Below are 72089 nucleotides of genomic sequence, written 5' to 3' on the forward strand. Positions count from 1 at the left end.
AGATTGCAAAAAGTGCTCCTTGCTCCAAGTGCCTTCGCCTACCTTGAAACAGAATTAGAAATTGGAAAATCATATCATTAACAAATTGGCACTTGTGAGATTATAGAGATTTCATTGGTTTAATTTAAGTAGGTTCTTTTGTCACCGATGAGTATTGGCATTAACCAAGTTATAAAACATATCACGGTGGTAAAACATAATTAACATTGTCAAATGCAAAGCTAATAACTTACTCGATAGGCCTTCAGACTGAAAAATACTTCACTTGACTAAATATATAATAGTGTTCAATGAATAAACTCACCATCTGATGTCATGTCTTGTTACCATTCCCAATCAGGACATGTAGCTATTAAAAAGTTCTGTGGTTTCCCCAGTACTTAATCCTGTTCTTGCAGTAACTCTTCCACTCCATTTCATCTGAAAAAGACAAAATATTTGGTAATACAAAACCTAAACTAAAGTTGTGGAACGATTACTGTGTTCATTAGACATGTTATCTGACAACTGCGGCAGTGAGCTCTATTGGTTAGACAGATACTTGACAACTGCAATGGTGAGCTTTGGCGTGTATGATAAAAAAAAACAAAATGGCATGCTCTAAAAAACATAATACATTAACTTTATAGAGCGAGCTTCGTAGCAAAAAACTATTTTGGATCTATAACGAATGGTGCAGTACAGTTCAGAACTTTTCTCATGCTGTTTTTCCTGACGCGACCAAACTCCACAAGTTCTTTTAGCGTTTCCATGAGCCAAAATGTATGGTGCTTAGTAGTTTAGTTACCTAGTGTAGCGTTATGTTTAAGTTATTAGTTCTGAAGGATTGTCAAGTGAAATAATAAAGATTTATCTCTCCGGAAGCTGTGATGTTCAAATAGAACAGAGCACTTGCTAACACATTTACGGCTCAGCATAAACATAGAGATAAAACTCAATTTTCTACTAGCCGCAGGATCGTTAGAATCAATTGGACCATATGCGTCGCAGGGCACATATGGTCCAACTAATTTTTCGACCTATAGAGAAATCGGTTGGAAACTGATAGCTCGACTGATTTCGTGAACAAGCCACATGCAACGCTAGACCACTTTAGGCGTATGAACTGCGGAATAGGCTGAATTATATTTGTATGTCATCAAAATCTTATGTCAGTAGATTATTAGACTAGAAAATGCTAAATCTATTAGGCTTAGTTCCCAGACATGCCACAAGCACCAGACAGGATCACAAAGATATCTATGGTGAAACAGTAACCTATGCCGAGTATTGCCGATAGCTGCCAAGAACAATGCAAGAGTTCAGCGATGTTCAACTTTTGCAGAGACAGTGTCTGACATGCTTTGTACAGACGAAGGTCATCACTTTCAAAGTGACACAGCAAGTGAACATTTTACTGTTATCAGCAGCGACACAGCTTTATGTGAACATAAGCCAGTGAGCCTATCAAGGCAACGTGTTTGGCTGCACGCGAATAACGCCCAAGCCCAAAGTCTCCCAAGCGGAACTTGCAGTGCTTTATGTGACAATCAAAGCACTGCAAGTGAACATTTTACTGTTATCAGCAGCGACACAGCTTTATGTGAACATAAGCCAGTGAGCTTATCAAGGCAACGTGTTTGGCTGCACGCGAATAACGCCCAAGCCCAAAGTCTCCCAAGCGGAACTTGCAGTGCTTTATGTGACAATCAAAGCACTGCAAGTGCTTTGCTTTTCACACAGCCGATTTGAGTACCGGGCTTACTTGCTGTTGTCTAAAAACACAGTTATATTATATCCCTAATAAAAATAGCTCAAACATCCACAATATTCAAGGTAGTTTGAACTATTGACTAGTTGAAGTGTGTACACTATTATCAACTATATTATTATAATGGCTTCAGAACTCATAAATCAGCATATTGTGCTTTATTCCCAATCATTCAAAAAGTTCAAAGGCTACAGGTAAACTTTTAACATGTGATCTATATTATTCATTCTACCTGCCCTAGTGTGAAAACCTAAACCAGTTTTATACCATCTCTCATCTTTATCATAAGCGCAAAATATTTATTGTAGAAGGATCGGTTATTGCTAAATATACTTTTTATGCAATAAGTTTAAGTTATTGCAGCTATATAACTTCCTGTCGTATGTTTAAAATGTAAGAGGGTGCTCATTTAATGCAATGTGAGAAATGCAAATGTTCAGAGCAAAAATTTCTATGCTGGCATTTGTGCAGATGTCAGTGAAAAAATGGACCAAATACCGCATTTATGAACTGTTTATATGAAATGTTGTACGTTGAATCTCGCTATAACAGCCGTAGATTCTCAGCTCACTGGATCCGATTCAAGCTCTCTCCAATCTCCCTTTTTGATGAATGTAAACTAACAGTTATTAGGCTGTTAAAACCACCCATGTACCACAAGCTATTTTACTTCAAGGCTATAGGAAGTAACAATGAGTACACAACTTTAATGTGAAATGTTCAGATTTGCCCATTTACCTAAAAATACAAAATGGTTTTAAGCTTGTAGGAAAAAGGTGAGTCAGTAAATAGATAACAATTCTTCTTTCAGTTTCAGCATATGCTGGACTAGCCAAGCGAAACATATGGCCTGTGTGTCATATAATTCACGACTTCTGAAGCATATCTGTGTACTATCATAAAGCCCATGGACAACACTCTAAGTATGTCGAAAAGAAATGAGTAAAAAAAAAGTGAGACAAAAGGAACTTCAGTGGTTGGAAAAAATAAAATTGAGTAAAATAAAAATATTTGATTGGCATTAGAAGCATTTGATAAGACAATGCTAATAGGACCAGTGTTGGTAAAGAAAATAATGTCTATAACAGGGGTTGTCTATTAGTAAGAACAGTTGTTTTACCTTTTTGAATAAAGTGTCAAAACCACAACTGTATAAACATGCTATAAAAAAGGATAATTTGATCTACATCAGCATGTTACCTGAGAAGAGAGGAATATTTTTCATTATTACTAGATGACAGGAGAAACATAGCTGCCATTGGATGAAGACAATACAGAAATAAAGCAAGAAGGAATATTAATCACACTGGGTGTGATGGATGAATGTATTAGGCTGAACATAGTAGGTCTGAAAAAGATCTAGAAAAGGAAGTTGACACATCTACTTTGAGGCTGCAAGAGAGAAAGCAGAGAGGTTCAGAGAAATTGGGACGACTGTAGAGTGAACATAACATAATTACATAAATTATGCTATGTTCATTAAAAATTGAACATAACAAATTAAATAGCAAGAGGAAATTTTATTGTAATCAGCAGTGACACAGCTTTATGTGGACATGAGCCAGTGAGCCTATCAATGCAAGTGTTTGGCTGCACGCGAATAACGCCCAAGCCCAAAGTCTCCCAAGCGGAACTTGCAGTGCTCTATGTGACAATCAAAGCACTGCGAGTGCTTTGCTTTTCACACAGCCGATTTGGGTACCAGGCTTCACCTGCTGCTGTCTAACAATACAGTAATATTATATCCCTACTACAATAGCTCAAACATTCACCATGTTCAATATAGTTTGAACTATTGACTAGTTGAAATGTCTATATTACTATCAACTAAATTATTATAGCAGCATCAGAACTCATAAATCAGCATGTTATGCTTTATTCTCAGCATTTCAAAAAGTTTAAAGGCTACAGGCAAATGTTTATAATGAGATCTATATTATTTATTTTACCTGCCCTATCGTAAACTCCTAGAAAAGTTTTAAACCATCTCTCATCTTTATCATTAGCTCAAAATATTTATTATAGTAGTATCGGTTATTGATAAATATACTTTTTAGACAATAAATTTAAGCTATTGCAACCATATAATTTATTGTCATAATTTAAAAATCAAGCAGGTGCTCATTTAATGCATTGTGAGAAATGCAAATATTCAGAGCAAACACTTCTATGGTGGCCTTTGAGCAGATGTCAGTGAAAAAATGCACCAAATACATAGGCATTTATGAACTGTTTATATAAAATGTTGCACATAGAGTCTCGCCTTAACATCAGTAAATCTCCAGCTCTCTGCATTTGACTCAAGCTCTCTTCGATCTCCTTTAGTGATGAATGTAAACTGACAGTTATTACGCTGTTACCACACAAGGAAACTACCCAGGTGTCACAAGCCATTTTACTTCAAGACTGTAGGAAATAACAATGAGTACACAACTTTAATGTGATATGCTCGGATTTGCCCATTTACCTAAAAATGCAAAATTGTTTCAAGCTTGTAGGAAAAAGGTGAGCCACTGAATGGATAACAATTCTTCTTTGCTAGACCAGGCATGGGGAACATATGGCCTGTGTGTCATATAATCTATGACATGTGAAGCATATATGTGAACTAACATAGAGCCTATGGACAGAAGACTGAGTATTTCAAAAATAAGTCAGTCAAAAAGAGTGATAAGGGAGGAACATAAGTGATTGGAAAGAAAATAAAATTGTGTAAAATAAAATTATTTGATTGGGATTAAAAGCTTTTGACACGACAATGCTAGTAGCAACAGTAGTATTAAAGATATGATGTCCATAACAGGGGTTGTCTATCAGTGAGAAAAGGTGTCTTACCTTTGTAAATAGAGTCTCAAAACTCCAACTATATAAACATGCCTTAGAGGAGAATAATCCTATCTACTTTAGCCTGTTACCTTGGAAGAGAGGAATATTATTCATGATTACTGACAGAAAGAAGAGAGATAGGGTGCCATTGGAAGAAAGCAAGACAGAAATAAAGCAACGAGAAGGAGTATTAGTCACACTTGATAGGATGGAGGAAGGTACAAGGCTGAACATTGTAGGTCTGAAGAGGAGATAGAAAAGGAAGTTGACTCTCACACATTTAAGATGTAAGAGAAGAAGCAAAGGAGTTCAAAGAAATTGGGATATCTGTAGCCTGAACCAGTGTTAGTATAAGGCGTCTATAGCTTACGTAATCAAGTCAGTGTAGAGCAGAGAGATCGTTTAAGGATAGCATGATATGTCCTTCCAGCCTCTCTTCTTTAGAATAAATACTGAAATGGTGGCACATGACCTGCTCAAAAACAGAAGTAAAAAAGTGCCAAAAAATTAGGGGAGTTGACATTTCCTTAATAAAGACAGAGCCAGCAGAAGCAAAAAGCAATGAATGATAAGATGAATATGAAAAACAACCAAGCTAACAAGAAGAGATACCAATTGGCTTTCTTTCTAACTGACCTGCCAACAAGAAATATTCAAATGAGCCTTGAAAATGACTCTGTCAGAGACATAAATAAAAGATGAACAGTTATATGCAAATATCAACAAGCATTATTTACTGCTGGGCAGTATTTTGAAACTCTTATTTTTTGAGGAAAGGATGTTTGGCTCAGCCATTTTATGCATATCATAAGATATGCACCTCATCTTATTTCATGTTCAGAGCCAAGTGCAGTAGACGCTCCTATACCTCATATAAGTGAATTCCAGATAATGTAAATAAATTATGTAAAGTTTCTGCTTCATACTACCTAAAAGATTCCATTCAACAGGATAAAGTATTTCCTTTTTGAAGAATCAGATTGGTGAGTTTAAGAACATATTGAGAGATTACACATTTTACATGTATTCTCTGATTTATTTTGTTGTAGGAGCAACTATTGTACAGTAACAGGTGACAGAAAGAAGGGATATGTATTTTAATCTTATGTTTTTCTTAAGACAGTAATACCTCAACGTACAAACTCAATCCGTCATGGGGAGTGAGCTCATATGTCAATTTACTCGTGTCTCAAAGCACTATGTCCTATACAAAGTAGCTAAATACTAATTAATATGATAAGCTATATAAAAGAAAAACACAATAAACATCATGTTATACCCTACTTTTCTGACTATTAGCCGCAACTCTTTTCTGATGTTTGGAGCCATTCAGTTTATATAAAGGTACGACTATTTTGTGTTTCTTTTCTCCGGTGGGACTTATCAACCGGAAGTTCCGGTTAGTTCGCATCTAGCAGTGAAAGAAAAAAATTAAAGAATGCCCAATAGTACTGTTTGGTTGGGCACTGGGTTAAAAAGCGTCAGTTAACTCTTTTGCTGTCGTAGACAAATTTATGCGTTGTGTCAGGGTTAGAAAGTTTGGAAGTTTGGAAGTTGCAGAAAGCAGCTAACACGCTAAAATTGGCATCGCGGATAGTGTAATGCTAAAACAATAGCGTGATAAACTGCCAAGCTGGGAATGCATCAGCATTGCAAGCTCTGACAGGTCAGCGTGTCAGACTGCCGAGACAAGACTGCACCCGTGTTGGAAGCCTTGCTACAACAGCTCGTTGCTTGTCAAAACCATTTATAAGTAAATTGTTTGGCAGGTAACGCCGGCATAGAAAACTGGGAAAAACTAGAACTAATGGCAATCTCTTCCCACTGCTTTAAACAGCGTAATAATTGATGTATTACCTCTATGCTCTCATTATCAAGCATAGTAGCCGTCTAACCATTACAGTTGATGTAAAGAAACTATGGAAAGTCTTTGCTACTACCTCAAAGATTCCATATAACATCATAAAGTCTTTCTTTTTTGAAGAATCAGATGGGTGAGTATTTGGCAGCTAGCCAGAGGCAGCAACTTGGCAGCAATCCAAGCAGCAAAAGAAGGCACATAGAGAGAGGCTAATATAAGACATAGGAGGCTGCAGCAAACAGCATGCAGAGAATCAAACCATTGAGGAAGAAACATACAGCAAATACAATTTACCCAAAGAGGCGGGAAGCCAGGAAGCTACAAAGCCCTGAGAAAATAGAATTCGTTCAGCCACCTGTCAGCAGAAGGAGTCCCCTTTACATAACCAGTCACTACACGCTTCGCAGACACACGTGATTATTAAAGCTAGAAAGGCCATAACAATAGGGCTAATTATACAAGCATATTGTTATTTTTGCTTTGGTTGGTTATAGTACTGACAGAATCACTGTTATTTTTGATCTTCTAAAGAAAATAGAGTTTACAGACACTAGAACACAAATCACTGGCACATTGTTGTTGTTTATTAGTTAATTGCCTACAAGCAGTAGTAGGCCTTGCAATCTCAATACTACTTGTGTTGTACTTTGATACTTGGGCTCATCATTGCAATAGCGGTTACTGTCAAAACAAATTGCAAGGAGAACTATTTAATGGGAGTGCTGGTCTCCATTGATTGAGTTGTTATTTCAAATTGGCCTTATAGTAGCAGTCTAAATTTTGTGGGCAGAAGTGCCACTTTGTCTGCAGTCCAAATTTGCATGGGGAGAAATTGAACTCAAGGTCCAGAGGTTAACCATTACACATATGTAGACCCACAGAACCCTAGAACCATAATATTATTACACTCAGAAGAAACACACAAAAACAATACATTGCATAATATTATTTTATTATTATCACTGCTAATAGATTAATTGCAAATCATATTTCAAATTAAAAAATATATAATGAAAACTATAGACTATAAATATGATAAATTTAAATATTTCGAATTTCTCTCTTGAAAACTTTCTCTTTTGACTAAGTGGAGCTTAAAACCCAAAATTGCTTCGAATAATTTTTTTTAATTTATTTTCATTCACTTATTTAGCTTTAAATATATTATCTTCATGCTAGCTAATCTTTCATTATTTTAGAAACATTCTTTTTGGTATTATTATCAAACAAAAATTGCTTTATTAACTAGGCAGTACTACTTTGATTATTTGATGTATACTTTTACATATTATATTAAGCTTATGCAATCATGAGCCGGTTACGACAGACAGCCAAATATCTAATTGGAGTGTAGCCTCTAAGAAATAGAAGGAACAGGAATGAGGAGCCAGCAAAAGAGACAAAGAGCATCCATCAGTCCAAAGCAGTAAGCTCACTGGAAGCAAACATAGGGAGCAGCGAAAAAAATACTGAAAACTTACGGCAACAAAAAGAGCCTCTTCAGCCAGTCGACAGACAAGGTCAATCGGAGACATGCAATAGCATAGATGTTAGTGATGAGACATTGGTTACTTTAAAACGAGTACAGAGCTCAGTACGGAAACAAGTTGAAGATGTGTGATTAAACAAATGCAGACAACAAGATTGATTCTGATGACGGTCGTTTCATTCGGAGCAAGAGGCCCCTGGAACCCATGCTACAGATGAATGTCAATTCAGATGGTGAGACATTTTTCTATCGAGACGAATACGGTAATGAGTGCAAATGTGCAGATCCCTTTGCTTTTACTGTATGCAGATCACCAGCAGTCAGAGCACCTGTAACAGAGATTAGTGAAGCTGATGACGAATACACAGAGCCAGCTATTTTAACACAACCACTTCAGCATAGAAGTGATACTACAGCCAGAAATAAGGCGCCAGAACAAGCTAGATATAATGGCTGGCTGCATAGATCGACTCATGACCCGCTCAGTGATGAGGATCCTCGAACCAAACATCCCAGCTGCAAAGCACACATAAAACCATGGAACGCAGACAGAATTCGGACTTGCTATCATCATCTTTAAATATTTGCACAGTTAACGAAGAAGTACGACTTCGAAGGTACAAATCATCCCCGGCTTACAGTTACGAGGGAATATAGTCAATACCCTGCGCCGATCAGTGCACACCAATGAAAGATGACTTGTTAATCAGTAATGAGGAAGAAAGCTCAATTGAAGAAAAATTGTACATGTAGAAATATGCAACCAAGCAGGCAAGACCATAGGACTAATCAAAACTATTTCAAAATGGACCATAGCGGAGCAGACAAGCATGATCAGGTCTTTATGAGCCAGGCAGCAGACAACTATCAGCCAATACGAAACTATAAACTAGAGAGAACAAACATTCATAAAAACGAACAGCCAACCCGCCACGAACAAAGACACCGAGAACAGAAAAGAGTACATGAAGAATGCCATCAGCTTTGAGAAGCGAGGCGTTATGATTACATAACCGAAAACACATCAAAGAAAAACATACTTAAATCAAAACAACATCAAATAGCTGAAGCGAACAAAGAATATGGCAAAGCATTAGAACAAGAGAGGAGACAATTATTACATGAGCCATATTCAACAAGATATGAAAGGTGTGAGCAAGAGCAGTTAGCATGGCTAGAAGAGCTAAGACAGCAAGAGCTGGACAAAGAAAGATTACGCAGCGAATCACACCAGAAACCAAAGATGAGACAGGATTGAACCGAAAGAATGTGAGATCAAACATAACCAGCCACAGATACATGTACAACTAAGAAGAAGGGCTAATCAGCAGCGAGATATGTATAAACGAATACCTTGGCTAAATACATCAAGTCAGAAGCATTAAGGTGAAATCACACTAGACGATATTTAGAGCGATATCGCGCTGCGTGGCGCTAATCTGCGCTAGAACTCACTCAGCGTGCTCATGCAGAGCTATAACGTTAGACTTTCTCTACACAACTTTATTGCTAGGAGATGCATTTCGATTGGTTGGATTTTACCAGAATGCAAATTTATGGCGGATAATTATTTCTTATCGATGTTCACCAACGTACAACAGCGACAATTTGCCATTTTGTTAATATTAAAACATCTTCAGGACGAACACTGAATTGTTCATGAATTTAATAATAGCACTTTCAGTCTTGTTCACCATAACAAACAAGAATTACAAAAATTTGAGTTGAAAACCAACATTTTGAGTCAATCGTTGCGCAGGTTGACCATCTTGAGAACGGTAAATATTTGATATATTAAATATAAACAACCACTAAAAATAAAGTATGTATAAAAATCGTAAAAATATTACAATTAAAAAGACAATAATCATTTTTTCTTATGTCTTCTTGTAGTGTAGGCAGTGTACAAATCGTGAAAGTGGGATAGCTTTAATAGCAAATCCGGAAGTTGTTTGCGTTGTTGCCTAAACGGCGCCATATTGACTTACCTAAATTTATTAACAACTCCGAAGAAACGAACGATACGAAGTTTTATTGGCAGTTTGTGAGCGTGCCCATTATCTCGTTTGCTAGTGAATTGCTTAAGTGTGTTTATGCACATGCCAGCGATATCTCCGCCCTCTTCATGACGCTCGCGATAAAATTGCCTAGTGTGTTTGGACCATTACAGACAAAGCAGCCAGCCATTGCAAGAACAGATGATACCTTTCTATGAACCTGACAGCTCTGACCTAGAGTATGGACTACCAGCAAAACAGGTTATGAAGCAAACAGACCAGCAAACTACAAACAATATAATAAATGTAGTTACAAGACAACCCAAAGTTTAAAAGCTTTCAAATGGACCCTCGGCAGAAACCGCCTTTAGTGAATGGACAGACAATTATGAGCTGAACTGCCAAGCCTTGAGCATTCCGCGAGAAAATTTGAAAAAATCCTTCCACTATATCTAACCGAAGGCACACTTGTTACCTATTGCGATATAATAGCAAGGAATCCGAACATTAAAGAAGATTACAGCATACTCACAGCTGAACTCGCTGAAGAGTTTGCAGTGACAAATGAAATAGCGAACTCAGTTGACCTAAACAACAGAGTAAAGCAGGAATCTGAAAGAGTTGGCAAGTACTATGTCAGCATCACTACTATTGCTAAAAGACTGTTTCCCACAATGAATGCTGATGCGCTAGACCAGATAATAGTTTCATTTGTTCAAGGTCTGCCAGTGACTTTCAGAAGAGGCTGAACAACCCTAGCATTACTACAGCAAATAGTGCCTTCAAAACAGCCCAGAGGATGAAAAAGACAAATGCTATTCTATTTAACGAGTCAGAACAGGCAAATTTTAGCGCAGTAAATTGCGACATTCTACTGGAAGAACAGATGGAGGCAAGGAGCAAAAACTGTTAAACCTGGAGCTAAGAGAAACTGAAAGAGCAAAGGAGAGAAGACTTGGACATGATAACAATAACAACTGGTCCCGACGAAATAGAATTTATGGTAGCATTGCAGCAACTAACCCAAACTAGAGAAACAGAAGATGGAACAGGCCAACGGGTAGACAATTCCAAGGCAGCTATAGAAACAACCAAAAACGATATTTCTCAGGTCGAAGATTTAATAATCATTGGAGGAATAAAAAAAAGACCAACTTTCTAAGAGTGCCTCAATGAGAATCATAGAGACAGAACCAGATGCAAACAGCAAGAGAACATCATTGCCAGCATATTGGTCAAGCGTTCACAATGGATGGCAGACCCAAATGCAGAAACTGCAATGGCATTAGCCTTCTGCACTACTTTTGCAGGAGAGCAGCCAACTCTACACCAGGAGAACGAATGACGCAACAAAATCGCATGATGCACTTTCAAGACACCAGAAACTAGCAAACGACTGTCAATACTCTCAGTAATCAGAGAGCTGAAAACACAAGTAGGACAGGAGTAGTAAACAATCTAAGCCCAGACCTACCTACACCAAAGGTTCATGCAAAGAAGACACTCAGATGTGTAGCCACTGAAGAAGAACAGACAACTCTTCGGCAACAGAAAAAGCAAACAGCTACTCAACCACAAATAGGGCAGACAACTCCTCAGCCACAAAAAAGGCAGGCAACTCCTCAGCAACAGGAAAACCACACGACACCTCAGCCACAAAAAGAGCAGCCAGACATAGAAGCGTTTGCCACAACAGAAGCAAACACAGTGCAGCAAGTAACAAGCCGAACAGAAAAACACACATCAAAAGCGCCAGGAAGCCCTAAAGATAGTTCTTCTGAGTTTCAACAGTAGCCAAAGCATAATATTGTTCAAATTGGCACACGAAATAGGACAAAAAGACTGATAACTGCTATGGGAACAACAATAGGACTGATAGCTGTAGCAGCCATAATCATTTTGATTAGCAGCATAATTAGAAAAGCAAAAGCATACCCAGTCAATCCCATCCTACGCCATACAGCAGATTGAGCAAGATCACACTAATACTTAATACTGGACTTAGTTGAAGAAAGAACGAGCTCCAAATCTAAAGACTGTACACCAGAGGTAACACTGTTGGATCTACAAATATACAAGAAGTACGTATATAGACTGGCGAGCAACGAATATGCCTTTCAAACAAAAAAGTAGACACTATCTAACGCAACCAAAAATGAACATGAGATGTTGTAGCCAAACGTTCTCAACTCAACACCTAGATTTAATGCACACATTTTTTACAGACATGCCAACAGAACCCAAGTGTGACAACAAAGCAACAAAGGCGACACGTAGTGATATACCTGAACTGTCAAACGACATGCAATCACTCTACAGAAGTCAAGGAGGAGAATGCACGTCTAAAAGTATCACAAGAAGAAGCAAAAAGTACAAGCTACAAGGCTATACAAAGAAAAAACGGATGAGGGAATATATTTATGACAATCGACCACAAAATTATTTGGAGTAGCTTACAACAGCCAGCTCTACCTATATATCAACACTTATTATAGGAAAACTACATAAAAATGGTTATAAAAACACAATTTACAGCTTGATCTTAAGGCAGATATGCAACTAGATATTTATCGACAATTGAAGATAAATGGATCCATACTAATTATAAATAACTTACGTGAAATAAGAAGAAAATATATATATATATATACATGTATATATATATATATATATATATATATTTGCTTCTTATTTCACATAAGTTATTTTTAATTAGTATGGATCCATTTATTTTCAATTGTCGATAAATATCTAGTTGCATATCTGCCTTAAGATCAAGCTATAAATTGTGTTTTTATAACCATTTTTATGTTATAACCATATATATATACATATATATATATATATATATATATATATATATATATATATATATATATATATATATATATATATATATATATATATATATATATACATTCAATACGGTTGACTGTTGCACTGATGTAGAGATAACGATATATTTCCCCGAATGACTTAACCACAACTGATAGAGGCAGCATCGACATTCTTCAACCTGAAGCACTTTGGCTTTGCATGGAGAGCTATCTAATGAGGATTAAGACACTGCAATAGGACATGTCCACAGAGCATACTTAACCAAAACAAAGATAAGATACAGAGTCTGTATAGAACGTTAATGAACTTGGATAATGATCATTGTTATGACAGGCGGATAAAGATGATCGGGCAGATTCCTGTGAATGTTCAAGCTGTGTTCAGTGTTGTCCGAATATTTCTGTATAAAATTAGCCTAAAATAACGTAGCAATTAAAATTTTTGTTTAAAGTTTTGACAACAAAATTAGAACTTTTTTAGTTTAAGTTGCGAGAAGTACCGCGCCAACCAGAAAACTGGTAATTAATTATGCTGATGACATTATAGCCAATAAAGATTTAGATTTTTGTGATAATACAGATAATTAAAGTAGCAGCACTGACTTTCATAATGGTGAAAGTTCTATTGTTGTAAGAGTATGGAAATTTATTGAGGCTTGTTTTAACTTCGTCGCAATCATAGATTCACGTCGCTTTATCATCGGACAAATTATACATTCATGGATTTTTTTGGATAGCATTGTTAGTTAAAATAAGATATGTAACAAAAATGATCTAGTTAAAGTTTTAAATTTAAAAAATATTGTATACATGTCATGAAGCAGTATCAACAAATTCCGTTAAAATGGCTGGCAATAGGCCAATAATTAAATTTGTCCAATGGATGGCTTGAAAAAATCAATGCGGAACAATGCCTAACGATGCTGTTCTGTTTTAACTAGCAAAGTTGCTGTCGTGTAAAAAAGCACCGTCCTGAGTTCTGCGGCCTATACAAAGGTGCGGCCTATGTATGGTTTTTGTTTTAATAAAGCAGATGCAGACTATAATATAAGGGCGAAGGAAATAGTCTCAAGGCTGCAGTTAATAGTCCGAAAAGAACAGTAGAGGGAAAAACTTGATTTTAATTATTATAAATCAGTATATGTGCTAAAATTATTAACGAATGTCTATTTAGGTGCTTAACCTTTTAGCATCCGAGTGCGTACGGCTGGGAAATCCCTTATGTACCAAGCCATTTACTAGGGCGATTTTAGCCTTCAACAAGGATGCATAAAAACTGCATTAACTTACATCAAATTAGTGGTAGACACATAAATTAACATGAATACTAAAAGGTGAGAGGTTCCTTTACAAGCCGATATTTTTATGTAGGTGACTAGCAAATACTTTACTGAAAAGGCTTTATTTGTTGAAGCTGTTGATTGTTTTTATTTCCATATGCCATTTTCCATTATATTTTTCAATTGATAATGTTAATGACAATGCTGTATAAATAACCCTTGCATGGATTCATATTTTCATAGCAATTTGCAAAAGAAGTTAGTCCGAATTGAGAGAGAGAGTTATAAGCTATGATGTAATGCAGGAGAGCCACTTGAAATGCTTGTGATGCCACGTCCATAAACAGCGCAAGACAGTTACCTGACAAGATGCTCACACTGTAGTGCAAATTGGCACAAAACTGCAAATGAATATTCAAATGAAAGCTGAGACATTTTCCTGCTGAACAAGATTTTATCCTTTAGACAGCTTGCAAAAACTTTACAACTAGAGGTCTATGTATACCTAGTTATGATTTTTATGCATTTTTTGAAACTATAGATTTCTGTAACAATTTTGCATAACAAGTCTCCCCTCCAGATTTATGTGTGCTGCAGCAAATATTAACTGGTTATGTGCAAGAAGAATTGAGTGGTAAGCTTATATTCACACACTTGGTGAAGCAGCAAAAGACAAGAAGCAAAATTTATTGTGAACAGAAACAGCAAATCATGGACTGCTAGATTGCAGAACAATATGACAACTGAACTATTTCATTAGGTGGGCGCTCTGAAGATCGCAGTGTGCAACAAATACAACATACCAATGCACATCACATACAATTGATTACAACATCTCAGTGAATGTATGTACAAAATTTAGCAATGCAAATCAGTGAAGCATTTGCAGAAACTAAACAAATTCCAATTTGGTAAATAAATTTAGCTGGCATGGTAAGGATCAAAACATGACTTGCACAAATATATTCCACAAGGGTCTCTGCTGCCAGTGCCTTCAGCTGGCTCTTGCTCATTGATGATGTATACAGACAACTTATACACATAGCCATAGACAGCAAAAGAAAGCAAATAACTTTATTATAAATTTAGATCTGTTAGATGGAATATACTGCATGAAGATGAGCCGCCCTTTCCATGCCAGCAAACTTTCTTTTACAGATATAAATTTACCAGGCAGAAAAACGGGATAGAACAAGTCGCATATCATAGCAAAAACATTTTCTAACTTGAGCATTTTATTGCCAGCAGGGTCTTCAAAATTGTCAGTAAAGTTTAAGCTTGCTTCTAATTTTCTTTCTGTTTTTAATTTGATTAAAGGTCAGCGTAGATAATAAAGGAATGTAGATCAGTTTAAGGCAACAGAGTAGGTTTTTTGAGAGTACCTATATTTAGAACTAAACAATTTATTCGCCAAATATATTTATCATCAACAGTCTCCGAAGCATCGCAATGTTTTCGAAGGACATATTTATTTGTGTTGCTAAATATAACATTTATAATGGCCGATGTTATAAAAATCTTTAAATCATAAAAAAACACGATTTTAGGTCACTTACCCCGCGGCCACTTACCCCCAGCCATATACCCCTGGTCATTTTCCCCCTGGTCACATACCCCCTTAGGCTATATACCCCCAGGTCAATTACCCCCAGGTCAATTACCCCTCCATAACACACAATACAGTTTAACTTAAATCAGTTAAGTTTGGGTTTAAATCACATGAACGACTTGCTAATTTGTCAAGGTTTAATTAGTAGGTAATAATTAATAATTAAAAAACACTTAAAAATAAATGCATTTATTTACAAACTAATCACGAAATTGTATTTTAATACAAATAGACAGTAATCTATATGTATTTGAAAAACATGTACATGTATGGAAATTGAGTTTTAAATCCTAATTTACATAACATTTACATTTAAATCTTTTCCACATAATGTTGCTTTTTATTCTTCAGGAATGACAACCTCCTCAGAGGTCTGGGAAACTGGGTGTGGGTTGCCTGCATGCTGGCGATATCTCCTTATTCCTCTGCATATAGTGCGAATGGCTGGGATATGTGTAGAAGCTTCTGTAGAAAACGTGTAGTGCACGTCTTTTAACTGACTGACATAGATTCAAAGTCTCTGAACGACCAATAGAAACGATGTGTGTGTGTTCGTTGGTCTTCCCAATAACTTCCTCACCTTTCAGTTTCAATTTAACTTTGCAAAGTTTATCGTTCCGTCTCATTTCACACTCATATGACACATATCCATTTGCTAAATTTTTCTGCTTCACATATACAAATCCTTCATGCACTAACTTCGAACCACCTTTAGTCCTAGTAATGAACTTCATGATAAATTTTTTGCTACTAATGGTACAACACATTTTTCAACCTATAAATCCATGCTTTAACTGTCTTAGTTTTTTACAAGTGATGCTTCAAAGAATCTATCCAACCCAGGATCAAGGGTATTGAGCACCTTTGCTTTGTACTCTGAGCAGCTCTATTATGCAACCCATTCCTGGTTGACATCTGTACTCATGGAACCAAAAAACAATTAATGGTCCAAATATCTTACATGTTCAATTTCAAAATACCTAATTCATGATCAAGGGTATTGCACTTATAATTAGTGCTTAGTGGAAACTCTTCAAAGATATCATGGCAATGGGGTAATTGGCCTGGGGGTAATTGACCTGGTGGGTATATAGCCTAGGGGGTATGTGACCAGGAGTTAAATGACCGGGGGTATATTGCCGGGGGGGGGGGGGGGGGGGGGGTAAGTGGCCAGGGGATAAGTGACCTGATACCAAAAACACTTATCTGTTTAAGAATTCGAACTTGTACTTCTGCTAAGCTGTCATCAAAATGTAATTCTTTTGATTTTAAATCAGCTCCTCATTATATCCATCATTATTTCCTGTTTCAACGCCAGCCGTTTCAGTCTCACGTTTACAATCTAATTCACTCTTTTGATCTTCTCGATCACTTTCAATGTCTTCTTCAAATTCTTCTGCCCTAAAATCCTCTTTTTCACTTCCAAACCAGTTGATATCTTCCTGAAAATGAATCTTTTTAGCAGCGCTTAAACAATCGCATCTGCTCAGGACGAGTAGCTTCCATAAAGGACAATCAAATGTTTGAAATGTGTTCTTGTTGCACATGCATATAAGGGACTAATTATAGCCTCATAATATTACTATGGTGTTTTTTGGAACTTCTCAATTTATTAATTAATAGTTTTAGTAGCGTTTTTAGAATAAATAAATGAATTTAAAAAAATAGCTACCAAAGACTCAGATCTGTGGGGCATATATGGGGTTGGTATGCTGGGACCGTCCTCTTGACTCAACAAATTATGGGAATGGTACGGAAAATGTTAAACTTGAAATAAAAATGTAACATTAATAATTATGCCACTGTTAAACTTATCTTCAGGAAAGACCTTATGGCTATAACAACAACTCATTCAATAAACTAAAATTTTGTTATGCTACTTAATTAAAACTTTGAATTTAACTAAAACAAACTTTGTTTTCTAAATATACACTTAAAGCTAAGATTTATTCTTTTACTAATTCATTTCCATTTGGTAGTTTTAATTTTGTGTTATTATTTTCTTGCTTGGAGATTTTTGCTAGTCGTTCATTATAACTCTTAGCAAACTGTTAAAAGAACTTTTTTCAAGCTGTTCTCGAAAGCGAGTCCTCACATACTTCGCAATTTAAGCCTCTCACTGCCATAGATGCTTTTATGCGGACGGGTATAACTGGAGTGTCTCAGAACCTGCATGCAACCTCAGAACCTCTATGCATGCATGTATGCATGCATACATACATGCATAGAGGTTCTGAGGTTGCATGCAGGTTCTGAGACACTCCAGTTATACCTGTCCCTTTTATGCGTCTTTTATAGTCAACTGCTGCAGACCGATTTTTGTGACCTAATGCTGCATTGTAACTTAGTTTGTTGTTTGTTGACAACATAACAAACAATGTTTAGGACTTTTATGGTATTGACAGTGTTGTTTGAAAAGTGTTCCGTAAAATTAGCCTAAAATAACGAAGTATTTTTTTAAGGATTTTTTAAATAAAAACAAAGTTTTTGTGTAAGTTTTTGTGAGTACCTTCTGACTTGATGTTTGGTAAAAGCAATCTTTCAACAAAAAAAAAAAATATATATATATAAATATATATAAAGCAATTTGCACCCTGTAAGCAATATGCTGGAGGAGACTCAATATGGGTACCAGTTTAAGAGTGGCACCAAAATAAACCACCTCTTCTACATGGATGAAATCAAGCTGTACGCTAACAAAGAAAGGGACATTGATTCGCTAATACACCTCACTCAAGTATACAGCGAGGACATCGGAATGACCTTCGGTATTGAGAAATGTGGAAAGCTAATTCTTAAGAAAGGCCATTCTATGCTCACAGATGGCCTAACAATGCCAAATGGTACTATCAAAGATATAGAAGAAGGGTACAAGTACTTGGGGATTATGCAAAGCAACATCAACCACGAAGCCGAGGTACGTCACAAAGCCATTACCGAATACAAGAAACGCCTTCGGCAGGTCTTACGGAGCCAGCTCAATGCCAAGAACCAAATCATGGCAATAAATACCTACGCACTGCCAGTAATAAGATATCCAGCAGGCATAATAAAGGGGACTGAGGAAGCCATCAAAGAAACAGATGTAGCAACTCGTAAACTGCTGACCATGCATGGAGCACTCCACCCAAAATCTGATACTACTAGATTGTATCTTGATAGGAAAGATGGCGGTAGGGGACTCAAAAGTGTACAGCAGACAGTGAAAGAGGAGAAGCAAAGCATCAAAGCATATGCAGCCTCCATGGCCATCTCAGATAAGTTGCTAGCTGAATTTCAATCGGCTGCTCTTACAACGGACCTACGCCCTGATGATGAGGACATTGACTGGCACACGAAACCTCTTCATGGTGCTTACCACCAACAAATATCTAAGGTTGGCAATCTTCACCAGACAGAAACCTAACGGCCAATGCAGATTCGCTAATCATGGCAGCCCAGGAGCAAGTGCTCCCAACAAGGCAACCCCAAACGAAAATCTATCACACTAGAGACGATCCTAAATGCAGACTGTGCAAAGATGCACCTGAGACCATACAACACATCATCAGTGGATGCAGGCAGCTAGCAGGAAACGCATACACTGAGCAGCATAATCATGTCGCAGGTATTGTGTATAGAAGTCTATGTGATGAGTATGGCCTTAATAAACCACAACACTGGTGGGAAGCTCCTGGTAAGGTCAATGAAAATGACCGCGCTAAAATCCTCTGGGACTTCTACATCCAAACTGACAAGCATGTCCTAGCAAACCAACCAGATATAGTGGTGGTAGACAAGGAGAACAAGATGGCTACTATAATAGATATAGCAGTACCCAATGACTACAATATAGCCAGCAAAGAAAAAGAAAAGGTAGAGAAATATCTCCCTCTTGGAGAAGAAAGTGAAAAATGCTGGAATGTAAGAACAACTGTAATCACAGTAGTCATTGGGGCACTGGGCGCAATAACACTGGCGCATAAAATGTGGCTTGACCAAATACCAACAACAATCAACTCAGGTGAGTTGCAGAAAAGTGCGCTATTGGGAACAGCTAAGATCTTGAGGCGAGTGCTCAAACTCCCAAGTCTCTGCTAGGAGACCCGAGTTAGAGCAGAATTTACCACCCATACGGGGTATTCGGGGTGAGGAAACAATTTCTTGTTAAATATATATATATATATACATAAAGACTCATACAAAGACTTACCAGATATTGTTTGTTTATTTCATCAGTGGGAAAATAGAATAAAAATAGAGCTAATAAGCACATAACCTGGTTGTCGACAAAATAGTGTATAATCAATTTCTAATATAGAAAAATAAATGTAACTACACAACGGAGGTGATGATCAAGCATATATGAAATGAAAAACCTGTCAAGGCAAGGCTTATTTGAACAATAGACGGAAAATAGACTCACACTGCCGCTCCTACAGATGAACTCTTGGATTATTTTTTAAATTCAGTAATGGTCCTAGGTATTTAACATATATAGGTAGCTGGTTCCATAACACCAATTATCGGTATGTTGTTTTCTTGCTGACTGGCAGAGAAGCTAGATGGTGGAGTAGGTGAATTTATAAAACTTTGTCTCATAACTTTTACAGGCACAGCGTTTCGAAGATAATCTTGAAATGTTAGCAAAACACAAAACAAAGTACGATATTTATAAAACCAAAAATGTCAAAAAGTTTTGGATACCCTCTTCAGTGGCATATGAAAGTCGTTTTTACAAATAATACAAGCAAGCCTTTTTTGAAAGAGAAATAAATGTTTTAATAACACAGCTGGAGCATTTCCCCACACTTCAACCCAGTGAGTTAGTTTTGAGTTTACATAAGAATTGCTAATCAGTAGCAAAATATATTCGGGAAGAGACTGGGAACATTTAAACAATAATCCAGAAACAGGGCGTAGTTTTTTGCAAGGTCGAATAAATATGGTCTGACCTATTTAAGTGTTTATCTAACGTTATACTTAAATATTTAATAGTATAAGATTTAGAGATAATTGGTGAATTTATATTAAGGATTTGATCAGTAAAATTTACAGCTTATATTACAATTTATAACTGTTATAAATGATCTTTTACAGCTAAATATATATATTTTTTTATTTGCATCCCAAGTATTTTGCACACCACTGCAGTTTTTTTGGTGGTTTTGAAAAATCCCCAAAAGAAGTTTCTTTTCACCAAATGGTTTTTTTCCATGGTAATAGTTAATTTGTTTGAGGTATACCAAATATATAAATTTTTAAAGTTTCATTGTTTAGATCATTGGAAGTTTTCTTAGGGTCTTTTGAATCATAAAACAAACTTGAATCATCAGCATATAGATAACAGCAAAAATGTAGCAAACAGTTAGGTAGATTGTTTATATAAATTTAAAACAATGAGGGATCTAAGACAGAGCTTTGAGGAACTCCATGAAGTAATGTTTGCAATGAAAAAATGCTATTTTGAACCTTATTAAATGTTTCTGGTTTGTTGAATATATTTTAAACCATTGACAATAATTAGTTTCAAAACCGAGTTTTTCAAGTCTGGTTGCCAGAATTTTATGATTGATTGCATCAAAAGTCCTTTTGAAATCCACAAAAATCACTAACACACACTTCCCTCCACTAAAGGCTTGTAAAGTTTAATTTTTAAACTTTGCAAGGGCATCAGCTGTAAATAGTTGTTTTCTGAAACGGTATTTGTGGGGAAATAAAGTGTTATGATTTTCTACAAAGTAAAGCAATTAGTTCTTCATAGATTTTCAAATATCTTTTTAAAAATTGTAATCACTGAAATAGAACAATAATTATCACATTGATTTACACGTCACCTTTTTATATAATGAGGTTACTATAGCATGTGTTAAGTTAGATGAGAAAATGGCAGTTTTTAGACTTTGGTTAATAAGAAAACATATCGGCATAACAATAGTCGAACAAGTTTTTTTGAGAAATAAAGCTGATATTCCGTCTGAACAACAGGAATTGTTTACATTAATTGGTATTATTAGTCTTTTTATATCATTTACACCAGCATATCTAAATGTAAAAGAAGTCGACTCTTCGTCATCGTTCCACTTTCTGTAAGAGTAGAACGATGATGGTACATGCATGATTGTATGTACCATCATCGTTCAGAATTTGTATATGAGTAATATGATTGTGATACAGACATATTACTCATATACAAGCTCTTATTTTTAAAATGTCGTAGAATTAACTGCTGTGTTTAATGCGTGTTATTGTCAACATAAACTTAAATCAGATGTGAAATGGCTGCCCAACCCAGTATGAGTACTGCTAAAAAGTCATATATCATGATTTTTTGTAATGATTACAGGGTTCCCTCATTCATTTTAAAATGTCGTAGAATTAACTGATGTGTTTAATGCGTGTTATTGTCAACATAAACTTAAATCAGATGTGAAATGGCTGCCCAACCCAGTATGAGTACTGCTAAAAAGTCATATATCATGATTTTTTGTAATGATTACAGGGTTCCCTCATTCATCACAGTTAATGTGGACCTGTACCCTCATGATAGGTAAAAATCTGCCCAGTAGTCTCACCCCTATATGTATTTCCGGAGTCATTTTTCGTAGACCTATCAACTTTACTAATATTATAATATTACTAATAACTGTGTATAGTTAGTAGGTTTATGGCATTTTTAATGATATTAATACTTCCAAAAATGCTTTAAATGATTAAAAACAAAATGTTATGTTAATAATACTGTCTACATGTAGATTCATTTAGCCCATGCTTTCTTGCCACAGACACTGTTTTTTTATAGAATCACTTTTTATTATTCATAAACAATCTTTTTATACTTATGTTCGTTAGATGCTTTTGAAGTTCAAGGACATTTTCAGAAATGAAGAAAGGGGTACACAAACAGTTTGTAGGTTTACATCTCACAAAACATAACAGGCAAAACTGAACCAGGACGACCGCTATCACTGTGATGCTCATTGAGAGATTTCACCAGCCCAAAATATGAGGGAGATTTATGTATTTTAGTTATTTCAGTTCAATTTAATTTTGGAATGAATATTTTTATTCATGAAATTCTTAGTCCAATAAAAGTAGAACTACGAAGTAGTGAGTCCCCAGAAGCAAAACTATGACGTAGTTGAGGTACAACTCCAATGAATCACAACACAGCAATTAATAATGTTCTCAAAAAGTTCAACAGCATAAATTTATCACATGACTATGTATTATTATCAACTAGGAGTTGTTCTCTCAATATTGACTTTTTCGGTTAGTAATCGAAATTATTATTAAAGATTAGGTGATGACCATTCCATGGATACAATGAACACTGTTTAACCCTCACCGAAAACACTTGATATATGTATATTTAATAGTCAGCAAGTCATAAATACTGACCAGGCTCTCAGGCTAAGTTTTTAAACTTAATGTCATAAATTAAAATTTACTAGCACTCATAAATATAGTAACAAGATAATTCATATCTGAAGAAAAGTAAGTGAATAAAACTTCATTTTTAAAAATGCCTTCTTTTAATCACAAATTCAAACTTTAGTTCAAATTACTAATATATTTCATATTTGATATAGTTTATTTCCTGTTTCATTCAAACCTGTAACTTTAGAGAAGTTCAGTGTGCCATGAGAGATCATCAGATTGAAATATAAAACATCATATTTCAAACTTCATCGATATTATCTCCACTTACTTTTTCTGTATTAAAACACAGAGAATATGTATGTGCACAATTAATCTGAAACACTGAAGAGGTTGATTAGCGCAGGTGTTAGTGTCTATATAATAAACTGAATGTCATGAGATCGAGTCCCGTGAGAAGTAATCATTTACTCTGACCTCTAGCCCGTAACCTTGACTTGGGACATACAGACTGTCAGACATACATGGAATGTATGGTAGTAAATATTGCAGCATTACTGCATCTTTGCAATCTTAATATCTATTACTACTTTTTGTTAATCGTGAGATATTCACAAAAGGAACCCAAATAGCATTCGGATACTTCAAATGTATAGAGACCCCATAAGCACTCAATACATAAGATATATAAGAAACTCTGATAAAACTGTGTCCATTATTACTGTATGATCTTCATTGGGGACCAAGTTTTTATGTGCACATTTTTTAGTAAAACAGAATGCTGTGATTATTTCATTGCTATAAGTTTCATTGTTTCATTTATTTCATTGCTGGAAGTTATACCTAAAATATGTATTATTATTAACATTATTATTATTATCTAATGACACATGCATGAACACTCTACAACTCAAATAAAAGAATTTACAATTTCACCTTGAAAAATCTTCAAGAGAGTTCATGGTTTCAACTTGCAGAATCGATGTGACTGGATCCTTTACAACATGTAATTGAAGTAGTCTGAGTGTCCAATGGTTTGAGGGCAAGTTAAAAATGACATTTTAGTTTCAGCGCAAACTTAAATTATAATGCATCAATTTTTTAAAACTCCAAAAGATCATGTGCGACCAGTCCTTTACTATCTTGAAGCTGCAGTAAAACCAAAAAAATCGATTATCAAGTATTTTCTGTCAGACCCGTAATGATGAACATTTCAACTGTATCAACAAAAATAAAAGAGATAAGCAGTGATTTGTCCGTTATCACATAACTAAACTTAATCTAACAGAGTGCTACAATATATATGCCTAGAGAGCAAACACAACTTGTCAGATATTTGATGCTAACAACGAAACGTGTAAGCAACTATCAAACATGCACATATACATGTGTTAGTCAATTACGTAGGTTATAAAAATAACAGAAACATTCTGATATGTGCCAACCAGCAATCCTTAACAGTGACACCTTGAGTGATGTCAGGTTGATTGGGTTGTTGGCTCACACTATGGCTAGGAGAAACTCTAAAACTCTCAAAAAGACTATGGGGTCTGTAGTTTGTGTATGGATGAATGTATCTTTGGCTTATGGTGCTATGAATAAAGTTACCATAAAATGTGAAAATGACTCAAAATACTGCACCATAAAATCTTCTAGCATATTTGTGATTACGTTAGGTCAAAGTGGTATATTAAAATATACAAATCACAAGATACTATCTCACACTGATGTCAAACTGCTGAATGGCAAAAATTGAAGCACTTCAAAATAATAGTGCAGCATCAAGCTAGAAACTTTAACAATCAGTTGAGTAGTACGATACCGTACCACTCGGCCATATTTAGTATAATACGAATGATGATATGTAATAATAACTAAATCTTGTGTGATGAAAGAATTATAAGAACTGACTCACAATGGCTTATTTCAAGTGAAAAAGCTATGTCAAGCTATGTCAGGATCAATTGACCATATATGGTATAAATGTGCCAATTTCTGTCTGATTAGAAACTCAAAAATCCACCTTTGCATGCATTAAAGATCAACTTACACAAAATCTTATTCTATCAGAAAGTATCGGTAATTCTCTATCAATTGAGATTGTATTATTGTAATCATAAAGCAAGTCACACTGATGATCAGGGGCACTTCACTCCAAAACCGAAGAAAATGTAGCACTTTAAAACTGTTGTGCAGCAAGATGGTCAAATCACCGGCAGTCAGTTTAGTACTACAACACAACCATTTTTTATCCATAGAAATTTTCATAAAAACTATGTTTCTCGAAGTGATATTTACCATCATTGGATAAACTTCACAACTAAATGACATACAATACTTAACCGCTTTACTATAATAATAATGATGCTCCGCTACGATAACAATTTTTCGTGTGAAAAAGCATTATAATAACAAACTCACCCAGTTTATTGAAAGTGAAAAAGCTATGCCAATATCAATTGACCATAAATGGTAAAAATGTGCTGTCTGTCTGATTAAAAACTCAAAAACCCACTTTCGCATGCTTTCAAGATGAACTTTCACAAAATCTTATTATATTGTATCAGAGAGTATTGGTAATTAATTCTCTATCAATTGAGATTTTTTCTTAACTTTGAAGTGATCTGACTACCAGGGTGTTTCAAAATTAATATATACAAAACTAGATTGTGATTAAAAGGTTCAGAAGAATCTCGGTTCAAAATGGGGCCAATATTTGCGACTGTTGTTATAGCTGCTTTCGGTGAGACAGATAGAAAATTACTGATACTTTCAGATGCAATCTACTAAAGTATTGTGTAAGTTCATATTTAAGGACAATTGTTCTCAATGAACATGTTTATGGATTTGTGTTGACAATTAAAAAAATTCTGAGCAACATCAAACTTAATCCTAGTATTTAAAAAGAGAAATATAGTTCATGTGCCCTAATAGCTTATCAAGGCCAATATTTACATAACTTGTCTAAGAGTAGAAAACTCCAACAATATTCAGCATGTAACTTAACAAAGAAATCATGCATATATAAATACTTCAGCAACTTGTTTGTAACTTTAACTGCAACTGACATATTTTAGCACTTTTTTGAGTTTTTCATCGAATGAAGATCCGAGTTTGAGCGTCTAACAAAGCACAAAGAAATTTTGCAATGGGTCTGAAACAAATTCATTTAGAACTCGGGACTATTTTCATGAGCTATTTACTACATTAAATTGTATCAGCTTGGTCTTCATGTACTTGCTGTTCTACAGGGGCTTATCATAATAAGCCAACGAGAGTTTACAGTTTCTTATCAACTTTATTTGGCAGCTCCTTATTAAGCTGCCAGACTAAACAACTCTCTCAGATAAAAGCTCACACAAACAATGATCGCGATAACAAGTATTTGTTACTGCAAAAATTAGTACCAGGTGAGAAAATAAAATAATAATCACAAATATGTTGAGCAAATTGAAAAAGTAGGTACATACAAGGATGTGTAGAAAAAGATAACTTCTCATGTAGAAGCTAACCTTTAAAAATTTGAATGCGGCAATGCAGGTTCAAGCGCAAAAATGAAGTTTCATTATAAAGTATATCCCTAAAGCACATGTGAAGAAACAATTTTTTTGTGACAAAACAAAAAATTTTGAATGACCCCTACGTGATACTCAAAGAAAAAAATGTGTAGGATAATTCCTAAGATCAATACTGTAATGAACCTTTGTGATGAACGTGCCTGATGATTCAAAAACTCATAGGTTGATGAAAGTAAATTTTGTATTAACACATTATTATAACGACATAATTATATATATTATTATAATATATAATATATAATATTATATATTATATATATAATATATATATATATAATATTACATATCATAAATTATATATATAATATATAATATTATAATATTATATATTATTAATATATAATATTATATATTATTAATATAATACATAATTCAGCGTGTGAAATCAGGTTTTAAATAGGAGGCAAACGTAAATGTTTTGCTTTGTTTAAATTATTACAATGCTAAAACTGGATAGTTTAGAAATTCATAACAATATCTTCTGTCAGCAAGGATGTTTTAGGCGTTGAACAGGCAAAAACGGAAATTAATATAAAAAAGAAAGCCAACAATCAGACTGGCCAAAATTTTATTTTGGTTTATGCATATTGTATAATTGATGTTTGTTCAGGGCAAGAAAAGGTATACCTGTATATTTGTAGCATTACACAGTTAATATTATACAACATAATGTAATTATGAACTTTCAGATTTCTAACATGCTGCTTGATACGATCATTGTCACTATCTATACTGGACTTTTGATACATAAAGGCACATGAATAATTCTCGATTGGAAATGAGGAATAGTTTTATCTGAACCCGATAGAAAACAACTAAATGAGTGCAATGAAATTTATACAACATTCTTTTGATACAAAAAAGTTGTATAGTATTAACTATCAAATGCTACAAATACACAGGTCTATTTGTTTCAAATTTGTTACAAGCAGTGCTATTATTCAACATTATAAGAACACGCTTGTAAATTAACCATAGCTTTTAATACTGGTCACCTTAAGGGACTGTTTTAAAGTGTGCAAGTTTTTCAACATCTCATGTACTGCACATATCATAAGGAACATCTGAGTTTACAGGAAGTTTTTTTAAACTTATGCTACAAGTATTTTGTGGCATGTTAATTTTATTATTTTGCTCTTTTATTAATGCCTTTAATTATCTATTAGTACATATGTATTAAGATGAACTTGACTGTCTTATTACAGCAGGCAATATTTTCTGGCCAATTGATCCACATGCAACTGAGACACATTTCAGTCTTACAAGTATTTTGAGAATATCTCCCAACTACTGCAAAAAATTAATAGCGTACTATATGTTCAACTCAATGGATGCACTTGCCTGTTTCCTACTAGCACCCTGTATATTTTTTCAATATTTGTGCACATTCCTTTTGTGTTTATATGCATAGTTGTTCTGATTTGCTGTATACAAATACAGATCACAATTAACAAAATTAAACAAATCAACTGACAAAACATTTATCTGTTTGTTGCTATCTTTATATCCTACTCGGATTCTAGCACAATATTCACACCCGTTGGCATGCAAAAACAACAGATGCACTAGGTGCAGAAACCGTAATAAAATTATGATGAACTTGATTGCTGCTTAGGTTTTTATTCATTACTGTTTTATTTTACTGTTCACTGCCTAGATCATCATCGCTGACATGAGATGTTGTTCTGAACAACTAGAATAGTCGGTGTAACGTTGCAGCAATTTAAACCGAGCCAATCTGTTACGTTTGCCCTTTTTTGAATACACAGTTTTTGTGTAATTGAAGCAATATATCCTCACATGTAGAGATAGCCGATGGGTCATGGGTCTAAATGATAGGCTCAAGATAACAGGACAGATTTTGGAGTACTTATTCAAGCTAATAATCCATGATTTTGACAAATTTGTAAATAAATACAAGAAATTAAATCAAGTTTCACCAAAAAGTCGAAACCATTCTGGCTGACAAAGAATCTGTACAGTTAGGCATGTGCTTTACTGCAGTATAGAAGCAGTTAAGCTGATTATAGTCAAGTTTGCCATTTTATTTGATATTGAGGATAAACTATTCAAAACCTTTTTATAGTTTGTAGTTTTCTAAGTTAAATGCTTGAAAAAACAGCTTTTACTACAAAACTGAACTTCTCGCAATTTCTTCTGATCATTAAATCAACAAAGAATACCCTTATCGTTCTATCGCAACAGGCCTTGTTTACCTACATGTATGTGATTGATAAAAATTAAAGCTTACTCAAACCTTTACAGAAATAAAACTTCAATTAGGGATTTAGTGTTTCAAGACTTTTGGCAGATAATTTTTTATAATGGATCATGCTGAGTTATCAACTTAGCCATAAAGAGCAACAGAAGTTTTTTAAATATTTCTCTCTCTCAAGTAACTACTATAATAGTATGAGTCAATGGCAATCAATGAAAAGTACTTGAATGTATAAGGTTGATTCCTGAGTTCAATTATGCTAACTATTTAAACAAAGGAAGTTTCCTCCGTGGTGCTTTGAGACTAGCAACACAAGTTCATTGATCATACTAAAATGTACAATTGTACAAAATGTAAAATTTGCACAGATAAATCATGAACCCTGAAAGGCTTTGGATATTTACGTTGGTGATTTTTAGCCAGTGTGTGGATGAAGCCGACCAAGCGAGTTGCATGTAGGTCTCAAGTATTTTATGTTTTAAATTTTTTGTTCTTCATATCAAAACATGCAAATATATTATTTTTTCCTTCAAAGCTTCTTAAATTTTCAATGCAGTCAATGTTTTCAGAAATACAGATAGTGCAAAAGAAACGTTGCTGTCACACCAAGTAGGAAATTGTAAGCATTGAGCTTTCTATATACATACATGAGAATGAAAAGTTTTTAGATTTTAAAGCAATTTATATTTTTTATAACGCTTTGAATTTATTTTGAAATATTATACTGGTAGTCATCTAATTTCTGGTGCAGGGTGTTACGGCTAGAAGGTCACAAGTTGGTGGCATACAATTTGAGCAAACGATTGGTTGCATGACAGCCAGCTTGGCCACCAAGGTCTAATCGGCATGGTCTGAGCCGTCCCAGCTGTTTTGGACAAAAATATCAGCTCAGCTACTTCAGCTATGCTTTGCTCTGCTAGACTGCCTTTTATTATGAATTTAATAAAAGAGCTGACTCATTTTTTCAAGTTAAATAACAAAGAAATATTGTGGGAAAAGATAAGAAAAGGGGCAAAGTATATTGACATATTTTCGATGTGAGAAGTACCTGTCAAGGTTGTTATAGTAGAGTAAGCGTACTTCCCGCTTGTTTGTTCAACTGTTTATTGCATTGAACTTTGTATTCAAATACACTTTTTAAGAAATATATATATTTTTGTGGACATATCTTCATGTCTTCATATGTATATTTTGGTCTTGTTAGCAGTAAAGCAATTGGCATTTTCTTTCATAGTAGTGGCAACAACCGCATTGAGAATTTCAGCTTCACAATGTCGAGGCTGGGGATATGGGCCATCACTGAATACTGGTGAGTCAACCTACTAAAGCCAGAAACTAGAGGTGGAACGAGACAGGTTTTTTAAGCTCGAGACGAGACTCGAGACACTGTCTTGTAAAAATTCGAGACTCGAGACACGAGACAGTAAAATAATGAGCATTTGGTGATGATTTCACTACACAAGTACTAGCTACTTGGTATATATAAAATTAATAAAACTCTTTTTAAATTGAATTTTCACCTGGTGTAAACGATTTAAATACAACATTTTAATAGTGATATGCATGTAGTTTTTGTAAACAAATGTGACAAAAACAGCTCTAAAATACCGAAGTTATATATTCTAAGAATTTTGAGCTTGATTGATCATAATTATTATAAACATATTGCTTTGTACATGTATATTTTTACCATCTATTGAATAGTTCTTACTTTTTAATGTAATGTGTAATGAAACCGATAGCCGTCACTCTACAAAGAAATACCGCAACTAAAAGAACACACGATAACACTTTCATTCTTATCGTTTCATTAAAGTTTTCTTTGTGTATTAGCTGTAGTATGTGAATTATATTTAAATTGTACTCATGAAATTATATTAATTACTGTATACATGCACATGTATATTCTTACATTGAGCTAACAAAATGTCATTGTTAACCGAGCACGGACTATGGTCGACACGGCCTTTCGTTCGTTTCTCCGTGTCCGGGCAAGTTTTACCCGCGATTGGTAGTATATACGTAAAAGAGGCCCGAATTTTATGAAGGGCAGTTGGTGTTTAGACACGATACGATAAAATACAGACATTTTACCCGCAAAAGTCTTATTTATTAAATTGGATTATCCGAAGAGTAATTAGATACGACCCGGTATCTGTTTTAACGACACAGAACCGAACTAAAAAATAACAGGGCCGTTGTCCGGACTACATGATTAGACTCAGTGGCCAACATAATCAGTAGCAACAGGTAGTAACGGACCGGGTATAACTTTAAAGGCAGTTGCCCGCAATCCATTACAATATATGGAGTTGTTGCTACCGCAAGAAGCCATGTTTTAACAACCGTGCGCAGGCGCTTTAGTTCTACTTCCTGTCTCGAGTTTGGCAATAGTTAAGTCGAGACGAGACCGATACGAGACGAGACAGGTCGATACTCGAGACGTCTCGTGTCTCGTTCCACCTCTACCAGAAACACTAACCTCTCACAGTTGGTGAGCACTCGCCCGAGTGGCCTACAAGAAGGAGCATCCCTGATTTCTTTTCATATTGTTTTTTTCTCTTAGTCAAACTAAACCTTGCCCGTAAAATAAATAAAAAAATATAATAAACCACTTCTTTTTTCTTGTCGGTTTACATTCCCATTCAACTCAGAATAACTTAGGTTGCTGTGGGTACTTGTGGATTAAAAATTCTTGCTTGGATTTGGTTGTGCTTCTTTAATAGTCTCTCTAATATTAGTTCCAAAAAAAAGCAAAACTGTATATCAGGACTTCATGGAGTAAAAAAAATTTGGTGCTTCGGTGATTTTCAAAGGTTAGGTAGTTGGAGCCAACAAACAATGCATATGGAAAATCTATCTGCAAAGGTTGTGTCAAGTCAACTCAGACTCAAGACCAGACTGTCAAGAAAGGTTTTACCATAAGATGACAGTAATGCGGGTTAGATTTACAAGGTAAAGCACTCCACCCACGCAATGAGAGCTCCAGATTCCACTGGCAACCTTCCCACACTCTACAACTTAAAAAGAAGATAATAGTCAAGTCACACATACAAAACTTTATTTTAAAAGAGACATGGGGCCAGCTAGAAAAGATTTGAGTTCACCCTTTTCTGGCTTTGACAATGACCTGAAGTGTTATTTCTGTATCGATTTTCAGGATCTATTCGGCGTTGGTTAAAAAATGTGTACCCCTTCTTCTAAATTAAATATGAGATGTCTATACTTTAGCAAGGGAGTTTGACAGGCTGAGTAGATACCAAACAGTATGCTTGTCTTCATGCAGCTGGTTTCTTGGCGCATTCAACCATGTTCACTGATACTGAGAGATGCTCTTTTCTGAGGACCCTCTGAGAAAATGGGCTGTTCCACTTGCTTCAGTCAATGGAAATGAAATTTGTCATTTGGATTGACCCCTACACAGTTTGCACTACCCCCATTCTAATTTATATTTGTTACACTATTGTTATCGCCCTAGACTTTGAAAAGCACATACACCATTGTGAGGGATATTTGTGTGTTTATTTAGTGTTCTCAGAACTTCAAATATTATTAGTAAATTTAGACTAATATCGGCACCCTACCATATCTGTAGCTTAGTATCTACACTTTCTATCAAAGTTGACAGTAGAAGACAAGTTGTGGGAATAGACCAAATGAGAAACAGTTGCTGTTCAAGCAAAGCCTGACATATCCTAAATACAAATATGTGTAAGCTTGGCTGACAAAAACGCCTTCCAAGATGCATGAAACTAAAAGAGCCTCATAACAAAGTTCCACGAGACACTGAACCCTTAGGAGCATGATTAGTGTGACACAAATTTGAAATTGCTGTAATCACAAAGTGATCAAAGCAGTAAAACTCTTTAGACGATACCCATATAACAAGGCGTTTGTTTTCCAAAAAGCACATGGTTCTCGACCTTGCTTTTGCTGGAGAATAGAGCCTTCCAAGTTTCTAAGTCCTTATCATCTTGAAACTGCAGCAAAAAACAAGAAGCAACATAAATAGTTCTCTAGCCAGAAGTACACACAAAACCAGCTAAAAAGTTTTGGCGCAAGAGGTGGCGCAATATTGTTTGACAAAACTTCTAATTTTGTTGTCCAAAAAACTTGTGAACATAACAAAAACTTGCTCGATATAGTTTTTGTTGCACTGATCCGTCATAACCCGAAGCCAGTTCAGATGATCTAAGGGCTCAATCAGAACATAAATGTAATTGGAACTTGTCTCATAGTCAACACTGTAAAATTTCAGCTGAGTGATATACTGAAGGTGTATACAATAGGAGAGAGGTGCACGCCATCACCTATCATGGCTACTGCGCTAATCCTCTCTGAGACAGAAATCATTCAGCACATAATTAGTGCTATGCACAATATCTACATTATCATGATGACCAACCACCAAGATTTTATTGCGAGAACTTGTCAGTCATCTGAACACAAATAGAGAGAGGACAATGCAATACTAATATTTAGACTGAGCAAATCTGGCTCATCAAAATAAAGGCTCATTGGAGAAGTTGGAGCTGCACAAAAACTGGCACCAAAATCCACTTGGCCTTGGCTAGCTTTGATTGCAGTATACAAAAGGTGATGCTGGTGGAAAGAGATAGCAGATGAAAATGAAGGAATTTTCTGAAAACTGCACAACACTTTCAAAAGACCGGAAAAGGCTGCAGTATGGACAACTGTTTTAAAGTGTCAGATAACCTTGAAATCTATCAATCAGAAACTTGAGAGGTGCCTGACAAAGGTATGGTTAAGTACAGGTAAGGAGTAGTGCCTCATTCGCTGATATAGGCCTCTCAGTAAAAGTACTGAGGGTGAAAGTGCCCTAAACTCTGCTTTTGTTTCTATTAAAAACAATTTGAAGAAAAATGAGTGGTATGCAATTGTATAGCTCTTGCTACAGACACCAAAGAAGCTAACTGTTGCAGTAGACATCAAAGGAGACCACTTTAACATCCCTAGTTTTTCCACAAGCAACAGCAGGAACTGGCTACATGCGAAAGCAGTATTTTGTGTGGTTGGCTTGTCCAATAACATGGCAGTGTGTCTTTCAAAATCGGGTTCTGCAGCCTCATAACACAAACAGAGCTAAAGAACACAAGTGGTAGAGTGAGTCTTTTGAAAAAATATGAACCCATGCGCCCCAACCATGGCAACAAAAACCTACTCATATCGCACAAAAAATGCAGCTTGCCCACCTTTCATCCAAACAAAAGGCCCAGGCACTAAGAAAAGATCAACGGATTGAACTAAGGTACTATCCAGCTTCACTTAGTGTTGCCGAAAGTTAAATCCTTTCACACACACACACACACAACTAAAAAAAACTAACAGAACTTGTCAATGTCAAAAATGTTGCCCAGAATCCAATTTTTACAGAAGCTTAAATTGAAAAACTCAAACAGCTACATACTTGAGTATGCTATCGTGGGAACCAAGAAACTCAAACTTTATGCTGAATATCTGGGCTAGATTACCTCGACATTGCTGAAAGAGATGAGTGCTCAAGAAATCCCTCGCATTTAGATGGACAGCAAAACAAGGCTAGGCTTAGCTAAACCTCTCAACAGAGATCCTATCAAACATATGTGCCTTATATAAGAATGTAGGTTTGAAGAGAATGGGCCATTCACCTGAGCTGACTTTCAACTCAGCACAGATTGGGTCGTTTTGGGCTGAACGACTGGAACTCAAAGAAGACGACAGAACGGCTTGCAAACATTTAATCTTCAGTACATGAGAATGGCTGCAATGAAGAAAACCTGCGATGAAAAAGACCCGCAATGAAGAAGGCCCGAAAAGCGCCTTTTTGTGTATGTGTGACTATAACATAGTCTTATACGCAAATACACATTTACCTATCTTGATCACAAACTAAATGTAGATAGATATTTGATTTGACGCATCATTAATGAGTTCTTCCAGCTTTTTATACAGTATTGGCTTTTTTCTTCTCATCAGGGGTCATGGTGGTTGGCTATATAAGACTCGGTGGTAAAAAAAAGGCCATGCTGAGATGGAATATTTAGCGTCCTAACTGCTTTAAAGTATTCATCAATTATCATTTGAAACTGATTACTGAATTTTGCGAGACAGTAAAATGCGTTCAGGAACTATTGCATTGTGTTGAAAAGATGTGCACTATTTGGAAATTTTGAGAGCAGTGTCTTTTATTATGATATCTCAATTTTGCAAGAAATTTTACTCAAGTTATTCACAATAGAATGAAACAAAAAAATTATCAATATTTTGTATTGTGGTAAACCTTTACAACAACTGCAGCATTAAAAATGAAGGTTTTTGTTGCAATTTGCAGTCATTGCAAAACTTTGTATATCTGTATCTTTCCAAATCTCAAGATTCAATTGTAATTCAAAGTATTTTATTTTTTATTTTATTTTATTTATTATATTTATTTTTAATAAATGTAAACAGTTTTCAAGCAGAATTAAATAATTTCATGAACAAAATTAGTAAATTTGTGTCATATTTTCAATTTTTGATCAAACCAATCAATATTTAGATTTGCACTTTAGGTTTTTTAGAAAACAATAATGATAACCACCAAATAACTAATTATGAATTTTCCTGAGCTCTGTTTTTAAAAATACACTATTTATTTTAGATTCAAATCTTATGGACAACAATCATTATTTGCTCTTTATGAGAAACAAAGAACGGACTGTCGTTTGCAGAATCTAGAAACTCGTTGCAAGTACTTATATTTTGACAGAACTTCTCAAGGATATCTAACTGCCATTAGTGTTGCAAATTCTTTTTGTACCGCTGTGGAATTACAGCAGACTTTTCACGTAAGTGACAAATATACATGGTTATTTTCCTTAGCTGTTTGAGCTATAATTCATAATTAACTTTAACATACAAGGTAACGCTGAGGTTTATAGATTATTTGGAATTTTTTGTATTCAAATGTGACAATCTGGGAGCTGCAAGCTAATTTCACAATTTTTATAGCTGCGAGCAGTGAAAGCTGAAAAATATTTAAATATTGTAACAATTTGGCATCATTGCAAAAACTTCTTTTCATGCACAATATTTCTAGCGGATTTTGTTTCTTGTAAGCATTGTGTGAACTTGGCCGAAGGTGTTTAAACTTTATTTACCTATGTGGTTTTATCTACCAAGTAAAACTAACATAGTCTAGATTAACTTGAGAAAGCTTTATCAAAATGTGAAGTTAGTTGCAAGGAAGTTTACACAAGTTAAAAAAATAAGATGAGCAGAGAATATCATGTTGTGTTAATTTTTTTAAAGGAAACCGAGAAAAAGGATTAAAAAGTGGTGATCAAGGGCCATTTTTGTAAAAAGTTTATTTTGTAAAACAAGCTGCATATAATTGTAAAACACTGTCTTTATTGAAAGATTTTGCTTCTACACTACGGATTGCTGATGGTATTGCTATTTCAAAGCAAACCAAGCATTGTTCCATTCAGAAGAACGTTACCACAAGGTCCTTAACAGGCCTCCCATTGCTTGTCAACACTTTTTTGTGTGCAAAATATCATCAAACGCATGATACTACCTTATTTAAAGTTATACTGTCGCTATCAAGTTTTATCCCTTTGAGCTCTAACGGCCTGTTTTCCGGCCTGATTTCCGGCATTCACGTGGATTTGTTTACAAAAGCTGTTTCCTAATAAAGCATAAACCAATAAAAATAATTTTTGCACAAGATGTTAGATCAGAAGTTAAATTTCCATTTGGAACACTTTTCAACTATTACCTACTTCCTTCGTTTTATTTATAAATTTTATTAGAACTATATCGGGAAAAAATTGATACGACTTGTCTGTTGGCAGGTCATAAATGATCGTGATGCAAATAAAGAATTTTATGATGGTATTTAAAATTTTGCAGTATATTTTGGGTCATGAAAAGATGATGAATATGTGGGCAATAGATATGATGTTACTGTAAATTATTTCAGAAGGTTTCTAAAAATTGCCCAAATTTTATAGCTTTACTCTGAGTAGTAGTGAAAAACTGTTTTTTGTTTGACGACATTTTTGTGAGTTGTCCGACTTTTTTTATTAGTGTTTTACCAAATACCATTGTACTATGACCACAATTAGATATATTTGATAAAAGTTTTAAAAGTTTGGTTTGTTGGACAGACTGCCAAGGATTACTGACACGCATTGACACAAATGGCAAGGGCTCAGAGTTGAGAACCAAATTTACAACTTTCTAAATATTATTTTGGCTAATTATCCTAATCTCTAAAAATCGCATATTTTGCTTCACAACATTTGGCAAAAGGAACTGCCAGTGCGCTTTACTTTCCACAATACAGTCTAGTAATAAACACCTCGAGTGGCAGTCACAAACATTGTTTATATATTATTGTTTATTATATAGGCTTATGTGTTTACTAAATATATATGTAATGAGTTCATACATAAGTTTATGTACATAAATGTATTTATATATATATACATGTATATATATATATATATATCAATCCATATATTTTTTTTCAAAGTATGATTCAAGTCGTATGTCCACATGCATTCTGGCTGTAGCTATTAAAATCTCGAAAATCGACCAGCTTTCTATCTGGACGGTCTACCACTGAGTTACAAGGCATAGTGATCTGTGAGTTCTTATGTACCAAATACACTATCCATGTGCTAATTATTGTAGCCTTGCATTCACGAGTTACAAGGCTTTTGTTGAGAAATACTTTAAGGACCTAACTATAGGCAACGCGATGCTTTTTTGTCTTTTTTCATTAGGGCTAATTTATTGGGTCTCACGATCTCGACAATAGTTTATCTCGAACTTTACAGTTGGCGATTTACGTACTGATTATATACAGTAGAACCTTGGCTCTTGAACGCTTCGGCTCTCAGCCAACTCGGTTTTTAACCAAATATTTTGAGTTTCGATTGTTTCGGAACTCAAACAGAAATTTGGTTCTCAACCAAACCGAAAAATGTGCATAGGAATTGGAACAGCTCCGGAAACAGCATGGCAACATTTGTTAATCAATGGAGAAGCAGTTTAGGCTTTATAATTTTTTACAAAAAGGAAAGAACAGACTGGGATGACGTCTCCTTTATCGAAGATATTTGCTAGAGAAATAACCCCTCCAGTCGAGTCACTCTAAAATGTTTTGGAAGAGGATTCTCCTTCAAAGGTGTGAAGTAAGCGTGCCATGGCTGTAAATTTTTTCTTTTTCCAATGATTTTTGATGTAACTGATCTGTTGCATGTTTTTGCTGTTTCATTATCAATCTGTGAAATTTTTGTCCTTGCATCTTAAACTTTAAGGTTTTTTGATGTTTTAAGAGCAAAACAAACAAATGTTTGCTTTTTTTGTCTTATCATCATAAATAGAAAACCTTTTATTAAAATTAATCTTGATCTATATCTACCCATTTTTATTTATAGCATGTAGTATACAGTAGAGTTTATAGTGTAAAACATAAAATATTTTACCAATGTTGTCTTCCCGCCTTGTAACAGTTTAAAACTTATTCGGCAGGTTATAAGTTTATTTTAATGGGAAAAATAGTTTCGGAACGCCAACAACTCGGTTTTCTAACAATCTTCTAGAACGAATTATTTGGAGAGCCGAGATTCCACTGTACATTATTAAAAGATGTGGGTAACTGAAAGTCATTAAATTTTAAATTTACAGTTGTTTGAAAACCTTTTCAGTTGTTTTATTTGTTTTTAATTTAGTTGTTCTGCACGAAACTCTTTCCTCATTATATGAAGTTTGAAAGTTACAGTAGTTTGACAAAGTTCAAAAACCTTTACAGTTTTTTTAAATTTCTTGTTGAATTTATTTCTACTACACAAAACACTTCTTTCAATATGTGTAGTTTGCGTTTGGTATTACGCATATCTGTCTTTGTACCACTGGTTCCCTGCGCTAATTTGTACGTGTTATTGTAGTTTTAAAATAGGTCGATCCCCACCTAAGTCCATAGTTTGATGGGAAGTCGGTGATGGAGTATGGTCTCCTTTTGCTGTTGAGGAGCGTCCCTTTGACATTGAGGGCAATTTGCAATATAGTTCCTAATTTCATTGGTTATACATAGCCAAAAGATGGTGAGCCGAGCACATCTAAGTGTTAAATTTATACCTCTATGCCCAGTGGGCGAGAGTTTAAGAAATCGTCATTGCAACACATTCGGTATAATTGTTCGTTGTCTCTTAAACACAATATTTTTTTCAATCGTTAATTCCTCTCTAAAATGATAATATAAATTTATCATATCTAGTGCTTTTAAGATCATTCCAACCACAGTTGATAAGTTGTTTGAGTGTTTTGAGTTTGCTGTCCTGCAAAGTAGCCGATCGGATTTCATGAGTCAAGGCATTGTCAACAGGGGAGTCAGTCGTTTGTGAGTCAATCCGAAAGTTTTGTTCGGGTAGTCTCTGGTGGTTTGGCGAGTCAAGGTATGAGTCACGTGATAGTAAGACAGCAGTCACCTGTTCAGTCCCATTTTGCCAAATCACTTTTATGTTATGGTATCACTGCATGTACAGTAGCATTGCCTGTAGTCTCCTTGAAGCCTTATGTATGGATTTTTTAAAAATAAGGACTAAAGTTTTATGGTCAGTGTGGATAGTTACTTTACGGTGTCTAAATATATACTGGTGAAAACGTTTTATGCTAAATACTATAGCTAAGCATTCGAGCTCAAGAAGTACATAATTCTGTTCTGAATCAGTCAAACTGCGTGACATATATGCTACAGGTTTGCCTTCTTGCATAAAGTGCTGTCCCAATTCCCGCCGTCGAAGCATCCGAATGGAAAGTAATAGGTTTGTTGCAGTCAAAGTAATGTAAAGTTTTTGAGTCCGTTAGCGAAGTGTTTAGTCGGTTGAAAGCATTTGTTTGGTCATCAGTTCATTGAAAGTCATGTCCATTGTCATGTTTGAGTAAACGTGGCAGAGGTTCAGATTGTGCAGCCAAGTTGTTGATGAATTTAGACATATATGTCACATGCCCTAGAAAACGTTTGCTGGGTTGTAGGTGATTTCATTCTACTGATAACAGCCACTTTGTTAGGATCAGGTCAAAGCCCCGCTATTGTGAGTAGGTGTCCATTGTATGGTAGTTCGTCTTGAAGGAATTTTGATTTGGATTTGTTGAGTTTGAGTTCAGTAAGCCGAGCACGTTCAAATAGTGCTTGTAAATTGCAGTCGTGCTGTTTTCTGGTGGTCCCACAGATAAGAATGTTGTCAGCCACTACCGTTATGTCATTTAGTCCTGCAAGAGCCTCGTCAGTGGTCTTTGAAATTCCTCTGGCGCTGAGGCAATTCAGAACGGCATCCTCAAGTAATTATATTTTCCTTTTTGAGTCCAGAAAGTGGTCAGATCTGTATATTTGTCAGCCAGAGGAATTTGGTAAAACCCTAGTGATCATTTCTATGCAATGATAACATCTACGTTTTTTGCAACAAATTCAAATTTTTTTCAGCAAATTCAATAATATGAGCAAAATTGTACCAACAAACTTTCTCTACAACCAAAGCTTTTTGCAAACCGAAAACTTGTTTTTTGAGCTATATATTTAGATTCGTGTGAGCATTTCAGCATGTACCTCTGTAATGCTTTGCCTGCTCTTTGGCCACTGTAGACATAAAAACGTTTTGCATACTGGTTGTTTTTTGGCCGCCTGCCAAAAACACCAGTTGTATTTCAACATGCACTTGTTTTGGCCTCTATACCTGCTTCATAGTTATCTTTTATATTCTAGTGGTCTTTTAATTTGCACTGCATTAACTAGTGTGAAATTTAACATCCTCCGACTGTCGTCGATGGCTGTCTTCAACAATCTCAACAACCACTCGTCTCTAAACAATCTTTCGTGTCGTGCGACAAAATTACAGCGCTCATTTTTGGAGCCTATTTTGTTTATGAAAATTTCGATACCACCTCTATCTTGTCCAAGTTTGCAATAACCGACTCTTTCTATGATGATATCAATTTCGACGCTAAAAAGTCCTCAAATGCTGTCAGCGCGCTGTAACGTGTGTTTTTGAGTGTACCGAAAATAAAAACAAGATTTTTTAACTAGGTATTTATAGGAAGATACATGGTTTTGCTGTTATTATCATGATTGTTTATAACTCCTGTAATATACATGTAGCAGTAACCATTAAGTAATAAAATACTTTTTTTTTCAAAATAATTGTAATCAGCACTTGAATACAAGTTTTATGGTACAGTGGAAATATGCAAACTTATTATTTACAAAGAAAAAAACAATTGGTCTCAAAAGATAGTTATTTTACTTCTGGTATAAAGTATTTGAACAAAAATCAACAAACAATGTTTGGTTGGTATTGATTTGTAGGTAACATTAGTTCTTTCTACTAGACTATGGGCCTATGCTGACCTCAACATTTATTGCTATAGGTCTGAACTACATACATGCCGTATACGCAAAGGTAAACCCTTAACAACTTTTCCCTTTTGTTTTATCATGTAAAACATTTACAAAAATTAATGTTATGTTTGTTGGTTATTATTAGGTGTTTTTGCTTGAGTTGTTTAAAAAAAGCCTAAAGGTTATTTATGTTTTGGTCAAGAAACTGCACAACTTTTTTACAGTTGAGTACATTGCAAGGCTATGCCGGGCAGTTGCCTTGTTTCAAAATAATTCACAAAAAAGTACAGTGTTGTTGCAGCAGAGTGCCGTAACCAGGGCCTAGCCTTCCTGCTATTGAAGAAGGCTTGGTTGCTGTTATAAATATTCAAATAGTTGAGTAACACAAACAGAAGACCAAGTGTTTATATACAAAAATTTGAGAACTTAATACAGCAAAGAAAAACGTGCACAAGAACAAGACACTGTTCTTTTGGTAGAGTTGTACTGCGAACATGCTCTACGCATGTATGGTCATGGTTTATTGCTTGAAATTTATATATAAACATACTAGCGCAAGGCCTGACATTGCGTAGATATCCAAAGACAGCTGATGAACAGAGACTGTTAATGTACTTGCCTGCACTTGTTATGTGCCTGACATATAATTACCAATGGCTAATTTGAGTAAACGACATTGTAGCTGACATATTTCTAAAGCTACTAATAAGAGCTAAGAGGGCGAGCTTTAATAACGTTAGGCAACACATACACGTAGCCCTATGCCTATTTTTTACCCAGATACTGACTCAAGTTGCCCAATGAATCCATCAATATTGCGTATGTCAATGGTTTAGCATATTGTTTGGAGGGCGGAAAGTTCTGAGATCAATCTTATTCGATACTGTTTCTTCATTTTAAGATTATAACAGCTTTGAAATATGTATATATATTATATATATAAGCTAGAAATATATACAATGTATATATATTTCTAGCTTATGTTCTGCTGGAAGGCGTATAAAGCTATCAAGTGTGACAGCACAGTATAACTGGTCAATCAGTTTTGCTAGAGATCTTTTTTGCTTGCAAAAGGGTGGCACATCTGCCTGTAGATGCTGACTTACCAATTTATACTGACTGTGTCTCACCAACCCTTTATAGGGCTGTCAGCTTAAATTTTTCACTACAGCAGAGCCGAAAAATTGAGCAATCCAACAGCTTCGCGCCTGTCTTGAGTTGTCACGACTCAGTAAAGCTTGTCACGGTCAGAAGCACTCCATTCTCGCTTAAAAAACAACCAATGTTAGCCACAGCTGCGAAACCCTTACAGTGGCCCAAGTCAACTCCTTGGAGACCGAGAACCAGATACGAGTGTTAACCTGCTTTCTAAGTGTGCCACTCGCAAACGATATCATGTACAGTTGTTAGGAAGATCGGGCTATCTAGCTTTTAAAAGATAGTGGCCGCTGGCAGCATATGGCTGTTTGCAGGAGCTAGCTCAAACGGCCTGACGTCTCTGAGGTGTCAACAGAGCATTTGGCTGGACCAGCGTGACCAGGTTAGAGTTTAGAACCCGACAACAGTGACTCTGGTCACATCTCAGCTGCTCTTTTCTCTCACTTCTAAGTGGACAGCTCCCAGAGCCTACACTGTGGGGCGAGTGTTGCGGAAAGATAAGGTTCCAGGGCCACTTTGACCGCCCTCCTGCTGGTCACTGTGATTACTGTGCTGAGCAATGCAAGAAAGCTAGGTCAATTTTGAGAACTTTCAGACGATTGTATAACGCAGACAGAGGACCGAGTGTGAATGAACTGAAAGTTCGGCAAAGCCTGATGCAAGAAAAACAGTATAAATATCAAGACGCACCTGGTATCAAGATGCTATTGGTTTGGCAGAGTCATACTGTGCACATGCTTTCCGCATGTTTGTTCATTATTTATGTCTTGACATTCAAGTAGACTTATGTATATTTGCAGAACAAACACTTAACATGAAGTTTGTTAACACAACACTAGCACTTGTGTTGTTGGTTGCTTGACTGTCTTGTAGAGAGGGGAAGAAACCAGTAGCTTCCCTTACAGTATATTATTTGAATTTATGTAACATAAAGTTTCATGCATTAGCATGTTTATCAAAAATTATGGTCTCCAATTTAAATAAACTCCATCTTTTGAATGGCTATTACCAAAAATTGGAAAATCTCAATTAATCATAATGATGAATCACAATTAATGAAAAATTCAAAGCAAATTAGATCAAACAGTTCCTTAAAAAATAATGGCATGATGTAACTGCCTAAAGCAGAGTAATATCAATTAGCAAATCACATTCTACTCTTTTAAATTGCCAAATTATAAGGAATTTTATTCCTTATAATTATAATAATATTTAGTAGAACATATTATGTTCTACTAAAAAAATAGTTATTATGTCAAAAGTTTTGATTAAAGACACAAATCATGAAACCTATTTCCAAATTACTTGTTTTATCACTTCTTATCTTTTTAGACTATTATGCTTTAACTATTTGTTGTATTAAAACTGGGATGGTGTTATGTACTTTTGTTACTGTCTGCAGCTGAATTGAAAAGCCGGCCTTTTATTTGACCGTCACGAGAACTCATCACAACTGTTTCTTCAATTTGAACTAACTTGAAGAAACAGACTTGAAAAATCGTTTATTGAAAAACAAATCACAGTCCTCAGTTTTCCAAAACATAGAACATTTTATACTTGTATATCATACTCAGATATTTGAATTTTTTACATAATTGTGTAAAAACATCAAATATTTGATCTTGTTTAAAAACATGTAAGCCCGATATTACCAAGACCATTATGAAAGAAGGCATGCTTGGTTACCAAACACAGTTTGGTCTCAATAAAACATCTGTCTGCTTCCATAAATTTTTTTGGCCATGGAAACCCATCAGATTATGCCAACAGGTTATAGCGATTGATATATCGATGTGCATAGATTTACTCTATGTTATAACATCAAATAGCAACGATTTTAGCCGCTAAAATGTTTGCAACTGTTATTTTATTGAAATAATTTTTTCAGTTCCTTTAGCTGTCACAGGCGCAGAGGTCAGTACTGCTCAAAACATAAGTGTTCTTAGGATTCATCTTAAACATCCTAACTACAATTTTGTGGAGTCTTCAGTTCAATGCACTGGTCATCTTTCTAATTATGATTGCGAAGGAGAGCACATATGTAATACAGCATTAGGTAAGATATTAAAACTTTTGATTTAAAAGAGTTGATTAAAAAAAGTTTAAGTAATACTAATAAGCAGTGTCCAATAAGAAATCGGAACACAAACTAAAAGTAGTAATATTTTTGATTTCGATAGTCAACTCGTTTTAGTAAATGTTTGCAACAGTATTTATGATTACAGAGACTTGAATTTGACAATATCTCATTAAGACAGTAATTTCTATTTTTATCCTAATGGCTTTAATTTTTTTTAATTGGTCAGATTTCTATTTCAAAACTAAACATTTAATTTCAAATTACTTACCTCGTTGCTATGTTTCTTTAATTAAACTCAAGAAGTTCCTCATTTTGATTTCTACTATAGACCGAACCATCATGTTCAGTATAGAGTAATATTGGTTATCAAAATTTTAACATCATTGCTCATTATTCTGTGTATAAAGGCTTTGGGTTTCAATATTTTTAGATAAGAGCTTTTTTAGTACACTTTGTAAAATACCGGTGAAGCATGGAGACACATACACTCTGACTGCGTACTCACACAATGGCAACCTGAGCTCTCCACCGTATAGGTTTAACTACACAGGATACCAAAGCAAGTTGTATAGCTGTTTGATGCATTTTCAGAAATTTGCATTGTCATTTCACACATTATGTTGTGCTAAACATGTAATCTTTGTTTATTTGGAATGTAGGAAACTATTTTTAGGATTAACTGTCATATAATTATTTGCCAGTATTCAATTACAATACTAGCTGTCGTTTAGATTTGTATATCATATTTCATAGTTGTTTTCTATTAGTTAAGTTTAAAGGATCCTTTGAAAAAACTAAAGCATTTAAGTTTCATGGCAATATTTACATGGTATTTCCACAAAAATAATTTTTAAATTTAATATATAGTTTTAGCTATGTTCAGCTAAAACAGCTGTTTTTTAATAACCTATTGACCCCTAACGACCGGTATTCCGGCAATGCGTAGGGTGTGTCTAAAACCCTAACAGCTAGAATAGCAACATCCACATAGCTCTGTTTACAAAAGCTGTTTTTGATAACGGCCTCAACCAATCAAGTTAGTTCTTGCACAAGATATTAGACCTGAAATTTTACTTGCATTTTCAGGAGTGTTTAAATATCTATATTTATTCACTTTGTTATAATAACACATTTTATTAGAGCAAAATCGCAAATAATTTATACGACTTGTTAGTTGGTGGGTCAAAAATGATTGTTATGCAAATGAAAGATTTTACTACCCTAACTATAATTTTCTAGTAATGTATATTTTGAGTCATAAAATGATAATGAGCATGTGCTCAATAAATATGATACAACGGTAAATATTTTTTACGAGTCTTTGGAATCGTTCTAATTTTTATAGTTTTAGCCTGAATGCTGGTGATATACTGTTTTCTTTCTGTTTAGTAACATTTCTGTGGGTTGCCTAACTTTTTTTGCTAGTGTTTTACCAAATATAATTATTTTATGAGCACATTTAGATATGTTTAATGAAAGTTTCAAAACTTCGGAGTTTTAAGACAAAAAAATTTGATAGACGAACTGCCCAGGGTTACTAACACTCCATGACAAGAGTGGCCTGAGTTCAAAGGGTTAATTAGAAATTTGCGCAGCATGATGTTAAACTGATTGTGATATATTTTGAACTTGGGTCAAAACTACTTTCCAAAAGGACTCAGACACTTTCTTAGTATTTTAGCTGACCCCTTGCAGTGTAGCAGACTGACTCTTTAGAATTGTTTCCATTATTTCATTTAATTAGCTCTTCACAAATATTATTGTCTGCAGCTAACGCTTCAACAAAAATAGGAACAGCTGTAACAGACGTTTGCCAGATCTTCTTAAGCTCTTTTGGCTAATCTGGATGCTTCTCAACCATTTCCTGTTTTTGTATTCCGGCAGTAGTATTCTGGCCATTATTGCATCTCCTGATACAGCAACATCAACCAGCCATGTTCAGTTTAGTTCATTGTCCTTCAATCCCATATCTTGTTTTCTAGGATATATCCTACGGTGTCCTAGAATGATCATATCCCAATACATTTTTGTTCTTTTATCCCTTAACACTGTTTCTATTTGGCGGGTGTACCATTTCTTAAATGTGATGAGTTCACATTGTTTAGATAGATTCCAATGCACTCTTTGAGTTTTTCCTAACAATTGTACTATTATTACTATAATCAGTTTCATCAGAGTTTAACTATTTGAACCCTAGCAACTGGTATTCCGGTATTATGTTGGGTCTATCGGAAGCCCTAGCGGCAGGAATACTGACATTCACATGGCTCTGTGTAAAAAAGCTGTTTCTAAGTAACAGCGTACACCAATCAAATCATTTCTTGAACAGAATGTTAGACCAAATATTTCACTTCCAATTGCAACAATATCTTTATCTAGGTAACAGCAACATCAACCAGCCATGTTCAGTTTAGTTCATTGTCCTTCAATCCCATAACTTGTCTTCTAGAATATATTGCATGATCTGTTATAATGACTACATCTCATAGCATTCTTGGATTTCTCATTTTCTAAAACTGTTTCTATTCGGTGGTCATACCACTTTTTAGATGTTGTGAGTTCACACTGTTTATATAGATCCAATGCACTATTTGAATTTATTTAGACGATATTGTTATTATTACTATTATATGTTGTATCCGAGTCTCCCTTAGTTAGTTTTTTGTTATTGACCTAGTTCCAATCGTCTGGAATAAGGAAGACCTTCTTAAGAATGCTAGCTAATCCGAACAGGGATGTCTGCTGCGCCAACTGGTGTGTTATTACATCAACTCTCAGTTAAACCATCCTATCAGCAGTCGATGTTTGGCCTCGAGATATCTTACCACAAAAAGGATAACTTGTGATGTTGTTTCATTTCTGTGCTATTTCTAGTGCCTGGACATAAGATTTCCCAATTCCCTCTGATTTTTTTAGTTACTCTAAGATTACCAACAAAAATCACAGTTTTTTTCAGACCTCAGTTTATTCTATACTATAATATCAGACAACTTAGCCTCCATGACCCTGTCGGCCTGTGTATTACAATTTTATGAAATCCTTACCATGTCATTTTGTACTACCAAACCAACCCAGGATGAAGCTAGTTTTTGCTTTTTTAAAATCTTTGGGTACCCAACATTTCCCAGTGAATCAATAAAACTACACAGTTGTGTCTCTTTTTAAGTTCTCTCTGTGTTAACTTCTCACATTCAGTGATCAGGTGCATCACAGTCTCATCAGACCCACTACACAATCTACAATTCATGCTGCACAGTTTGGTTATGATGTTCACCTTTTAATTTTTAGTGGAGTCTGTCTGATCTTTATTAGCTAAAGTACATCTTTTTGATGCCTTTCGCAGTCATTTGGTGTTTAAAACATCCCAACAAAGGACTTCTCTTTATTTTACAATTATATGGTATTGCCCGCAAATAGACTTCTTCTATCCTCTGATTTTTTTGGTATTAATTTATTTTTTTGTTTTTCTTTAGTCTTTTCTTTCGTAAAATCACTCGAAATCAAATCTTCACTGAAAGTGATTTTTCTATAAACATCTAGTTTGATAAACTGCATTTTTCAATTTTCATGCACTCATTTACTGAAACCCTTTTTTGCTTTTGACATTTTTGCAGATATAAAGTCAGTCTATGTCTACTTGCAAATTGAGCGTATGCTTCATTGTTGTCAGTTTTCTTTTTTTTTATTCCTCTATTTCAACTTATCAGCAGATCAATAACATATTCCTGCTGTAAAGTTCACTTAATCTAGCGCTCATATTTTTTTCCTTTAATCTTATTACATACCTTTTCAACTACCTTCAAAGTATTTTTGTTATTTGTTTCATCACAGATTAAACCACAGTCCGGTTTTGGTAATCTATCTAGTTTTTCTAGGTTGGAATGAACAAAGCCTTTTTAATGAATGTTGCCAATTATAACAAAACTAACTGCAACACCAACTGCTCTTTCTTTACTGAACACTCATTAGGAAAAAAATCTGATTAGTAACCCAATGTTGGGTGCTGATAGAGTATTCCATGATGGAAATAACTTGTACTGGTCATCTTCACTAGTTTGGTTACCTCTATTGCCCAGTTCTTTTGAATGAAACATGTTAGGTAACAGTTGTGGTTGGCTTCAACACAAAATAATAAATATTGCTTTGTGGTATATATATATATTCTACGACCCTATGTAAATGCTATGTAATATCTGGCTCCCTTCATAGAACTTTGCTGCCCTGTAGGTTTGATGATTGTGTTAGCCAAAGGCTAGGGTATACTACCTTGAAAAAGCAAACTATGTGATCTATAAAACAGATCCCTGACTAACCTAAGGAAGCTATAAAAATCAAAATAACAAATTTAATGAGATAGATAACATGAAAAATTGTTTTTGGGTCTACAGTAGGATGTGAAAGACAACGCACAATATAAAACAATATTTAAAGGTGGTAAGCCAAAAATTCAGCTACCAATTGCCAAGGAAGCCTGTAAAAAAATGTTTGCAAAAAATCAACTCACCGAGAAAAAAAACTAAACACCGTTCACCAAAGGATGCCATGCCTTGATCCTACGCCAGCAAGCTACGAAATAAAAAAAAAACTTGCTTCTCCAGCGCTACAATGGAGTTAAAATTGCATGAATAGTGAACATGCCTTTCTTGAAATTGGCTTATATCAATTTACGCGTATAATATTGAATTGAATATAAGAAAATAGTGTGCAACCATAGCACTATTTTGGCTGACATTTTTAGTTTTGAGAGAACAGTTGAAGAGTGTAGATTTTGAAAAGGGTATTGCTTGCAGAGACTAAAACATAGTACTGACGCATTTTAGTTGATTTCAAGAAAATAAATTACTTGCTGCTAGTTAAGAGTCTTACAACTTTGACACTGCACATATTCAATATTGAGACATAATATTGATATTGGTAACAAAACAATAACTTAATGAAATTATGAAAAAAATTATAAAACTATTCAAAATTGTTTGTTAATTTTAGCTCAATTTTGCCTTATAGCAATAGCTTGGTTTTTGAGGGAAAAGTGCCACTTTTCTATCAGTTGAAGTTTATTTTAGAACAAGTTAAACTCACAATACGGGCCAACTATGTTAAATAAAACCATTATGCTGTTGTAAAATTTTCACTAAGAATAGACAAAAAAACTATATTTTTATCTTATCATAGCTTATAAAAATAATTACACAACAGAAAATTGTAAATTATCATTTATGACTATTTTACAGTTATAAGCCATCATATTTATTCCTCGATAGCATGCAAGCAAAAAGCTTTCGTGCAATTTTGAAAATATTACTATGTTTAAGAACTTTTTAAAAATGGTGTTACCATTTTTCTCAGTTATTCATTCATGGTTAAAGTTTTGTAGGTAAAGCAAGTCGTGTTTTGCTTACTAAGCATAAAATAAAAATCTATCAAAATAGTATCGCAAATGAGCGTTATCATGCAACATCAAACACACTATTCTTTAATTTTCAGTTCTGGGACAATAATTACTTGAATATTTACAATAGTAAATAATTTATTATAAAGTAATTAATATTAAAAGCAGACCATATACATGTAATTATTATTAATGAGTGATTCTTAACTAGAACTCAAAATCTGTTTGTTAATGTAATTTTATTACAGGGCCTATTACTCCAAAAAACCTGAGAGTAGTGGAGAGAGTAAGTAGAGACTCAATCCAAATTAAAGTTGTATGGGAGGTAGTGAAGTGGACGTTTCAGGAAGAGTTTTTATTTTGGATATGCCACTTTGGAGCAGTATGTGTTAGTCCTATTGAGACATGGAGAAGACCGTCAACAACTGGACAGCTTTTATACTCAGCAAACTTACAATTAACCGATGCTCTCGAACCAAGCAACTACTCCGTTTCCATTAGAGCACTTGTCGGTAATCAACAATCAGATGATCTCAATGCATTTCTTGTTGTTGGTAAGCCAGAATTTTTCTTCATGTTTTTTTAGTAGCCGGTTTTTTATAATTAGAATATATTCTTTTAGAAACTTCCAGGAACTTATATCATCAACCATTTAAATGGATTTTTATGGTTTTTCACCTTTTGTAGATTTGAAGAGCTTAAAGATCTGCTTTCAAACATAGACTTAATAATAATTGTAAGCTTTCATCTATGACAGAGCATTGATTTTAGTTTTGAAAAAAATTAATAACAATACACTCTTTTTGTATAAGTGCGATGAGTTTTATTTAATAAAAAAACTATACACATGCCAAAAAATATAGCTTTACACCTAATAGATTTTTTGAAGTTGTCAATATGTTTTTGTTGAAACAGTTTTATTGTATAAGTCAGTAATAGATCATAATAACGTTCCATACTAGAAAAATTGGCATAAAATACCAGCAATTTTCGGTACCGTAAGTCCTTATGTTCAAGCCGCGCGGCTTGTCGTTGGGTGCAGCTTCTGGTTCAAGGTCATAGGCCGCGGCTAAAACCAAGTTTTTAAAACTTGCATGAGGCTTAGGTCGGCTTCTCGTTAAATGCGGTCTCTGCTCAGTTCCGCGCTATGACCATAGAATCGCAGTCATGATACACTTTTATGTACAGGATTTTGGCGACCTACTCTATTATTTTCAAGGTCATTTTTATGCAATACTTTAGACTAAAGAAGAATTTATCGCTAATTTTTAACTCACCACAGTCACAGGTTATTAAAACTGTTTCATTCTTGACTGGCATCTTTCCATAAACGTGAAGCCCTCTAACAGCGCAATAAAAATCTAGCTGAGACATGGCAGGTAAGTTCTTGATGCAAGGGTTTAGGAATTTTAATTCGAACTTGGAAGTAAAATAAAACTCTTTTTGCATGTATGATGTAACCTGTTTTCTTACTCAAGACGACGGGGTGTAGTGAAACCCTTCTCAACATTCTCGCTCCTGAAGGGGTCAAAGACGACAAAACTTCAGTCATTAGCCGCGGTCTGTGGGCATACGCGGTTTGTTGGAGGATTATTTTTTCTTTCGTGAGTCATCTGGTTTTGAGCACAAGCCGCACGGCTTGAGCATGATGACTTACGGTAAATTCTTAAGGCACAGAAAATTAATTAGATTGGTTAATTAGTGGTATGTAAATGTACAGTGAAACTTCTGGATACGATTACGTGGATACACCATTTTTTCAAACTGTAAATTAGAGCATGGTAAAGTTTCTCTCTTATAATACAAACTTTATTTCACCTATCATACCCATTTAATAAATTTTTTTACCAAGTTCAAACTTGGCAGTCAGTATGCTCATTGCGCATGCCGAAATAACAAGAATGCCAAAAAGCGGTTCGCCAAAAACTTTTTCACAACATTTGGACGAAACACAATGACCTCGGGTCAGCTCATGACTTACTCTAGTCAGGTCATGATCTTCTCAGGTTCACATTCCACAAGAAAAATTTAGTGCAAAGTAGATCAGCGAGAGAAAATGGTCCTTTTAGGGTCATACCCATATTTCTTATGAACTTCTATTCTGCATACGTATATAACTAGAAGTATCTATATTTAACTATTTACCTATGGAATCTGAGACCGATAGAAACTTTACAGGATAAAGTAAAAATATCCATAAAATCAAAAATAAATAGGAAGAAAGTACCCTTATTGTAAATATTGCAAAGGAGCATGGTCAAAACCAATCAATAGTTGCAACTATTATTAGAAACAAAAATCAATTAAAGCAAAGCAAGCACCAGAAAGAGTTTACGACTGACAAATTGAAAAAGCTTGAGACCATGCATAAGATCAGCATTCAAGAGTCAAAACAATTTAGTGATGACAAGGAAGTAAAAGAGACTAAACAACTTACATCAGCATTAATCAAGGAGGCTATAATTTGATATGAAAACCTCACCAGGTTAATTGAAAATAAACACCCAAAAAAAGTTTTCACATGCGGTGTTATGAACAGTGTTCATGAAAGGTGCATGGGATATTTTAGAGAAGTTTGGAGAAGAAGTCAGAAACAGACTTCATTAGATTTTTTTCAAAAGAAAAGTGTCAAAATGCACAGATGATAACGGTGAATCTAACAAAAAAGCTAAAGATAAAAACGCACCTGAAGAAGTACTGCTAAATAAAGTTTAAAATTTTTCTTCCAAAATTTAGATGTCTAATTTACTGATGTGAAATGGTATATAAAAACATTACTCTAACAGGCATGTATAATGTATATCATTATTTATCCTCTTTGTGTGTCATTTTTCCTGTTTTATTCACTTCATCTTAAGTTTCATTATGTTTCTTGTTTGATAATGCTTTGCAGGTTTGCCTGTTTTCTACTACGTAAATACTAATCGTTGTATGCATGTAGCTCATATATAACCAGCTACTCAAGATAGTTGATGCCTCCACCTTACCTCCTAGAACTTGCTAAAGCCCTGCTCTCTAAGGTATAAATACGTATATAAACTTGTGTATGTATGATTACATTGATTATTGTGCAAATTTTATGCAAAACAAACTACAACCTTCTCTTGATCCATTTATAAATGTTAATTAACTGGCAATTGTTTTCATCGCACCAGCATTTACAGTGAACCAGCAAACATCATGATCCAAGAGGCTACCTTCTACATTGCACCAAGTTAGCTTGTTTTGACGAGCACTTTTTGCACCATCAAGAAAGCTGTCTTCCTGACCACTTTTGCTTTTCAAGACCCAAAAGTGCTAAACTTTGCGTTTGAGACCAGTAAAAAACCATGGAGTTGCGATTTCTTTGACAGCAATAAACAACTTTTTTTAACCTGCTAAGAAATTCCATTTCATTGCGTATTAAATGTATTTTTAAGTGTACAGTAACATGATTGGCATTGATAGGTTTTTGCTTCTTTACTGCGCGCTACATGTACCGGCTCAAGTCATGTTACTCTAAAGGTATGTACATACTGTGAACTAAATAAATTTTCTTTTTTGTGGATGACCTTGAAATGGTCAAACAGGTGACATATTGTTTCCGAGAACTGCATTTCTTGGCTTTTTGTGATGAGTTAAGTTGAAAATTTTTTTAACCCAACACTCTTAATGAAACTAAATACATAAACAAATAAGTGATACATGTTTAGTGATAAATAGTTGAAATTCAGTAAAATAGTTAAAAATACATACTAACTTTCAGTTTTAAGTCTGTGTGTTTAGTAAGCTTAACTTATTTGAAGTGAATCTAAAGTTTGTTATACGTACATACGTCTTGAATGTAAGAACTCCTTAGCGTACATAATGCACTTGGTACATGCACTATACATGTTGCATTTTATCGCAGATTATAACCACTAAATACAGTAAATACAATACCGTTACTGCAGGTAACTATGGTTATTGAAGTTAAGATAACATATTGCTACTATTTTTTAATATGTACAACTTTTTTTATAAAGTTTCGAATATTTTCACTAGGGATATTTGCATTCTATAATTACACTGATCTCTATACCAATACATACAAATTGTCATTATACGATGTCAGCCCGAGAACAAATCAACATCAAATTTTGAGGGTGCAGCGTAATTACATTTAGAAGAGTGAACAGTAAGTAAAATGTTCTTTAGGGTGGTAGTTCAAAATGATCAAGTAGTTAACCATAGCTATTTACCAGGAAAAATTTCATGATTGAGTTATCACAATTTTTTACCGTATGAGTTTGACCAGCACAACAAGTTTTAAAGCTACATTTTCCTTTACCAATAATTGCAGAAAGGTAATGCTCAAAGTTTGCAAGTAAAATAGATCTGCTTTGTTAATCTAAGAAAGATTATTTTTAAATATTGTGTTTATTTTTATTTGCATCAAAGATTTTTATACTTGTCCCAAACAGTTCTGTGAGAAACTTGCAAAACGGTACAAATTAGTTTATTTCATGTTTGGTCATAATAATTAATCTACCTGTAAACTTCTGCTTGAATTGTTTACTGTGTTATCAAAGTTTGCAATGAGTGTACTTTTAAAATCTCTGTATAGCAACTTTGAATTGAAACCACTTTACTAGACCTATTCCTTATATATATGATAAGCTTTAATAGAACATGCAAAAACATTTTGGTCACTTTATTATGTCTCCGTTCTCCATTGATTTGCAAAAACATTTTATTAACTCCTATTAAAATTATAGTTTTGTTTAGCATTTTGTCCATAAAACTGTGCACTAATTTTAAAAAAACAATCTCAACTGATGGAAGAAAGAGAATTTCTTCAACTTTTTGAAATTCATTGAACGGAAAAAGGTTGCATTTTATCTAGTTTTTATTATTTTAAGAATCCATGTTGATATCCTTGTTAGAATGTTAGAAGGCCCAAACTTTACTTTTATTGTTTTAATTAACAAACATATTGGGTCCCAAACTTATTCATCCTGAGTTCAAATCATCAATTTAAATAAAATATTTTAATTTTCATTTACAGTATAGCTATAGTAGAACAAGGAAATACTACAACTCGCTAACTTCTTAAATATCCATGAATAAAATCTGGTTTGTATTGGCGTTTCATGTAAAACAGATTCATTTATACCATAAAAAGTTAAATACCTTTCTAATTACTTAGTATAAAAAAGGCATTTCAGCCCAAGATTAACTTAATATTTTTCAAAATCTTTTGAACTGAGTAAAGGTTTTTATGAATGTTGTGTGATCTGGCAATCTTTCTAAATCATTGTTGCAGACGCAGAAATAAAAATGTGAGCGCTAGATCGAAATCTTTTCAAAAAAAATACAGATTATAAAGATTTTCAGTTTGAGTGGTTTGAGCTGACATATGGTAAAGAATTTCAGCAAAAGAAAATTTTATGATGGTAGCTGAATGAAAAATAGGTCAAAGAGCTACACTCATTACAATGTTTAAGGCTTCTTTCTTATACTTATGTTCTGCAGCACCGACTAGAGCGGAGAATTTAGAAGCAAAGTTTGTTAGTGAGTCGGAAAATAAACTGCTGTACTTGTCATTTTCATGTAAAGAAGAAACGGGCCAGGCCAACGTTCAACTGTGTTTTATGCAAAACTGCATTATAACCTTTGTCGTTGATCTAACTGGTCAATCATCACGATACTCTATATACCACACAATTCAACAACCACTGGACTTTGGTGAATACGTTTTAGTCCTTCAAATCTCTAAGGATGGCATAATGAGTGATGAAACAACAGTTCCTCTTAAAAACGGTAGGTATGAGATAAAATTACCTTTAAAAACTTGCAAGCTATCTTTGAGGAGTTTAAATTGTTGCTATAAGTTCGCAATGGGTTTATTTCGAAATATGGCTTATCAAACGTTCCTTTTAAAATTTTGTATATTTCATTTTGTGCTGGAGACTTGTTTGTTTATGATAGATCGTTGTGAGTTGTTGATTGAAGAATTTACATGTAGATTGTTTGCTTTAGTTCTTTGTAATGTAAGCTCCACTCAACATACATGGATACACTACTGTAAACAGAAAATAAACAATATTACAAGCGCTGCTAGTTATTGCACATAACACAAGTAAGCTAACAGACAGGTTATCAGCAAGGCCTTTATGATTGTCCAAAACAGTTATGTAAAACATTTTTTCATCTGTGCCAGGTATTGTGATTTATATATCTTCATTTTAATAAATCAATTACTACAATCTTACTTTAATTATTGATTATGTTGTTAAAACCAAAAGCAACTGTGCTACTAACTTTTTACCATCTCTCCATAACATCATTAAAGGCTGATCAACTTAATTCACATAGTAAACCTGTTCTTTTTATATATGACAGGTATCGAGAAAACACACGATAAGCATGCTGGTGAATTTATTATACTTTGATATATCTTTTATAGGCAGAAACTTTAATTTCACTGCAATTATAATAATTGAGTTGTAAGCATTGTGTCTTTAAATTGTAAAGTAATCTTAAGATTAAGTTTAAAAAAGCCTGAATTAAAAGCATTTCTTCAACACCTTTATATTCCCAGGTCTTCAAAAAATGGCATTTAATCTAGTGTCGGTTCTCTGATGAATCAAGGTTTATGTTCTTAACAGAAACTAAGTATGTGGTGCTGTTTTTTGTTTAACGAACATTTTGAGCATTTACTCACTGGTATTAATTATAGAATAAAATGATATCAATTTCTTTTTTAGCAATAGTACAGCAAGAAAACTGGACGTGTATTCTCAAGATGTTCATAGATAAAATGTGGTTTGCATCTTATATGATACCAAGTTTAAAGTACATTTCATATCACTCTGTATGCAAAAGAAGTTTGTGTTCAAAATTAATTTGAGTTTTTCAAAATTTTGTCAAACAATTATATTTTTTCTAGTTAAATTTGCCTAATTTAGCCTTCCTTTTTAAATTGCTGGTACTAGAAAAATGACAAAAGTTTGAGGGCTAGATCAACTTTTATGTAAAATTATGTTTGCAAATATTTTGAGCTTCATGGATTTTAGCTGAAGTGCAGTTAAGGTCTCCTTTGCAAATAAATTCTTTGAGTGACAAAATTAAAAGTAGGTCAAAAGCTGCAGCTAATATAAAGGTAAATGTTTCTTCTTTATATGTGTCGCAGCACCAAGTAAAGCAGAGAATCTTAAAGCAGAATTCATTGATGAGTTAGAAACTAAGCAGCTCAATTTGTCTTTCTCGTGCAAGGAGGAAGCGAACCAGGCACACATTAAACTGTGTTCTCTGCAGAATTGCACTTTAACCTTTGTTGTTGATCTAACTGGTCAGTCATCACAATATTCTATATCCCACACAATTCAAAAACCACTGCACCCTGGAGAATATCTTTTAGTCCTCCAAATCTCTAAGGATGGCGTATTGAGTGATGAAACAACAGTTCACCTTAGAAATGGGGGTATGAGATAACATTACATATATAAATGAAAAATCTTTGAGATTTTTTTTTAATTAGGCTTTAAAATTTACAGTAAATTTCAAACATGGCTTTCAAATTACTTGCTGTAACTGCTTTTGCAGCTCTCATAGATGTTAATAAAACATTTTCAAGATTACTGAAACTTTTCATGAAGTTTGTTATTTGTTAAAACTTTAGGAAACCCAAAACCCTGAAAAAATTAGATATGAGTTGATATATATCTACAAGGAGTAGTTATTCTTTTTATTTACGAGGAGTTTTGTGCCAGTCATCAGCCTTGTATACTATACTATAAAGCTTTGTATGACTTGCTTGTTTAAAGACAGTTTTGGTTAAGTGGGTTGTCTGATTGTTTTTTTAAGAAACATTTTAACCGTCAGTTGTTGGTGGTTTTGAAAGCAAATATTCATGATTGTGTTCTATTTTGATTTAAATATGAGGTATAGTAGATCAGCTCCGTATAAAAGTACTTCTGTGAAAATATTTATAAATGAGGTTGGGAGTTCAAAAGCATTTGTTGGTCAGAGTCGCAAATACTTTTCTTTGTTAGTTTTTGCATTTGATTTAAATGTTGAGTTATACCAAGTTATGATTTGTTGTTTAGTGTGTCTTTTTACCTTGTCACCTAGAAACTCAGCTCAGGGACTATGCTAACAGGTTTGACATAATGGTAGATAGTTTTGACGGAGCAGAGACAATGGTTGTACTTATTGAAGGACCTCAATTTCTAAATGTGACAAAAGCATCAAAACGAGATAACGAATTCAAGCTGGAATTTAATCTACAATTAGTGGCACAGAGACCATCTATACAAAGTCATATCAACGTATCATTTTACACATATGACGATCTTCCTTGGAAATATGTAAAACCCAAGCTATATTCATTAATGAAGTTTTTTACAGGTAACTTTTAGTTATTTACTCAAGTGCTATGGATTTTTCTAGTTATTGGAATTGTGCTGCAATTTAATGCAAAATGGTTATACGACTATTTAGCAGCTAGATATCGCAAATTCAAAAATTTCCTGATTTTTATAATCCTGTTGGGGAAACTTTCACAGACTGCACAAATTGCCATGCACTCACAGTTACTTTTAAAGATAAACTTACAAAGAATTTTAGTAAATTTTATCAGAAAGTATTAATATTTTTTCTATCATTTGACGCAGCTTTTTGATGCTTCAAATTACTTGACTGTTATAATGTTTCAAAATTGAAATCGTTGAAACTTCTTTATGATAATAATGCTAAGATGAAGAGTACCTGCAAAATGTGTCTCTATTACTGTAGCCTTTTTACAACTAGAAAGGTCATAATTGCTTTTATGATTTATCTGGGCATTTAGCAATGGTGAATCTTTTGCTCTTTTTGCTCTGAATATCTAAAAAATCAAAAACACTTGCAAAAATAAAAAAATACTGATACTTTTTGATAAAATCAACTGACATTTACGCCATTTTATCGTTAAATAAAAAAAAATTTTTCAAAAATAAAATGTGCCAATGTTTTGCAATTAAAATTATGATATGTGAATGTGGCACTGAAGAGTCATAAAAAAGGCTCAACCATTACAAAACATTAATTTTATCAATTTAATCATTTTTTCATCATGAATACATTAGTCAATAAACACCACAACCATCTAATATAATTATTGACTCTTGAACGCCTGAAAACCTTGAAACTTATAAAATAAATCCTAAAGGTGATGTTTAGAATTTTTATGTTCTAATAGTTAGCTTTATTGTTATTGTAATTCAGTTTTGCTATTTAGGTTTATAAGTTTCTGTCTGATTCATCAAATACAACAAAATAGAGTTAATAGAAAGTAAGCATTTTAGTAAGAATACCCGCAACACTTTGAATGAAACCTTGTCAATTTTAGACAATTCTACAAGGTACAACTTGACTGTCGCTCTCACCTCTCCACTATTTTCCCCGGGAGAAAGCTATAAACTGAGAATGTTAACTTTATCATGTCTCAAAATTTGCTCAACAGGTGACCAGAAAATTGCCTCACCAACCCATCTTACTCAGAACTTCAGGGCTCCAAGTAATGTAATCTATTCAGTTAAATTTTGTATTAAATAATATACTAATTTATTTATTTTTTAATACACAACACAATTTTTCTTTGCTTCTGATGATTTTTCTTTGTGTATATCTGTTGGCTTTCAAATAATTTTGGATTGTCTGATTAGCTTGTTTTTTTCTACCTATACAACTTGCACTAACCAACTAGTTGTCAAAAAGGTTACAAACCGGTGTTGCGATGCTCCCGAGTTCCTTGGCTAATGTTATCTTGTACAGACTAAAAAACTGCAACCATACATGCTGGCTTGTATCACACTTGCTGGTTGCTGTCTGTTATTCGAACAAGGTCAAGAGCTGAACTAGATGGTAGCTGCCCTTTTTCTCTAACATCTCAACAGGGAGTTTTCTGAAACATTATAAGGTATAAGCCATATGAAATTAATATGCTTCAAATTATTCAAACATGAAGAATACAGAAAAATGTGTGTTTTTCATGTACTACAGCATTATTATACTTGCAATTTATTACACTATTTTATTTAAGTGGCGGACAAAAGAACAAACCATTGTGAGCAACAATACTCTTTGCACAGCACTAAGCTGCAATAATAGCACACAAGTTTTCCTTTGCAACCAGTTTTTATTATCATGGTATTACACACCTGTAGCACAGAAGCTACAACCAATCTCACACAAATACAGCTGCTATTATTGACAACACTCATGCGCAAGCCAGCAATTGTGCAGTTGCTTTAGACAATAGTCAATGATAGGCAATGGTTAGGTCTATCTAGATCATCACATGTTGAAGGTTTATTTAAAGCAAAATAAAAAAAGATAAGGCAACTTCAGTAGAGATGTTCAAAAATTCTGCTCTTTTTTACTTGGGTTCAGCCTAAACGCTGATTCATTGTCTTATTTTCTGTGAGTCAACCGAGCTTCTGACTCGCCATGCAAACCAGTTTTCATATCACAAGATATTAACAGGAAAACCTTAGGTATTCTCATAACATCATGCATCTCCCAAATTTCTACAGAGCTCACAAAGAAGATGCAATGGTCTCCGATGACTAGCGCTCATAGTTGTCCATATAGCCAGTACGTTGTTGTATAGACTACAAGCGTTGAAGTGGTTTAGGCTGCCTGAACCGCTTATCCATCCAAACCACTGGCCTGTCGGCATCAGCACCAGTCTTGACTTTTTCAGCTAGCAGCCTAGCTCTGTTACCTATCTGATACTTTACCTCATCGGTTCCATTTAGAGGCCCAACAGGCAGCATATGGTCGGTAGCCATATCCAACTGTGGCCTTCATTTTCAAAAAGCGGCTGCCAGCTAAACACAATAGTCTAGATCAAATATCATGGACAAGTTTGTGGCTGATGTTACCAGTGCCTTGGTCTTTAATTGCCACAGCATGATTGCTTGATAACCCTCACATGCTTTGGCATTCCATTCACACACATTGTGTGCTTACAGAAAACGCTGGTAACATGACTTATCATCTACCAAGTTGTGAGGATTTTAGGTATGGTGTGACCTATACCTCATCAGCCACAACAAAATAGTTTCCAACATCTGTTTTATGAATGCTTTTCTGTTGACGTCAACAAACACTCACTGTAAATATTGAAACACAAAACTTGAAAAAGCCACAGTTTCTTCTAGCCTTCTAGCTTTTCCAACCTATTGCATTATGCCAGAATGCTGAATCCTCAGTTGTTATTCCCTCATATTTTGACAATATTTTATACTGTCCTGTGGTTTCTTTTTATTATTCTTGTCTCTTAGGGCATAAGTGATACAACGCTTTCTGGAGATTGCTGCTTGTTAGCAAACTGTTTGACAGCAGCTGACATAAAGGCTGCCAAATCTTCCATTAACAGCCTTTTACCTGGGTTTTGCTCAATAACATCACTGAGCAGCTGAGCAGCTACTCTTGTCACAGATTCGGTTTACAAATTTTGCCAAATGGTGAAATGCAATGAGCAAACCCCATTAATTAAAAAAAACAGCTGACTACCTTAATGATTTACAACTGCAGTTGCAACTCTCTGCCAGCTCTATTCAACAGCCAGACCTTCAGTTGTCACAACAGTTTCAATTTTTAGTGCAGGGTCAATACGCTAGTACGAGTCACACTCAGTCAATCCACAGCTCACCTGCTGGCCCAAGAGGCCACTGCAAATCTGCTGAGTAAGATACAGTCTACTGCTAATACTCAGGGGATAAGGCAAATGAGTCTCTCAGAGAAAGTTTTCACACCCTCCCAAGTAGAAAGCGCCACAGTCATTTCTGCAGTGAGAACTTTAGTCTCACATTGTTCAAGCCAGCACTTAAGAAATCTAGTATTAGAATCACCCAACAACAAAATGTAATGGTATCGAAAACCATTCTTAGCAAATGTGTCACTGGAGATCTCAAGCTAATATTTCACTAGCATATCTGCGGTGCTTTTCATTTTAAAACTATTCGCCTTGTAAAAAGTTTTATCTTTCCAATTAATGACTGTGAAAAAGTATGTGGTCAGCAATAAAGTTCTAAAGTCTAAAGCAATCGTCATAATAATCCCTTTTTGCCATTCAGTAATGTTACAAGGCAAATAGTCGTTATCTTTTAGAAGCCATTCTACATCTTTTGTAACATTGTCGTCAACCTATGAGGCTATGTTTATACCATTATCTATCTAGACATCGACAGTTTTACTAGTATCCTAACAAAAACTCTGACCAGGGTTCTCATGACAAGCTCTATTGAGTAGCTTCTAAGGAAAATATGTGATCACATCTGCGACTGGAAAAAAACATGTTCTGCCAAATTCTAACTGCTTTTGAAAACCACAATAGGGCAACAGCTAGCGAGTGACTGAGTAGTGACAAATCAATTTGCCATGCAGAGAGAAAGGCTTTTGATTCAGCAACCAAACTGGCTCTAAACTGATTTTGGTGAGATCAGTACCTCTCAACATTTGTAAAGGCCCACCCAAGTCTCACTTGAGAGCAATCCCCAATAATCGACCCCGATTGAGGTCTGTCGGCTTTTTCATTTCAAGTTCATTCTTAGCAAGGTATCTATGCATCTCTTTGACCTTAGTTACAGACTCTTTAACTATCATAAAATCAATGTAGTAGTCTGTAGCACTGTCGTTTAGCAAAATAAATTTCACGAAATTGATATCATAATTGTAGAAGAACATGGCAGGCATTTCATAACTTGACACTTTTGTGGCACCTTTAAAATATGCATCTACAAGTATGTTCACTTTAATTTTGCAATCCAATGCTCACTCTGCAGCTACCCCAACTCTTCACCTTGTTGGTGTACACAGGCCAGAGGCCTCACCCAAGTGAGAGTGAACTATACGGTCTTCAAATTTTTGTAGTCCATGTCAGTGCCCATCATGGAATAGTCAAAAGAGAAACTGCTAAATAAATAATGTTCTCAACACGGCATTCCAACTGAATCAACCAATTTTTCAAGTTTCGACTCTTAGTGTCAGTGCACTAGGACTTGTGCGTCAGGAGCACATGAATCCCCTCGTAATCAGACACTTTAGGCTGTAGTCATTTAGGCAACTACTCAGACCCCAATTAGCTAGCAGACAATTGACCTTCAGCAAAGTAAGCATAAAAGTCTAAGTCTTCAAATTACAGCTAATCCGAGCCGCCACTAGATCCTTGCCATGTCGCCACCAACGCAACACCAGCATCTTTAGATCTCGATTTATCTTAGCAAAGACTAGCACAGCACCTAGTAAGCTAATGCTTTGTCCAACTAATGGAACATGTGAAGTTGATACCACTTTTTATCATGACACTGCTCATAAGATTTATAACATTTCCCAAATAAGGCAGATGACTCTGAGATTTTCCAATTTATTTATCAATAGGGCACCGACACAAAAATGTGCTCCTGTATCTCAAAGATGATGTGGCAGCTGCCACTTACCTGAATAGTTTTGAAGACTACCATTACGTCAGCTAGCCTAATCAAAGGCAAAGTCATACCATTATGTGTAGACTTACTAATGTTCGCTCACTCCCAGTGTCAAACAGACCACATAATCAGTGACCATTTAAATCAATTTGAATGACTAGTATGCAATCACTGCGAGTCTTAGCTAGTCTGAACAGGTATGACTTGTCCATGGCAAACAAACTGTGGTGATAATTTTTACATTGTTGGCAAGAGATGGTCCTATATTAGTCTTGTTTATTCTGTTTAACATAGAATAGGGCAAACTCTTTGCTGGTCTGAATTATGCAGCATGGTTCTCCGAAAGCTTGGCCTCTCTGCTGGCGCAGTCTTTTACCTTGTGAGCACCACCACAGCAATGACACTTTAGGCTACCCGGCCGTGGCCGATGCGAGCTCCTGTGCAGAGAGTGGTCTCTCAGCATGACTTTTTACAATTTACTCAAGCTGATTCGTCTTGCACTCAGGCTAGCACTGACCCAAAGTTTGCAGCCCTAGCAACTTTGATGACAGGGCTCAACCTAATACAGAGGCCAAAAACCTCTTGCAAAACTTACCTTGAAGCCAAGACAGTCTAAGGTCACCCCAATGTTTCTGGAAAACTGAGTTTTTCTGCTGAAACAATTTTTCCTACCCTAGTTAATTGATGTATGCGTCGACGGTTTCTTCAGCTTTCAGCTAATAGTTGAAAAAGTGATGCCGTGTCTTTTGCAGCAGCATAGCATACTTGGCTGCTTAAGCAGCCTTAATGACTTACTACTGGAAAGCCTCGCCGACCATCATCCTTTCATATAAGTGAGCAGTGTCTCTGCCCGGGACGCAATTGAGCAGTTTAGTTACAACCAGCTGCTGAAAAATGCAGGGTCTTTCATAGTTTTCCACCTATGCAGCTACCTCTAAATCCCTGTTGCTAGTAAAGGGGTTTGACCATTGCTTCAATTATTCCACAACCGATTATTGAGTCAAAAGATTATAAACGGTTGACTCATGGATCGGTCAGCTATTTGTTTGCAATGGTGACACGCAAAACTACTTTTTGCTACTAGCCATTACTACCACTGTGTTAAAGTCTCACAACAAATTAGCTGCAACTAATTTTACACATATATAAAAGTCTATTGCTAACACTTGTACACAAGCTAATGAGGGTTCAACAGCATTTGCTGCATTCCTACGGTGCCGCCTGCTAAGGCCAGGCTGAGAGCAATCCGGTGCAACTCTATAGAGCAGTTCACATATTCTGCTCTTCTCCATTAGGCTTTTTTCCAACAGGGTTTTACTGCCCTTTATATAAAGAGTTCTGTAAACCTGTGGTTTGGCTTTTGATGCCAGCCAGCTTTTGTTCAATTGGCTAATCACAAGAAAGCCTACCGTATTCACATAATGTTTGACACCAATAGCAAATGAGCAAGAAAGTAGAAAGTAAATGATATAATATCACCATATGTCACCATCCAGATGCTTTGCAAGGTAATACCTACCATCATAAATCAGCATATCAATACTGGCTCGCATGTCTTTTATCTTTGACTGTGTTACTCTTGTAATTATATTTATTATTTACCTCTAGATGTTACCTACCACGTTGCATGCTGCATGTGTGTCTGGCAAACAACCATTTCTGCACTGTGTATTTCAGGTATCAAATAGGAAGAGTACAGTGAATTCTCAATTATGCTGTTAGACGGGAAAATTTAAAAAACTCGGAAATAGAAACTATCTAATGAATGCATTTTTACTAAGCAAAAGCATTTTTTTTAGATATTACAGCATGCCACATTCTATTATACTTTCACAGATCAACCGTTGAGGCCAATAGCGCTGAGTGCTTCAGTTCGGAGAAAAGGAGATTAAGGTCTGAGTCTTCTGATCAAGTGGAGAGCTTCTAAAGTCACCATTCAAGATTTGTTTCACATCCTAGTTTGCCAAGGAAGCTACTCTTGCAAATCTTCAGCTAGTACCCTCACAATTGAGCAATTGTCTAGCAGAAGTAATAATTACTTGAGTGAAGTAACGGTCAATGGATTAGGATATTACTACATTCAGGTGCAGCCAATATCAGGAGAAAAAATTGGACTGAGTAAAAACTTGAGAATTTTTGTTGGTAAGATAAATTTTCAACTAGTAAGCATTTACAGATCATAGTCAGCACTATAATAAGAGCCATCATTGTTTGTCGGTTCAAAGCCGTGCTAACAATTTTGGTGAAAACATTGTCCTGCAGAAGACTTACACCCAAACTATCCGTTCTACAACCTGACACATTATTCACTAAACGACTAAGCCGCCTTACTACGTACTTCATTGATTAATTTTGTGCATGCTGATTACTCACAACAATATTTTTGGTGCATGTGACTGCCAAGCTACCAGTTGAAATATTTTGCACTAGTAACTAAATTGTGAAGCTAAAGTCATTTAACCAATAATTTGGGCTTCTGCCACATCACCATGTGCTTCCTTAGCTAGCATTTGAAGTTGCTTTAAAAATATATTAATAAAAGCTGTCAGCGCCACTATTGAAAATATTTACAAAAAGAAGCAATGAGAAAACATATTTCTTTTTATCATGCCAACAAGTGTTAGTTGTAAAATTTGAGCAGCGTATTAACTGGATTCATACCAGACCAAAAAAAGATTTTGCCTAAAGGCTGGTTCACACTATAATTTTCATATATCGAGTCGATTTCACCACACTTTAGCAATCATTGCTGATAACAAGGTTCACACTATTGCACACTCATTAGTTTTTGCATCAGCCAATACTTTGCATGTAGTATTTTTATTTTTCACTTAAATCTTTTTTGAAGAAACTTTTTTTTTGTCTGTTCTTAGTCCCGCAGCGACTTTCATAAACAGAAATAAATATATCATGCTATCTACAAAAACAAATGGGTAATGCTAAAATAATGCTGTCATTGATTCTTGTTAAACTATCAGAAAAAGTTTACAGTTGCAACTTCTCTCGACATATTTCCGTTCCTTAGTCATTTCAATCAGTTTACAGTGATGATAAAGCAGCAAGCAGACATTATACTTGTTAAACGAGGGACTGCAGACCACTAGGAATTTATTGGTTTTTACTTGATGAGAATTCACAGCTTTTTTACAGGTGTGTACTGTTTTATTGCTTCAGATCTTTCAATCAAATGAGGTAATTTTTACAACATATGGTTGTTGTATGAAAAGAATGTTCATGTCTGTTTAGAATGATCTAAGTGAAGCCTAATCATTGATAATCCCTTTAGACTGATTATGCAAGCAGAACTCTGAGTAAGTTGGTCAGGTATTGTGCTGGAATAACTAGTTAGCAACAGTTACAGAGTTACGAATGCAGTTATGCAATGCATGAAGCCATGGTTTCTGCTGGTAAAACTAGTTTGTAACAAACTTAGACACATCAGTTTGTGCTTGAGAAACGGTCCCATTAGTACAATTTTTAATGAACATGGAAATAATCACTGTGATGGCTGTAATTACTAAAAACCTTGCAGTTTATTATAGCTGGTGTGCATGAGTATGATCGAAAGAGCCAAATGTACATGTTCATAAGATGGTAATCTGTTCCATTAACTAACAAAATTGTTAAGATATTTTTTGTAAATAATGTAACACGTAATAACGTATAAATTAATAACATATGATGATAATAACAACGTCCATAATACAATGTCTTGGTTTGCAAATGTATGCTTCCCGCAGGTTATGATATTGAAGATTTACCCTGTCATGGTACAATTAATTCAACAAATTTAACATTACGTTTGCCAGCACCATCAGTCAAATGGTATGTGCAATAAACCTAAAATAATAAAATACGACTTGCATGTAAATGTTCCAAGTATTAGATGTTCCTATGTTACCATATATATTTTTATTATTACAATTAAGTAGATGCTCACGAATGTCATCAGAATTAACATTGGCGTGTAGTGTTACTGCATGAATTGGTTTGCCTTAGGTGGGCTTGACTTGTGTTACGAAAAAACTTCATTGTAGGCTAATCAATGTACATCTAAATTGTAAGTGCAAATAGAAATCGTCAAACTTCATGATATTACATGTTATACAACTAAAAGTAAAGAGTGCACAGATTGCAAAGTTTGTTGCCTCGGAAACTATGCAGCCTTGAATTATGTTGTTGAAATAAAATATTGTAGAGCAGAGTATTTATTTTTTGAAAATTTTTTGTTAGTGGAAATCTCGCCAAATACATAAATGATGAACAAATATTTTTCACTTGATGTAGGAAATGTTTCAAAACTCAATATAAAGTTGAACTTTCTGGCACTGATCAATGATGGCAGTGCACTCTCTTTGACACACACTCGTACTGCATAGCTCCTTCAAACAGCTTGTTTCCTTTTCATGGTATAGATTGTCTTTCAACACATATCTATGGCTCATGCTACTTGCCTCGGCAATGTTTGCAGACTCACAAAAAGTGGTGTGACAGTGTGGTATGGTCCTCAATATTATGTACTGTGGTTATGTAAATATTTTTGTTATTTCAAGACAATAAGAACTTGTGCAAACATCTTAACAAGTTTTACTAGCAGAAACCATGGCTTCATTCATTGCATAACTGCATTCACAGCTGTGTAAGTGTTGCTAACTAGTTATTCGAGCAGAATACCTGGCCTAATTACTCAACATTCTGCTTGCATACCTAGTTTAACTGGATTATTGATAATTAGGCTTTACTTTGATCATTCTAAACAACGATGATCATTGTTTGTCTTGCAATACATGTATGTTGTAAAAATCAACTAAGTTGCTTGAAATTTCTAGAGGAAAAAAAGGGAAAGGAAAAAAGGGCAAGGAAAAAAAACTAAAATTTGATCTGATAACTGGCTTTACCAGCAGAGGGTAGTACAGTTGTTGCATAACCTGATGAATTGGCAAAATACATGTAAATTGGGTGACCATTGACATACAGTACCGTAGTTTTGACTTTTTCAGTGAAATGTAAAACATATTTAGTTAACGTTGTTTTAGGAATATATGTTACATTTTATTTTAGCTCCAGAGAAACCAAAAGATTTGACAATTGAACTATCCCACACTAGCAGTGGTGACTCTGTGATTGCAAAATGGGAAATGGAGATAAAGTTTGCTTACAAGTTTACAATTATTCTTTGTCACGCTGATGACTCTACAAGCTGCTACATAAACATAAATATTACTATAAATAACCAAAGTACTAACCACTACACATATACACGACGCTCAAAAGTTTTTTTCACAGAATGTGTCTACTTTTTATCAGTGCGGCATCATATGGAGAGGTATTTGGGGAAACAGCAACAAAATACTTTCATTATAGTGAGTAAATTTATAATATCTGAATATCTGATTAGAAATTTGAAAACCCCTTGTTGCATTCATTAAGGGCCATTGTCCTTCATGAATCCCAAAATTAAGATACAAAACACAACATTCAAGTAAAAAACAGAACATTTACTACATTGGCATCATAGTCATTTTTTGGGTCCAGAGGTACAGTGAAGCACACATCAGCCATATCGGCAGCGTCGGACGTTGGTTAGTTGGGTATACGGCTTGGGGGCATTAATGGTGCTGTCGCAACGAGTGGTGTACTTGCTGTTAGTCTGTCTCCACTAAGAGGGGCGTTATATCGCATAGTTTCATCAGCTATATCTGCTGCACAGGATTGTGTAGATGAAAAGATTTCTTAAGTGTATATGAACTGAAAATACACTACCGATAGCGTATTCATTGTCCTTATTGGATGAACTGTCCATACACTATTCATAGTGTGTCCATTGTCATTAGAATATGTACCGTTCATACGTTATCCATCGTGTATCTATTGTCCTTAGCATAGGAACCGACCATACACCATCCATAATGTACTCATTGTCGTTAGTGTATTGGCAAAGGAATGTGTCATTAAATGTGTTCATCAATTTTATAGTAAAACAGTTGAAACGTTAAAAAGAAAAGAAACCCCTATCTCAATGTCCACAAAGAACAACCTTTTCATGTGAAGATAGGGGTTCTGTTGTTTACCATATTATAACATTTACTTTTTAACATCACAGTATAAACTAAACAGAAAAATGTATTCAAAACACATTTGAATAGGCACAAAACTTTATGTAAATTTCAGAAGTTTAAAGTCATGTGAAATTGAAGATACAATCTATAACTACTGCACTAGCTTTTACATAAAAATGATAAGACTCTTGCTTTGCTAGCATTAGCAGTCCAAATCTTGTATACAGATTTGATAACATACACGGTTACAAGCTTAGTAAAAAGCAGTGGTTATTAACAAGGCATTATAAGTAAATTGTTATAAAAATGGCATAAGACCGTTAGGTAAAATAGAATTAGGCTAAAATGATTTATGTATACAACAAAATGTCCTTCACACAATTTAATACTCTCACATTGGCTGAAGTATCACAATAGTTACATAGAGGCTAAAATTAATTGTATTGTGAGTGTAGCCATTATGATTCTTTTTTGACTGCAAGTTGCAGATGATCATTAACTTGAAGGCCAGTTCACACCATGTTCGAAGTTTGAGGCGTTGTCCTTTTGGCAATTGTTAGCCGATTAAGGGCAGCGTAAACTGAAGTCATCATTGAGGCAACAGGAATACTTCACCAAAAAACTGCAGCTGCCAAACTTTCCCATTTCTTCGCCAAGTATCAAAAACAGCCTGTGCATTGCGCATTACTTTGGTGATCGTGCTTGGCCGCAATTACATACTTTCTCTCACGACAGTTTCTGCGGTACTAGTATTCTGGCATCACTGAGACCATTCTGAAGATTCTAAGCCGTAGACTGCCCGCTGATGTTAAAGTAAAAGAGTTTTTGATAAGATGAGCATTGTTAACACTATTGTTAACACAGAGAATCACTAGAGTATCCGGCGATTAACACCGACATTATATATATATATATAGATAGATCAGTGTGTCGGTGTTAATCACCGAATACTATAGTGATTCTCTGTGTTAACAATGCTAAGTGTTAACAATAGTGTTAACAATGCTCATCTTATCAAAAACTCTTTTACTTTATATATATACATATATAAATATATATACAGTCAAACATGGATAACTCGCCCACGGATAGCTCGAACACATGGTTAACTCGAACGGTTTCTTTGGTCCGTTCCCACGTAATGATAAATTGCTATAAATAACTCAAACTCAACACTGTTAACTCGAACTGTTTTTTGCCCATCGGCTACCGAAACGGTTGTTATCGATTTAGAAAATCACTTTATTCCAAGCCATAGAGGTAAACTTCAAATTTTCGCAATTCATAAGCGTCGTTATTACCACCGTCGGCAAAATATTTTTGTCAACGACTTTTCTAAAGGTTTGGTGAAATTTGATTTATACCAAACATCCGCTCAGCGATCGCCCTTTAGAAGCAAAGTAAAGTGAGGTAATCTTTGCATAAATTTCAAGAAAAATTGGCAAAATTGATCTTGGGTAAAACACTCAAAAGAAAAAGATGTCTTTTCTTTTGAGCATTTCAACAACGATCAAGTTTTGCCAATGTCAACCAAAAAAACGTCCTGGCCATAACATCACCTCAAACAACAAACCAATCTCAAGTGATAAAAAAATCTCTATACTTTTTGATAAAAACGTTTTAAACTTTACATTAGAAGCATTTAATTTGAAACAAGCCATTGGTGCTTTTGATTTATATTATAGTTTGTATAGGTACATGTATTTACTAATAAATAAGTAAATACATGGACTTGTGACAGTGCTCTGATAACTTGAAGGCTCTGATAATTCGAACACTTTTGCTCGGTCTCGTGAAGTTCAAGTTATCCATGTTTGACTGTATATTTATATATATATATATATATATATATATATATATATATATATATATATATATATATATAAATTGGGAAGTCAAATAGTTTACTTATCTTTCAGCTACTGTCAGTTTCCTGCTGGTGCATTCTTCAGGCTGTAAGCTTCAACTGGGCAAGATGGTGACTTTTCAAACATCCCTTTCTTTTACGTGATTGGTGGGTTTTGTCGCGCTCTGATTGACTTATTACTAAAATTGCAGAGAAGATAACTCTTAGAATGAGGACAAGATGAGGCAATTTCTGTTCTTTTATTAAGTGTTGACATGTCAGGTTTTTTAATGATGTAATATTTTTCAGAAATACATAAATTGCACCTTTTCCTTAAGTTGCTGTAGGATTTGGCGTGTTTTAGTATAGTCCACTCAAGTTTGAAGTTAATGTCTCGGTCTTTTAGTGCCCATATGTGTTTGCTTAGTTCTGTAGCATTTCTTTTTGAGCTATTATTTATACTGCTTTTATGGTTGCGGTACCTAGTCTTAAAGTCTGTTTCACAAAGTCCGACATAGGTCTCAGCAGTGTTGCTGTCTAGTCTTGTCACTTATGCATGGTAGACTATGCTCTTCTGAAGGCAGTTTTGGTTAAGGGGACAGTCTGATTTTGTTCTACAGTTGCATTTTTTGGTCTCGGTAGTTGGCGGATTTGAAAGGAGCCTGTTGTTATGGTTTTCTATTTTGTTTTTGATGTTAGGCATAGTTGAGTAGCTCAATTTCAAGGTATTTTTGTTAAATATTTTATGTAGAGGGTTTGTCTTTCGGAAGCACTTGTTGATCAGAGTCAGGAATCTTTTTCCTATGTTAGTTTTCACACTTGAATTAAATGGTGGGTTATACCAGGTTATGGTTCGTTGCCTAGTTTGTCTTTTTCTTTTGTTAGTGGAGTTTGTATTTTCATAAGTAAGTATATGGTTGTATCCACTGTTT

The sequence above is a fragment of the Watersipora subatra genome, chromosome 6 (genome assembly GCF_963576615.1).
Source record: "Watersipora subatra chromosome 6, tzWatSuba1.1, whole genome shotgun sequence".
NCBI classification, from domain to species: Eukaryota; Metazoa; Bryozoa; class Gymnolaemata; order Cheilostomatida; family Watersiporidae; genus Watersipora; species Watersipora subatra.